Genomic DNA, 72,089 nt, shown 5'->3' on the forward strand with positions numbered 1-72,089 from the left:
TTTAATTTTTATGAAATACAAGGACTATTTATGCATTTATTTTTCTTAAAAAATAAAATAAAACTAGATTATAACCCGCGTTAAACGCAAGGAATGTATTAAAAAAAATACCTAAACATTTATATATATTGCATAATAATTATAAAAGAAAGTTTATAGCTATTGTTTTTATTGAAAGGTGAATAAGAAACATTGAAATCGATACAATAACTATAAACGTTGCAGGACCTTTTTGTAGACAACGTTTTTTTGTTTTATTGGTTGAACGATCTTCCTCGTCACATATGAGTATCTTTAAACCTTTTTTGCTTGTTACACGAGAAACAACTACATATAACTGATCATGAGCGAAGACATGTCTACGAAAGTATAATCCAACATTAGATAATGATTGTCCTTGACATTTGTTAATGGTCATAGCGAAACAAAGTGCTATTGAGAATTGCCTAAGTTGAAAACGAAATGAAATTTTTTTATCGGATGGGGTCAACTTCATGCGAGGTATATAAGTAGTCTCGTTGAAAAATCTACCATATATAATTCGTGCTTTAATGACGTGTCTTCCAAGCCTTACGATTTGTAATCTAGTACCATTGCATATTCCTCTAGTTTGGTCGATATTACGAAGCAACATGACCGGAACACCTTTTTTTAGTATAAGTTTATGGTTATGAAGATACGATTTTCTGGAAAAAAAGTTGAATTGTAAATGATAATGAAAACATGAATATGTATATGTAATATTAAAGTACATATATTGAAATTAAATTTATAATTAATTCAATACAAAAAATATAATAAGTAGTAATATAACAATAGGATAATTATTACCAGAGTTGTGATGCGTCCTTACATCCTCGAAAGTTGTTGCATTTTTGTTTGTTTAGACATTTGAAGTCGGCGACGTAGACGAACCGTTTATAACTGTTTATTAGTATCATAACAATTATTAAATTTGGGAAAATTAATAGTCTTTATATGGGTTGACTGGCTGAGAGAATAATATAAAAGTAATTATTAATAATTTACCCTGATTGGTTATTTGTGAAAGTGGCGACATTGATGAAATTGTTGTAGGTTGCAAATTCAGTTGTAGGACGTTATGGGATGATGAGTTTGAATGTAATTCCGGGCATTTTCGAATAACTTGACAATTAGTGGGGATGTAGAAATTATTTTCTTCAAAAAAAAAATATGATAAAGGTGGATGAAATGAAAATATATTAGACATTAAATATGAAATTTAACGGTAATATATATTACACAAAAAAGAAAATCAATAAATTATATGCATTGAACATCTAATGGTAATATTAAATTAAAAGTTTACCGTTTGTGATGTTCGATAGTGGTGGACATGACGATGTTTTTGATTTGGTTCTTCCATTGTTGGTATTCATATATGTTGTATACTGTAAAATTTTAGATGAAGTACATAAAGTTGGAGAGAAGAGTAAATGCATAAATGGATATCATAACATATCATAAAAAATGATTATACAAAGAATGGAATTAAATGATATTGGTGAAGAAAATAACGAATTAAAGTTGGTTAACAAATATAGATAGTTTACAATTTTTTTTTCAAGTATGAATTATGGACTTTGTTTAAGTATGTGGACTTGCATTATTTTTGTATTTTTGGTTTATAATGAACTTTTATATATCTGTTTTCTGATAGTTTTTTTTATATGTGTTTCGTTGACACAAATCTATTTAAACAAACACAGTTACACTTTTGAATGTAAATAAGATAAACCTAATTAAAAACTATAATCACGAAAATAAGTATAAACAATGAAATGTGTACATTTTTGCCTTTGATTAACCAAACTAACAATTGCTTACTGTTATAGAAGACTGTAGAAAGGAAGAAGTATTGATTTAGTATCGTGAATATCATTATAAACGAAGATGTAAAAACATAGATAAAATACAATAAAAACCCACTTTTTGCAGGAGCGTGGAAGGAAAAATAAAAATGGGTTTTGGCGGGATATGTCATATATATGTATTGAATCCAAGTTGGTTTTGGAGGGACAAGATAAAAGTCATTTTTATAGTATCCCTTAAATGTTGAATTTCAAAATTTAGTTAGAATAGATAATGTAGACAATTTTAAGATTATTTTTTAAAATTTAAAATTAGGATAATGTTGATGGTTAATTTGGAAAAAAATATAATTTTTATAACAGCTCAAGAATATATTATTTACCAAATCGGCTCCATGACTTTACATTTAATACCAAACAACCCCTACTACATATTGTTTATTATGTAAGCATTTTACTTTGAAAAGTGTAGAAATTAAGACATTGGGTTTTCATTTTCTTAATAAAGACACATTTCATTTGGAAAAGCATGTACTTTATTCAATTATTTGTTTGTCATTGAAGGTATGCTATTTTTGTTTTTTTATAGAATTGCATGTTAACATACTTTGTTATGAACAATAAAAAAGTTATTGTTATAAAATCTTGTTTGTAGAATAACAAACTCAGTGACTTAAGCCAAAGATTAAGGAGATTACCTTTAAACTTAAAACAAATTGACAAATAATATATTTGTTCAACATAGTTTGTTATTTAAACTTAAAACAATTTTACAATAATAGACTTGGTCAACATAGTTTGTAACATAAGTTGAGGCAAAAATATATCAAAAGATGTAAAAGTTAAAATTCATAAAAAAATTCAACATAATTATGAACTTGTCTCAAATAACACGACTACTATCATGTTATAATTAAATGAAAACAAACATAATCTTCAAAATGAAAACAACGTACTTGTCAAAGAAATCCTTAAGCAAATAATAAAAACTCAAAGAAAAATCGTCAATGATAAATGTCAAATAATCATAACTGCTAAATTTATTCGATTTTTTCCATTTTTGGAATCTTAAGGGTATGAGGAGCAATACCCGCTTTTGAGGAAGACCATTCAAACGATTCAGTGGTGGTAACAATCTTAACAGGGCGTTTTAGTGAAGTAGTTGTCGGTGTTACCGCATCAAAATCAACAACATTAATACTGTCACATTCAACATAAACATTGTTTTCCTGTATCAAATTAATAAAACAATGTTAATTAACAACATTAATATTGTCACCGCATCAAGAATAAATGTTTATTAACAATGTTAAAATGCTAAATTATATGAATTTAATTTTACCTTAATAGACTTGTTGATAAGAGTACCATCAGAATGAATATTATTTTCTTTGTATGGAGGTGAATCTTTGAAAACTGCACCAACTACGAGTTCATCATTAGTCATCTTATGAACGGTGTAGATGTGATAATTGTTCTCGAGATTAAACTTTGAAATCTGAAATTTAAAAACAAACTTCCTATTAAGAATCATATTGAACTCATCGGGGATCTTTTGACATCCTTGATCCTAAAAAATATTTTAATAAAACATGTGAGTAGTTAATAAATCTCGATTAAAATAAAATACAATAACAATATACAGTTAACTTGTCGTGAATACAAATTAGTAGAATAGTATAATATAACGCTACCTTTGATATCTTTTCCATCAACCAATGATTACCGCGGTGAATTAGATCTTTAACATGACGGTCAAACAAAACAAAAGAAGCAGACCCAATTTCATCTTGAACACGTATTACGACCCTTACCCTAAATATTATTGTATGACACGTTAATGGACAATGAAATAAAAATTGAAACATTGTAATAAAGATTCATGATACAAGAAGTTTACAACTGTAAAATTATGAACTTACTTGCCGAATACATCAGAAACTCCTCCGCAACCATTAAAATTAAATGGTTCACCATCACTATCATCACTATTTTTAGTTACCTTTTTTGAACAGTCACGACAATAAAAAGAATACAATCCTTTCTCCAAATCGAAACCGATTATAGTAACAATGATAGACAAACCAATTTCCTGATTGGTAAAAATACATAATATACACACACATTGAAAAAATTGTTATATATAATGGAAAAATATGAATAATATTAAGTATACCTCATTGTAATCTAGAATATCATCAGTATTTTTGATTTGAAAACGAAGGTAGTAATCTTTTGGCTTGATCATGAAAGTGTTTGTGTTAAGTTGTGTAGTATTAATGGAAGACTCAACATTCAAATCGATATCAACAATGCTACATGTAAGAAGGAAAAATGAAGAAAATCAATAATAATAATAATCATTGATTAAGAATAAGTAAAAATAAAACAATAAATAATTATATCATAGTCATCAAATACATATGCCTTTTTAAATTCTGAAATATGATGCATATCATCATTAATATGCAATCTCGACCCAAATAAACAATTACCGACTTATGGCTGACCTATAAATAACAATTGAAGTAATAGATTATTTCATATTATAAATAAAATATTAATGTAATGAGCATAGACATCTAAAAATAATTATTCTTACCACCCAAAGTCTTGAGCTTTGCCATACGTAGGAGGATGATCACATGAACATTTTCATTTTGATGTTCAAATATGTAGCTGTTCAACTTCAATGCAAAACCATCCCACAAAGCAACTTATATTTTTTTACCACTATAATTGATTGTTTGGGTTATATGAATAAAATATTAAACATGATAAATTAATGAAAAATAAAAAAAGTACCTCAGATATTGTGCAATAATACTCATTAGCCTTGTTTCCCTTGCATTCTCCTTAATCACTCTCATGGGTTCAGTAGATACAACTTGACCACTAAAATCTACAAAGATTAAATTTGAATCAATTATTATAATATAAATTGGTTTTAAATATATATAATATAATAAATGCAAAACTGTTAAGGGAAAAAACTCACCAAATGCAACACGAGTGTCAAAATTTTTGGCTGTCAGATCATGAAAACTCACAAAATTAAAAGGATCGATCCTATCAACAAAATGAGTTGATACACGAATTGTGTTTGTTTTGTAGAAATTTATCATATGCTTGTGAGCAACCAACATGTAATCTTCTTCGTTTCTGGCCATACCAAAGTTAGTGATTTGCCTTACAACTCCTTATTCTAGGAGGACTTGAAATGCATTTATGAGATTTGTTTTTGATTGTTGTATGTATTCTAGTGCCCCATAGGTGATATAGAATATTATTATATGAAATAAAAATAAAACATAAGTTTTTTTCATATTATTTTAATCGTACCTTATGGTCCATTAAAATCACGTCCAAGCTGCTGGCCATGTTTGTTTTTTGTTTTTGTTTTTTTTGTCTGTTTCTAAATCATGACAACCTGAACACGAATATTCCATGATTATTTGGAGGCATCTATGTCAGCCAGCTTATTAATGACGATTTCACTGTCACTGTTATGTGTCATTTCGCTTATGCTATGAGAAATAGAAAAGTATTTGAGATAATTATGAGATATAGTTAAAAAAGTAATTCAAATATTCACAAGGTTTTTGTTTAATATAAATATGATGTTGTTCAATTAACATAGACATTCTTGGTTGACATACTTAACCATGAAAAAAACAAAAATAAACATTAATTATATTTTGCAAAATAATAGTTGGTTGTAATTATGGAATAATGGAAGTAGGATGGTATTAAATCAAAACATACATAGTATGTTGATATATTTCACATAAAACAACAAAGCAAAAAAAAAAGTATGAACACTTATCATATAGAAGACTATAGAAAGGAATAAGTATTGATAAACAATGAAATGCGTACCTTTTTGTCTTTGATTAACCAAGATAACAATTATTTACTGCTATCAAAGGCTGTAGAAAGGAAAAAAGTATTGATTTAGTATTGTGAATATCAATATAAACGAAGAGGTAAAAACATAGATAAAACACAATAAAAACCCACCTTTTGCAGGAGCGTGGAAGGAAAAATAAAAATAAGTTTTGGCGAAATATGTCATATATATGTATTGAATCCAAGTTGGTTTTGGAGGGATAAGATAAAAGTCATTTTTTATCTTATCCTTAAATGTTGAATTTCAAAATGTAGTTAAGATAGATAATGTAAAATATTTTAGGATTATTTTTTAAAATTTAAAATTAGGATAATGTTGATGGTTAGTTAACTTCCCGGTGACTGATTTTTCTATTTGAATATGAGAAGTAGTTATTATAAACGAAAATAAATAGTGAATTGTTTTGTTATGATGACATCACCAGAAATATTAACAACCATCTAAAGTTGAAATCAACAAAAAAAAAAAAATTAAATGAATGGTTATCATAAGGTTTGTGTTTTTAATATATATACAGAGATTCCGCATTACTTACCTTAATGTTGTTATTCATCGGAGTAAAGACTGTTACACTTCCCATTTATCAGATCTACCGAACGTTCGTTTGATAGCCGAAATTCGACCTCTGTATCAAAAACATTTACACACGAATCTTGCTTAATCTCACCGACAATTTTGCTCGAATTTCTCGTTTGGAAGTCTTCACTAATAAGGTTTGATTATTGTTCGGTTTTTGATCTCGTTTGATCGGAGGAGATACGATGTGGAGCACGAATCTTGCGAATTTGAAAGAAAACCTAAATAAAATCGCCTTGGATGTTCACGATGATGACGATGAGGATGACACCGATGATTATGAGAAGCTATCGGAGATCCCTAATTCTAGAAACTCTTCGTTTTCTGATCGGAGAGTTTCTCTCAATCATGGTCGTAACTTTTCCCCCATCGCCAATGGTCTAGATTCGACTTCTAATTCAGAGGTGATTGCAATAAAACGTTGTTGTGTGTCAAATTGTATGGTGTGCGAGTTTTGTTGGTTTAGCTAACTCTGAGTTGGTTACGGGTTATCTCTGTTTGAATTGATTTACTGCAACTTCTGTTTCTGAATACACGTAGTTAGGGTTTCTGAGAGGGTTAGGTATCTACATCCTGGTGAACTTCGATTACGCTTGTGAGTGAGGTTACAGTCGAAAATCTAGTTGATGTGCTCAGAAACGGAGGGCATTCTAAAGACATTATCATTTAGGAGAAATTTGGATAGAGCAAACCAAAAATCCTGAGTGTTGGTGCATTATGAAAATCTCCTTGCTTGAATACCATGTGCATTTTGTTGCCTTTAGCTTGTTTTGTTACTTGATGATGCATTATTTCAATTTGACTGTTTAAATAAGTGCTAGAAAGGATGTTTTAGGTATTCGTTTACACCCTAAATTTGTAGCTTGTATTTTCTTAAATCCATCTCAGAATAGCAGCATAGTAGCAAGACTTGAACGTCCCATTGCAGCATTCCATGTGACAGTTTATGGGAATATTAGTTCTATAATGGTAGTTTGGATCTAGCAGATGAAATTTCTTGCCAGATAGATTGCTAGTGATTTGGACTGTCATAAGTGTTGAATCCATTGTAAATGCTGTGGCTTCTCGAGTTCACATGAATGTTGTAAAATAGAATCCACAGTTTCCTTGAATGTTGTTAAATGCTATAAGCTTATACACTCCTGAATTTCTGCCCTTGGTACAGTTTCATATGTATATCTTGTTATGGGCATTCTGTGTCACTTCTCTGAAAAATCGTTTTTCTTAAGCAGACGTGCCTTTTGTGTTTAAATCATTTCATATTGCAGATTGAACAATACAAAGCAGAGATCAAGCGTCTTCAGGAATCTGAGGCACAGATCAAGGCATTATCAGTTAATTATGCAGCTTTACTGAAAGAAAGAGAGGTACTATTATGTTTTTTTTTTTTTTTTGGATTTGTTATTTCCAAACTACCATTACATTTTGTTTGTGAAATTACTTTACTTTTAGAGACTTCTAAAAGTGATCATTGTTCCATTCACAGGATCGTATTTCTAGATTGAATGATGAAAACAGTTGGTTGAAGAAAAACATCGATGCATCTAGAAGCGAGAGTTTGAAGTCTTCAGCAAATAGCCCGAAAGGGTCAAAGGTAACTTTATGAGTTATATGATTATTTACTTTGCTTTCTTTAATATGTCAAGTGATACAATTTATCTATTATATTGGCTTTTTAGTATTCACAACTGCACGTTTAATCAACTTTACAACCCGAACCCAACCTAAAATTAGGAGTTTGTTTGAGATTTTTAACCCTTTTATTAAACGGGTCAACTTGATGAATCCTGGGTTAGGGTTGAAAATTTTGACATGAACTCAACCTGCATATTTACTTTCATTTTGTATGGATAACTAATTTTCAGTTGTTTTTTTAATTAATCTTTTGTTAGCCATGTTGATATAACTAAAAAAAGAAACAAGTAGTTTACTAAAAAGTAATACAAGACGATGTAAAGGCATTTTCATTTTTTTAAATTTTCAATGGAAACGTAAAGACATGTTCATTATTATAATTTACAAATGCCTAATCAATTAAACTGATGCATAAAACGGCATTTGGTCTTTTTTCCGGATTTAATACTAAAAAAAATTGATTTTTTTTTTCTAGAAATCAAAAATCAGACCATCAGTTGTTCTGTTTTTTGTTTTGGTTTCAATTTTTTTGCACACCCATTCTTTTTACCTTCATTTTCCTGATTTAACCTTTCACTTTTAAGGGGAATTTGTAACTTAATTAATTGATGGCAGAAGAACCGCTCTTTTGGAAAGAAGGTGGTGCAAAATGGTGTGATATTAAAAGAAGATGCATCAGGAAATGGAGTTTCACACTCAAATAAGAATGGGAATTCAAGCAGTGAAGGCAATGAAAAGGTAACAAATAAATGCTCATACAATTGTGTTGATAATTAAAGTATGCATCTTTCAGTTTCAGGTAGTAAGTACATAATGAATGAATGAATTTAACGACAGATATATGAATAACTTCTAGGAGCTATCTGATTTGCTGGAGGAGAAAAACAAATCTCTTGCAAGACTTCAATTAACACATGACCAAAAAATAAAAGGATTACAAGAGGAACTTGATAAAGAACGTGGAAAGCTGGCAAGTTTGCACTTCAGATTCCAAGGTATTCTTGTCTAATGCTGGAATTGAATTTTGACACAAACTTTATATTAGGGTTTTTATGGCAATTGGACTATAATAGGCTGTGTGTGCTTTTCTGATATTTGTTTTTTCATTAATTGGATATTGTCTGATGTCATAATTCGTTTCTAGAGGAACAGAAGTTGAACAGATCTTTCCAGGATGAACAGAATAGCTTAAAGGCGGATAAAGAAAATGTAAGTTTTATATGTATTTATTTATATAAAACAAACAATAGTAATAGTATTAGTATACAAACAAGTCATTAAAGAGCATTACAAAGTAATGAAATTGAACTCCATTCCATTTCCTGCCAACTAAACATGTGAAAGATTCCAATTCCTTTCCAAAATGACTTTTGTTTTCTTTTTGTAGATGCTCACAGAGATGAATAAAATAAGAGATGAGCTGAGCAGAAAAGTATCTGAAATAAGACATTTGCAGATGGAATTAAACAAAAAGGAAAACTCAGAAGCAAATGATGCTACTGAGCGTCTTAAAAGAACAGTGGCAACCCTTGAAAAAGAGAACATTGATCTCAAGGTAAAAAAATTTCTTTAATAAAAGGACAATAATATATATTGTTTATTACTTCTCATTATCTTTATACATTTTGCTTTCTTTCATAGATGGAGAAAAAGGAACTCAAGGTTGCTTTGGAAGTTGCTAATAAATCTGCAGCTTTAAATTCAAATGGTGTACATGAGGTTGGTTTCTTGTTAGCTTTAACACCATGGTGCAAAAAATATATTATTCACTTTTTTAATTTTGAGTAAATTACAAAATGGTTTGTCGTCCCTGTGCTTTTGGTTTTTTACCATGTTCAGTCCAAAATTAAAACTTTTTTCAATTTTGGTCCTTATTTTAAGATTTCATATCCATTTTGGTCCCTTGGAATTTCTGATATTGGTCATTATTTCAACGTTTTGTATCGATCTTGGCCTTTAATTCAAGGTTTCATATCGATTTGGTTCTTATTTTAAGGCTACAGGGACCAAAATGATATTAAACACTGTAAAAATCAGAAAGCATAAGGACCCTTTTTTGTAATTTTGAGTAAATTAGAGAAATGGTCCTTGTGCTCTCTGATATTTACATTGTTTACTCTAGTTTTAGTCTTTATTTCAAGGTTTCATATCAATTATGGTTCTTGTTTGAAGTTTTTAAGTCCAAAATCAATATGAAGCCTTGAAACAAGGACCAAAATTGTAAAATATTTCAGTTTTATTCTAAACACGGTAAAAAACAGAAATCATAAGGACCATTTCTGTAATTTACTCTTGAATTTTATTTATTTATATATATTTATGCCGGACCTACATTCTATACTTTTATACAACATGTTTTTTTAATGCTTCAGGTATCAGGAAGTTTTCCTGGCAAAGAAGAAATGGAGTCCTCTTTGCAGAAGCTGGAAAAAGATCTGAAAGAAACATCAAATGAAAGGGACAAAGCATTACAACAACTAAATCGGCTTAAACAGCATTTACTGGAAAAGGTTTTTATTTTTTCTTTTCTTTAAATCTTAAATCTAATAAAAGTTTTGAGTAAATTACATTTTTTGGTCATCGAGTATAGCTGATTTTTCACTTTTGGTTTCTGAAAGTTTTCTCTTGCAATTTTGGTCGCAAAAATAGTCATTTCATTTGTAACAGCTAACAGGAACCAAAAACATTATAAAAACTGAAATGACTATTTTTGCGACCAAAATTGCAAAAATCAGCTATACTCGGGGACCAAAATGTAATTTACTCAAAAAATTAAAAAAAAAACAACCTACAGATTATACTCACTGGATGACTGTTTAATTTTGTTTAGGAGTCTGAAGATTCAGAAAAAATGGATGAAGACAGCAAGATAATCGAAGGGCTACGAGAAAACAATGAAAATTTAAGAGCTCAAATAAGACAATTGGAGAGATCTTTGAATCAGGCGGAAGAGGTTAAGATGATAAATAGCAATGAACTTTTGAAGTCCAGGGAAATCATGAATGATTTACATAAAAAAATAGATGCGAAAAATATCGAACTGTTAAATCTCCAAACTGCCCTTGGTCAGTATTATGCTGAAATAGAAGCTAAGGTAATTTAGTATATTCTGTTTTTTCTTTTTCTTTTTAATTGGTGTCACGTTTTATGAATTTGTGTTTATCGTTTCTACTTGTATATGATTCAGGAACATTTGGAAAGGGAATTGGCTTCTGCAAGAGAAGAGTCTGCTAAACTTTCTGAGCGTTTAAAGGTTGGTTTTAGAGTAGGTTACAAATTTGGTCCCTGTGGTATACTCAAAATCACAGATTTAGCCCAAGTTTCGCTTTTGCTTCAAATTTGTCCTCGTGGCTTCATTTTATAGCCGATTTGGTCCCCCTCTAACCGACCGTTACACGAGGGCAAAAATGTCATTTTATGATTTTACCACTCATGTGTGATGCATGTGACAGGTTTGAACGACATTAGTTAGAGGGACCATATCCGCAATAAAATGAAACCACAAAGAAGTAACAAAAACGGAACTTGGACTAAACATGTGATTTTTGTATACCACAGGGAGGGACCAATTTTGTAAATTATAAATCTGTTCCCTGTGATGTACTAAAAAATCACATGTTTAGTCCAAGTTCCATTTCTGTTACAAATTTGCTGGTGGTTTCATTTCTGTTACAAAATTGTGGTCTCTCCAACTTATGTCATTAAAAAAAGTGCCAAGTGCATCCTACACAAGGGCAAAAAGGTCATTTTAAAAAAAACTCTCTCTCTCTCTCTCTCTCTCCTACCTACACTATAACTATATCAAGTAATAGACGTAGGAGAGAGTGACAAAATGACCTTTTTTCCCCCCGAGTGGGATGCACTTTCTGAACTTCCAGCTATTATATCCACAACAAAGCTAAAACCACAAGGGCAAATTCGTAACAAAAACACAACTTGGACTAAACCTGTGATTTGAGTACAAAACAATACATAATATGATAGGAATGTGAATCAATTAACAGATAAACGAAACTAATATGAGGTATATAGATCTAGGTAGCTATTTGATTACTAAATGGAAATAAGAACAAATCAGAAAGGAAATCCAAATGATTGTGTACATAATGTTATTATACATGGAGTAAATTTGTAATATTACTCTTGGTTTTATCTCTCTCTCTCTCTCTCATTGTGTACATAATGTTATTGGTTGAATCTAATTACCAGGAGGCATATCAACAAGTGGAGACAACAAAGCAGGAAAAGGAGGAAATAATGGAAAAACTTTCACATGCTGAAAGAGTCTTAGCAGAAGGAAAAGGGAGAGTGAATAAATTAGAAGAAGATAACAGCAAACTACGACGTGCTCTTGAACAAAGCATGACAAGACTTAACAGAATGTCAATGGACTCTGATTTTTCTGTTGACAGGTCATTATTATTATTATTATTTTTTCATTTTAATTTACAAGTATTAATTCGTTAAATATATATATATATATATATATATATATATATATATATATATATATTGTATTTATATGAATGACTTTGTGTGCTGACTGCAGGCGGATTGTGATCAAATTGTTGGTGACTTACTTTCAGAGGAACCATAGTAAAGAGGTATGGAAAATCTCTCTTGGGTAATGTTTGATTTGAAGGAATGGAATCTTTCATTCCATTGGAATTAAAAAAAAAAGAACCTGTTTGTTTTAGCATAATCAATAATGGAATATGATCCCTTCAATATAGTTTACTTTCATTCCTTATTCTTTATTATTATTATTTTTTTATATTTAGTATCCGTTATATTTTGAACATTTTTGCAGTTTAACCACTATTTTTTCCAACCAAAACATAAACACATTTTTCCAAATTAACAATTTTAACCTGATATAACATAGACAAAATGGTTAATTTGAAAATTACTGTTGAAACCCGATGTAACAATGGTTAATTTGGAAAAAATGTGTGAAACGTTGATGGTTTGATTGGAGAAAATAAAGTATTGGTGGTTAAACCAAACCACATAAGTTCCCAAAACATAATTTATTGTTTTATTTTGTAAATTGCCCTTTTGGTTGCCAGTTCATTCTTTACAAATAACTAAAATATTATTATTCTTATTTTGGTTTTTGACGAGCTTTTATCATGTTTATTTTGTAAATAATACTAGTTTTTTTCTTTAATAATTAAAATAGTGTATCGTGTGGAGTTTATCTACATATAACATCAAAGATCAAAAGTCCATTCAAAAGTTCACCAAACATGATGATGGAATGTAATGACTTCCATCCGAAACATAAACATGGTTTATTCATTTTTCATATGTATATATGTTGTGTGGGTGGGTTTTAGGTTCTGGATCTTATGGTACGCATGCTAGGATTCTCTGAGGATGAGAAACAGAGGATCGGGGTCGCTCAGCAAGGAGCAGCAGGCAAAAGTGTTGTTCGTGGTGTTTTTGGTCTGCCAGGTCGTCTAGTTGGTGGCATGTTAAGTGGGGCCTCATCCGATGCTTCTGCCAACATGGCATCAGATAATCAGGTAATTCTATCCCCTCATTTTGCCCTTCCTTTTTCTTTTCTTTATGGTTAAATATTGTGTTCTGTTTAATTCTGTAGCATTATTTATATCAATTCAAATAAACACCCATCAGTTTTCAACAGCTCGTAAATGAACAGTCATTTTTAATTCAACATTATTTTTAAACAGAAGGGTAAAATGGTCATTTCATTCACTCACATTCATTCGGTCCAATCAAGAAACAATTTCTATGTGTACCAACACTTACTCCAGACAAATAAACTATAATTTCAATTTATGACACTTATTAAAATAAACAGTCATTTTGTTATTGTGCTTCACTTCTAAATTGAAGGGTAAAATGGTCATTTCATCAAAGGTAGTTCATTTAGTCTAAAAGAGAGAGAGTCTTTATATAGAGTATGTTAAACATTTTTTTATTAACAAGTAAGAATAAGTATGTTGCTATTATGGGTAAAAGATAAAGTACATTGCCTATATTGATAGCAGGAGTAAAGTAGGTGTTGTAAAGTGGTTATGGAGTAATTGTAAGTTTTTTTGTATGTTTTTCAGTCGTTTGCGGATATGTGGGTTGATTTTCTATTAAAAGAAGGTGAAGAAAGGGAAAAGAGAGAATCCTCATCATCCTCCTCTCAGAACAATGTTGATGGAATTGGAATTAGTAGTAGTAATCCAATTCCCGCAAACCACACTTCACGTAATTCCGAGTTTTCAATAGTTCCTCTTGCATCACCAGACAACAATCCAACTAGATTCTCAAGACAAATTCCAAGATACTAAAGTAAGGATTTTGGCTTGTTTGTTTGTTTGTTTGTGTAGTTTTTTTAGTTACTTGCTTACATATGATATCTATAGTTATATATCCATGTTCAATTTATTCTTTTGATTTATAAATTGTGAGAGAGTCTTGTTGATAAGATGATGATGATGATGTTGCATACATGAAATATGCTTATTTGTAGACCTTGATGATATATATGGATGAATTCCATTATCCACTTTTAGTTTCCGATAAATATTAGGGTTATTAACATAAAAGCCCAAAAAAGTGTCATTTGGGTTTGAATATTTTTTTGCAACTCTTGGACCATTAAAATCAAAATTTACATATGAATTATATCCTTTTTACTCTTTTAGATTTGTGAAGGAAGCAGTTACCTGGCTACTTCATTTACTTATATATATATATATTTGACTCTTGTTAAATGATAGGCAACCATCTCCTGCCTCCCACTACCATCCAAATCTGGAACATATTCGACCCTTTAAGATGCTGGCTCTCTTCCTTTATTCGTAAATTGTGAAACACATTTGTATTGGAGATGAGTCGTGAAGCTTTTTGAGATAAATCCATCTATCTTGTTGCTGCTTCACCGGAGATCTAATACTAGTCGGAGATGCTCTCTTGAACTTTATCTTCACCATTAGAGTTTGAGTTTTCATGAGAGTTATACCTCCTAATGAAACCTCTACCAAAAACTTGCAATAACTCCATCAACCAATTTTCCTTTAATCCATTCTCGATCCCTCTTTCTAGCTTACAATCTCCCTGCCTTCTTCTTGGAGATTCTCTCTCTCTCTCTCTCTCTCTCTCTCTCTCTCTCTCTCTCTCTCTCTCCAAAACCGGAATGTCAGTAGATACGATCATCCTTACTCTTTTTGAACAATCTATGTACACATTGATTGGTTAAATATCATTTAACAAGAGCTAAACATCAGTTAATGTCCACTTGACTCCAAGTAACCGGTTGACCGCTTCGCAGGTCTGAAAATGATATAATTGACATTTAACTTTGATTTTAATGGTCTAAGAGGTGTAAAAAAAAGCTTAGGACCAATTAAACCCAACCGTGATATATATTTTTTGTGGTTTTATGTCAATAACCCTAACATATTATTGTTGGGCCGTTTTTCCTATTTCCTCTTTCGTTTCTTGTTAAAAATTAAAATAAATCTCTAAATATTTATACTTTAGGATGTCATTTTGTATCATATCTTCCAATATGCTAAAAAATAGAATGTAATAAGCCTAAAAAATCAAAGTTAATAAAGTTCACATTAGACCAATTTTTTACATTTTTTTTACATTTTTTTTTGTTAAGGTGGTATTACAAACTATATATAGTACCCTCCAAAGTATGTAGTTTTGATTCATTTATATATCAACTAATCATGATATTTCGTTTATTATTCTTCCTTAATCATGTGAATTACTAAAACGATCAAATTTATGTTTTTTTTTTTTTCATAATTGTGATAAAACATTAAAAGTCATTACCATGGAATGAGTCCTACCAAATTTTAAATAAAAAATAATAGAATAAATATAAAATAAGAACATACAAAGAACTCCATCAAGGTTTTCACAAATCATTAGATATAGTTTTTTCAATTAAAGGAGGAAACATTTGAATTATATTCATTAAAAAAATATTGGTGTTTTACATTTCCTATAAACTTTGATGATTTTTTACAATAAAAAGATATATAATTGATCTTTTTAATTTCATAATTTAATTCATTTCAATGGTATTTTATTAAAACAAAATTAAGAGAAAATGAAATGAAAATTGTTTTGTTTAAAACTATCTCGTTTAAAATCTTGTATATCCAAGCTTAGGTACATAACAGCCACATATTCACTTTTCATATATATATATATATATATATATATATATATATATATATATATATATATATATATATATATATATATATATATATATATATATATAGTAAACCTAAAAATGTTAAGAAGCCTAAGAACCATTTTTTTAAATGTGTTCATTAAGGGCATTTTGGACTTATCAAATATTAATATTATATTAAACATACTTTACATTCCCTAATTTACAAACTAATTGCCACTTTCACCGTCGGACCACTGTTAGACTAACATTAAATTTAATGACATTTTCTGGTTATATTCACAGCTTAATAAAACAAATATTGTAGTTTTCATTTCTTTGGTAATTCTTTTTAACACACACATACCATTTTATTTTTGCAGCCAAACATACAAAATATTAATAAAAAAACAAATTCAAATTTTCTTTTTTTAAAGTTTAGATTTCTATAAAAACTATCGTGTATAATGCATATTCACAGTTTAAAATATTATATTCACAGTTTAATAAATATATTAATTCACTAATAGGCAATTTAATATTTTCATGCATTTATTCATTCATGTTTTAGGGTAAAACTTATATAAAATATACAACTTAATACAATCCATTTACAGTTTAATACACAAATTTACAACTTAATACAATCAATTTTACAGTAATTCAAAAATTCAAAGAAGATAAACTTAAACTCTACCATCATCACCAAATATAATACAACATCACCGGCTACACTTGTCACCATCGCAGTCATCATTCCTTCTAAATCAAATATGCATATAAAATTGTTAATTAGCAGCTTAAATACAATATTCACAATTTAATAAACCAAGTAATTCACTTATTATGAGTTTACTGCAAAATAATTATAAAACTAATACCTTCTTACATATTTATACAACAAAAAATAAATAAATATATTCACAAGAAAACTAGTACAAAAACATCCACACGTAAATGATTTATATTTTAACACAAAATTCATTAAAAATTCACAACTTAATACAGTCAATTAACAGTTTAAACAAAAAAATTCACAGCTTAATGCAGTTAATTCATATTTTTAAACACAAAGATAACAATTTAATACACAAAAATTCACAGCTTAATATAGTTAATTCACAGTTTAAAAAAAATCACAAATCATGTAGTTAATTCACAGTTTAAAGCATAAAAATCATAGCTTAATACATAAAATCACAACTTATTATAATAAATTCATTATTTAATACACAAAAGTATAAATTCACATCCATATTATCAACTTAAAACTCTTAATACAGTCAATTCACAATTTAATACATAAAATTCACAACTTAATACAGTCAGTTCACAGTTTAATACACAAATTCACAACTTAGTATAATAAATTTGTAGTTTAACAGACAAAAATTATACGTTCATAACTATATTCTCAACTTAAAACTCACATTTCAAGACTTTAATTCACAATTTAATAAAACAGTTTATGACACTCATTTACAATGTTCACAACTTAAAGACACTTTCCAAAATTTATAATTTTCATTCACACAAATGATCAAACACTTTGTGTGCATCAAAAAACCATTAACAATATTTATACAACTAAGATTATTCATAAATACAAAAAAATCACAGTAGGATTTAGGTTATTCGTATGTTAATACATAAGTTTATACACTTATTCACAATTTCAAATTTACATTCAGGAAAATCATCAATCACACTGTGTGCATCATGAAATGATTCTTGATTCTGATTTTTACTAAGCCTTTAACACATAATAGGTACCAACGATGGAGTAAGATGTAAAACACAATAAATAAACATGAAAATAATTGTACAAAGGTTAAAGAAAACACTCATATGAGCCTCATCATAATATACCTGGTGTGAAGAAGATGACGAGTGACACATTATGGGACATCGATTGTAACAACACCACCAAATCTCATCGATCTAGCTTTGCCACTCATAGGATCTCATAGATCTGGTCTCGTCGGTTGCTGGTGCTCGTGTATCTGGCCTCGCCAGTCGTCAGTGACATTATAGTTGTCGTTTCTGGTGGCGATTAGTGGTAGAATTTACAGATCTGGAGGAGGAAAGCGCTACTGGTGGTTCTATAGTGGTTGAATGGTGGTGGATCTCGTAACTCTGGAGTGGAAATCGCATATCTAGATGGTGGCGTCGGTGTCGACTTGGATTCCACCGGAACCTCTTTGTCTGGACATTAGATTTCCTCGGAAATCCTTCCACGTATCGAGATCTCATCGAAACTCCTTCCACATCACGAGATCTAGCTAAAAAAGTTGTGGATCTGAAGGAGGAAATGTAGATCTAGCGTAAAAAAATCATAGATCCGGACCCAGATCTCATAGATATGTAGAAAAGAGTGTGTGGAAGCGGTGGCGATGGATGTCAGTCTGTCAGACATGAAGGGGGTGCTGATGACGTGGCATCGACGGTAGGAGGAAGATATTCTGATCATAATATTAGAAAACTGAAACATCCCGAAAATACGACCCATTTTTTTGTTTTAATATTACTAAAAAGTCACAACATCGAATGTCATATATAATAAGAACCACAGAATGAGTAACTCAAAAGTCATAGTAACTGTGTCAAAACAAAACTATATCAATCATATCAAAATATCTGAATAAAACTCCCAGGATAAAACTGAAGCTGTGGTGTGTGCGATACCATCAACCCGAGCTCTTCCCTTTGCTAGCGGAAGTACCTGAAACCAAAAATGAAACTGTAAGCACGAAGCTTAGTGAGCCCCCCCAAAGTACCACATACCATACAATAACATATAAACAATTATTGGGCCTTGCCCACTGCATCGGACCGAAGTACTGAAACTGCATCGGACCGAAGTCCGGAAACTGACTGGGACCCCGTCCCCTGCATCTGACCGAAGTCCGGAACTAACTGCATCGGACCGAAGTCCGGAACTGACTGGGACCTCGTACCCTGCATCGGACCGAAGTCCGGAAACTTACTGAACATAGCATAGCATAAACATATCAACTAACATGAACACACATACTGCATACTGCATCGGACCGAAGTCCGGAACACATAACACAAGGACATGCTTGAATCACAAAGACGTCAAGGACACTGAACTACTGCATTGTATCGAAGTCCGATACTACTACTAATTAGATGGGTCGGCATTGTGGCCGTAGACCTGTTCCTACTGGAAAGAAGAGTCACCTCGCAACGCTGGCTGCTGAGACGCTAGATCTGAAACTGTTTGACTGCTGCTCCGGAACTCCCCGGCTACAAGTCCCATAAACACTAAATCAAATACCGATACTAATCTCAGGGTAAAATGACTATTTACCCCTGGACAAGTCAACTTCCAGGTCAAAGTCAACTTTCAGTTGACCAGACTCGCCGAGTTGGCCCGCCAACTCGCCGAGTCTCCATCATCCATTCTAATCCTCTACTCGCTTCTACTCGTCGAGTTTGGCAAAGACTCGACGGGTTCTCTTCGATACTAACATCGAGTCTAATCTTCATCCGACTCGCCGAGTTGTATGAACAACTCGTCGAGTTTCGTTTCAACAGAAGAACACACCCAGTCTTTGACTCGCCGAGTCGTATGAACAACTCGTCGAGTCCAACTGCTTCCAGATCCAAGTCTTAACTCACCGAGTCCTTACTCTACTCACTGATTCACCCAAAACTCTCAAATCGGGGAAAAAACCGAGGACTCACGACTCGACTCGCCGAGTCCCAAGCATACCATTACCATACAGTCGTTTTTCTCGATTCCAATGCATCCAAATCATAGATCTGGGTTCCTAGGACTGATTTCACACGTAAAGTTTCTAAATTTACATTCATGCATGCTCATAATAAGCTAAAATGCCCAATAAGGAGCTAAAAGAGGAGATTTAGGTTTGGAATGGGTGCTTAGCCCAATAAAGGTGGCAACCTTGAGCTTAAGGAGTCCTGAAATGCTTAGATCTGAAACCCATTTGTCTTAACTACCCATAAATCGACCTCAAAGTCTAGAAAAGGCTCAAAAACCACACTAGCAAGCTTTTAAGGAGATCTACATGATGACAACCCAAGATTCGAGCTTTATGCCTTAATGGAAGCTGGAATGACACAATAAACTCAGATCTTCTTTGCTTCTCTTGAGAACCCCTCTTCTCTCTCCTTCTTCTAACTTCAAAATGCACCAAAATCCTCCACAAAATGAGAAATACTCTAAGAATGCTTAAAGGAAGGCTAGGGTTTAGTAAGGGACGTTCTTAGGGTGATATAGGCTGGTTTGGGGCGCACAATGATGTTTAAATAGGGTACAAACCCTTGAAATTAGGGTTTCATCCAGACTGGCAGACTCGCCGAGTCCAAGAATATGGACTCGTCGAGTAGCTAGCTTAAAACACGTGCATAACCCGTCTCTACTCGACGAGTTGGGCTACAGACTCGTTAAGTACCCCTCTAGAATTGAAAATTACTTTATTTAAATCACATACCAGAAATGGGGCGTTACAAAAACACACCATATCGGAGATACTATCGGTAGTGGAGACGTCGTCACTGGTGGTGGTGGTGAAGTCGTCGTCATCGTTGGTGGCGATGGTGCAACTACCGATGAGAGTGATGGTGTTCATCAGATTGGTGGTTGAAGGATATAAATGAAGGTTTTTGCTCTAAATGTTGAAAGGGAAGAAGTTGAAGTTAATAGATCTTAGACCCATTGGGTAGTTGTTTGTTTATGAATTTAGACTAGAATTTGATGTAATTTACAATAATGCCATTCTTTTTTTTTTTTAAAACAAGTGAGAGACAAAAATGTCCTTTAAAACATTTGTAAACATGTATGTGAGATATGACTAATATACATTTTAATTATAAGCTAAAAATGATGGTTCTTAATCTTTTTTGGTTCTTATTTGATTTCTCTCTCTCTCTCTCTCTCTATATATATATATAGATATATATATATATATATATATATATATATATATATATATATATATATATATATATATATATGGGATAGAGAATATACATTACAGCCTCACCTAAGCTTAGGTACTAAACCTCTAAAATATGTTGTTTTAACTTAGTAAATATACCCGGTTTGGTTTCACTTGGTAAATATACCATCCTCGATAACATTTATTTCTTTCATTATCGTTCTACCATTTTTGTTTTCTTTCCACCATTATCGTTTATTACTTCGCCCAAGTGAACATTACTTTTTCCATTGTCACGAAGGGCAAAGATAATCAATATTCTTGCTTCCTTATTAAAACCCTAAACCGTAAACCTAAACCTAAACCCTATTGTGTCGATCTTGAATTTACATCTTCAAATATCAATCATGAATCCACTAACCGTAATCTTTATATAGTAAAATTATGTATTTTCAAGAGGTTTAGTACCTAAGCTTAGGTGAGACTGTAATGTATATTCTCTTTTCCCATATATATATATATATATATATATATATATATATATATATATATATATATATATATATATATATATATATATATATATATATAGAGAGAGAGAGAGAGAGAGAGAGAGAATAATTTTATAAACTCGATGAAATTAATGTTAGTTTGAGTAGTTTTTTTTTAAAAAAAAAAACATTAGAATATGTTAATTTGAGTTTGAAGATGGTGTGGGTTTTGGATTAAATGCCAAAATTGCCAAACAGAAGAAACTAAAAGTGAGCCGCGTGAGTGAAACTGTGACGGCATACCAGCGTTTGGTCGGACTACTGGGCCAAAAGAGGGTCCCGGTAATTATGGATTTATGTTTCTTTTTCTATTGAGACATTATCACTTCTTTTTAATATCCATTTAATATACATAAAAAATACTATCACTTTGACATGTTTTGAGTTGTGATTTGATAATTATATGAAAATAATTTCTATTATGATTATTGTAACCTTTATTTTCAATGATTTGTTATTTATTTATACCATATTATATGTATTTTATGAAATACCACCTTACTCTGAAATGACTTCAAATTTTTTGGTTTAACTTGTTATCCACATATCATGTAGGTAAATAGGAAGCCATTTCAAAAAGTCAGAAGTTATTTTAGAAAATCCTTGATATCATATAGGTTAATGAAAAATCATGCTAGTTTTAACACTGTTAAACAGAAAATATAAGGTCCATAATGGTCTTAGTGGAATTGTTTCTTTCAAAAATGGATGGCTTGCATTGACCGGGATAACATAATTAATGGTTAAACCGTAAAATGAAAGTAAAATACAATGGCTTTCATATTTATTGTCTTTTAAAGAGAGATAAATTATTTAGATATTTATGTCAACTTTTTTAGAAAGTTTAGCCACTATATTTATTTCGATCAATTAAAACCATCTGTTTTCTTTTTAAATCTACTACGACAATTATGACCCTAAAGCTAATATAACTTCTCATTAACTTACATAGCATAGTAATGGCACCATAGTCCATATATGCTTCCTAAAATAACACCTAACTTTTTAAAATAAAATGGTTTCTCACTTACCAATACCTAATATGATGTGTATAGTATGCTAAACTAACAAATAACAAGTTATTTCAAGATGAAAGATGCACATATGTATCAGATATCATATCATATAGATAATAAAAAAGCCATTAAACTTTAACAAATAGATGGCTTCCATCAACCAAAATAAAACAAAGATGATGACTTTTATGCATATTGCTCTAAAAATATCAACATTCACAATAAATGAAGAATAGCAACATAATTTATGAAAGCTAATAACAAGTTAAAATGGGTCCCACATGCACATTAGAATCTTTTGATCAACACAAACATGAGTTAACTTAGTACATGATGTACAAACAAACTCTCACTACTAAACCATCACAACAAACACACTAACCAAAATGAAAGTGCAAATCACATACAACAACAAACAACAACAAAGAACCCTAAATCTCAAGCTCTTTTCTTGTCTTTCAATGGTCCTCTTGGGATTCTACTCACAACCTTTGCATCAAACACTTTGTATTGTTTCTTAATCTCAATCATTGCTTTTTCTGCAAACGCATCCACTTGATCCTCGTACTTCTCGTATACAACGGGAATCGTATGTAGAAGCACAAATACTGTTTCCCAAAACAAAAAATTCAAATGATTTTTTAAAATATATTCAACAAAATATCGCAATGTACTTGAGTAATTCCATTTCATTTGTTTATTGTAGCATCCGAAAAAACAAAATGAGGTAAAAAGTTGGAACTTCAGTCAAAAAGAAACACCCGCATATAAAGACATGTTTGCAAGTCATTGGCTAATTAATCTGCTTCAATCTTGAATTCAATTTGTTCATTTAGATGAAGATTTGGTGGGAAAAGATGTAATTAACATGGTTATGAGAATCAAAGAAGAGATATGGGCATTACTTATATAGAACAATGTCAAGAAATTGCACCAACTCCCAACGATGGAGAGAACCCAGAGTCCAGCAACAACCTGTCCCAACAGTAAGAAATTAACAATCAAGTTAGCATAGAAAGAGGGAAGAGGGAGTAAAACTAAAGGCATTAAGATGAAATCAAACAACATACACCAAGAAACTTCTTTAAATCCCTTCCAGATGCAATGTTCCTAAGCGTGTCAAGACCCTGATTCAGTTCATTCCTTAACCCAGCAGCAATCTGAAGAAACTTGTCTTCAGGAATTCGAACTTCAGGGATGCGTGGAGGAGATCTGTAGCTTAATTAGTCAGTAAATGACCCTCAAAACATGATAATCTAATCAATAAAAAGCTTACTTGTTGATGAACTTAGAAGCATTGGACCACAGGAAAAGAACTGCAAATGCAAGGATCAAAAAATGGCAAACCAAAGTAAGCAGATGGTACTCCAGCAATTCAAAGAACACCCACACCGCAGTTGCTCCACCAAGTACACTGGCTGAAATTTTCTTGTTCCTCCATAAGAACACATCAGCAGCTGCATGAAATCATCACAAAACAAGAAATTATGAGAATAGAGTAAGCAGTAACTCAGTTTTGTGTTTGAAATTAAAGTAAGTCTATCAAAACAGGAGTAGAAACGGATAATTTTCTCTAAACATAGCAACAATCGACAGAAAATCATGAAATCAAGCCAACTTATGAAAGCAAAAACTTAAATACGAGTAGTTACTAACTAAATATTTCTACTTACGTTTTCCACCACCGAAAACCTTGTGAACCGGTTTCTCCCTACCAAACAATCGGTAGATCTTCGACTTCATCGAAGAAGTCGGCGACGGAACATCATGATGCTTCTTCTTCAACTCATCATCGTGCTTCTTCTTCTTCTTCTCCGAATCAGAATCCGACGACGAAGAATCGTCTCGCTGAATCTTCTCTGTTATCTTATCCATAAACGACTCACCTTTCTGCTCGATTTCGTCTCCGTACTCCGCCATATCGCTCAAAACCTCTAATTCAGAACCCTAACTGTTGAATCGATTGATTTTTCAGCAGCAGCAAATGTTACACACTGTAACTACACACAGTGAATATAGCTATGGAGATGATTTTGCCCAAATTGGTAACAGGTGGATGCGTGAGGGATTATATACGTGTACGAACTTCGAGAACAGAGTACCCGAGGCAGAGGCTCGGATAAAAATAAAAATATTTGAAAAATAGGTAACGCCGTTACTTGCCGTCAAGTATTTACTTTTTTCTTTTTTGATAAATTATTAATATTATAAGTAATTGTGTTTTTTTTTTGTAAATCATTTTTTTCCTAAAAGGACCATATATTTATATTTTATAATGAATTAAAAATCTTTAAAATTAAATCCATTTTTTAAAAACGGCACTTAAACCCAAATCCCAATTAATATTTTGAAATTGTATATATGGTTTTGCTTAGAGGTGGCAAAAATTGACACGACACGAAACCCGATACGAACTCGACACGAAATAAATGGGTTTGGGTAAGATATTCCAACCCGTTTAAATAAACGGGTTGACACGACACGACACGAAAATTAAATGGGTAAGGTTAGGATTGAGAATTTCAACTCGAATATGACTCGAAAATGACCCGTTTATTTATATACAAGTATTTTGAATTATTTAAATAAACTAGAGAGATACAAAATCAAAACCATAAGTAAAAGAAAGTCTTCGAATTGAATTGTTTTGTAATGTTGAAACGACTTAGCCATCTAGATCAAGACTTCATTTCAATTTTTCATTCTCTCCCAAACTACCCAGTCTCTTTCACCACTCTCGCATCCTCATGACCTTTGTCATCCGCCTCCCCAACTCCCACTCTTTTATTTTTGTCATCTGAACTTGCTATGACTTCATCTATTCTGTCTCCAAACTATTAGCTTTTCCTTTCTGCCTACCTAACTCCTACTCTTTCAACATGCTCGATCTTTTAACCTCACATGACACGACATAATTCGAGCTATAGCCCTAACCCGAAACCCGACACGAAAATAAACGGGTTGACACGACACGACACGTTAATTAAATGGGTCGGGTTAGGGTCAAACACTTTCAACCCGTTTAGTGTTTCGACACGACACGAACCCGACACGACACGACACGATTGTCACCTCTAGTTTTGCTGAACTTTGGTCTCAAATAAACAAAAATGTATGTCGTGGACTCGTGGTGATCTTATTCTATTTTTTTTAATAGAAAATAAGTATTGACATATATATTGGTTGACTAGGTGTGAGGCCCGTGTATTACACGGGTTGATTTAAAAAAAATTTAAACATTAAATTAAAGTGTAAATAGAAAATATTTTTAATATACAACTTTAAAATAAGAAATGATTAAACGTATTTATTGCAATTTAATATCATATATATGATATTTAATACTTTACATGTATAGCATAGTTGTCAAAATCGCGATCTTGATCGTAGGATCGTACGATCGTACGATCCTAGGTATGAAAAACGATCCGGATCGTAAAAGGATCGTATGTGGGGTAGGATCGTAGGTAAGATCGTAAGATCGTAGGTAGGATCATAGGATCGAGATCCGATCCGATCCTACCTTCCTTTGATTTTTTTTTTTTTTTTTTTGCAAATGAAATTTTTTTAACCACTTTATGCCTTTTATCCTTTGGCAATCTACAATTTATCATTTTTTATTGTGACTTATGACTAATATTTTGAAGTTTTTATAACTTTTAAACGAAAAATTAAATGTTTGAAATAGTTTTCATGATTAAATATTATAAATTAAAATTATATTCTATTTTGTGAGATCTTAGGATCTCGATCCCGATCTTATGATTCCGATCTTGCAAACCCAAAATTGATCCTAAGTAGGATCCCAATCTTGACAACCTTGATGTATAGTATATGACTTTAATTTTAAAAATTGAAACAAACCAAAAATTGACAAGTGGATAATATTTATTTCAAAAATACCACAAAATGACAAGTGTCAAAACTCATGAGAGATTGACATGTGGCAAAAAAACCTTTATTTATTAAGGAAGATTTATATTTTAAGAGGGTGTTTGGGGTATCTTTTCAAAGGCAAAAGAACTTTTGGCAAAAGTTCCAAAAAGTCACGTTTCCCTGACTTTTCCAAAAAGTCAGTTTTTCCTCTTTAAAAAATCCAAAAGAAGCTTTCAAGAAGCTTTTTCCAAACATCTTTTGTCCTCATCTTTTCCCAAAAGTTCTTTTGCCTCTCAAAAAGATATCCCAAACACCCCCTAAGTAAAACATTATTATTTTATTGAGTTAATTCAAGGAATAACTAATATATTGGTTCGTTTTAAAAAAAAGCACATAAAATATTTGTTTTTCCGGTTAGATGCTAACCATGAAGTTATGTTCTAATTTTGCATTTTTAGTAAGTTGATATGTTGGTTTTTAAAATTGACGTCTCTTTTAAAAATGTATTAAAATATAATATTATTGTTTGAATTAATCGTTGTTTTATATAGAAAATATTTGGGTATGTGGCTTTCGTGTCAATGGGAAAACATAAACCTAAGACCATAGGAAGGACGGTGGGTTCACGTACTTTATGAGACTATGACGACCGAAGGGCATTCACAACGTGTCTTGATCTGGACCGTTGATTGGAATTGTGGAAGATCATTCAAATTTAGGTCTTCTCTATGGACGGTTGATATTTGATAAGCAGCTTTTAATGGACTTTGATGCATCACTAGGGGTCCACCATGAATCTTCATAGTCGGCAACAACATTTTCCTGCCACGTTATGTTTTGGAAACAATTTAAAATCCAATACCTTGTTTTTTTTGTTAATTGTATATGAATATGTAAGCCTAAAATGTATATGAATATGTAAGCCTAAAAGGAATTTTTAAAAGGGATTTTTATTATTTCGTTTTTTTAAAAAGTCTAATCAATCATTTTTTTTTTAATTTTTAAATATTTAATATCTTTATTATTATATTATTAGTTCTATTCTTAATCACTTAATATCTACATAATTATTTTCTTTATTATTAGTTATATATATATATATATATATATATATATATATATATATATATATATCATTTAAGAATTCATAGTTTAATGAGAACCCGAGAACCAAAAGTGGAACGTTGGATAAAAAAAAATGATGGAGATGCAACCTGACGACAAAACATATAACTGAATCATTTACTCAATTTCTCCAAATAAAAAAATATATTACTTCCACAATCAATAACGACAAAACTTGGTTTGCAAGATTTAGTGAAGAATATGTTTCACCAAGGCTTTTTCATCAAACACTTAGAAAACAAACATTTAAGAAAATCCAACCACAATAGCTGGAAGATGTCCACTACATATAGCCTCTACCGAAAGGCAATCCAACGAAATTCTTCCATAGCAACAACATGATTAAAACACCACCTGGTGAAGATTGTAAATGTTTTGCCTATATGTGATCATAAATGGTGTCATAACTGTAATATAAGAAAGCTAAAAATAAATTTATATATCTTTTACCTTTAAATGTGTGAGTTTATTTCACTTTGACTTCTTGAACATAAACCTGAAGCATGAGCTGGCCTAAATATCAATTCCAATAGAGGAAATAGCATAATCGACTCTAAATATACAAAAAAAGGTCGAAATACAACAAAATATTGCATCGATGAAAAATGAACAAAAATTAAAACCACCGTTGTGCTTCTCCCATGTGGCTGAAGCATGAGCTGGCCTCAAGTTGTATTGTTCACCTAGAATCCTAGTCTTCATCTATCGATAGATGTACAATTTCACCAAAAAACCCCAATAACTAAATAAACCATAAATAACTTCTGAATTTTAAATCACCTGACATCTATAACATTTCCGCCGGTGTTTTCAAGAAGTTGGGAAGTCATTTCCTTTTCCTTTTCATTATAGTTTGTCAAAAAAATCGATAAAAATTATATCATTCTTTAAACAAATATTCATCATTTTTATAGGCAAAAACCATTGAGATCTCAAACATCACGAGACCGATCCAAACCGAACCAATAAAACAAAGACAACAGCTCACAACCGGTGCACCCAATGAACAACCCAACGTGGTGGCTCAAGAACCGGTGCACCCACCATAACCCATGTCAAGTTCAAGGTCAATGCGGATCAATTCAATAACTAATGCAGGAAAACCATTGCTTATATATTTTTGTTTCTGTGTTGATTGTTGCGTATGCATCAAAGAATATGTATAGGTATTTTAAATAGGACATTGTAATTTGTGAAAATATAAGTATGATAATAAGGTGTTGTAGATTTAATCATGGTAAGTAACCATAAGTGTTCATAAATAAAAGGGTTAAATACATGAAACATCAACCTACTTTCATTTACTTGTTTATTACTTTATTATAGCATTTTATGAAACATCCTAAAAACACAGTCTAAAAATTTCGTTTAATTTAATAACAAAAACCATAGTCGATAAACCTCATATAAAAATCATAAACAATGTATCTCAAAATATCATAACATGTAACGACCGAAAAATTCCAACCAATTTAAACTTTTCAAAAACAACCCGATTTCATTAAATTATTACAAAAAGGTTTTCAATACAATTAATTTAGAGTATTCCCATAATCACATCACTACATAAACATGAGGAGCGGTACGATCACGCCTTCGCCTTGCCACGGTCTCCTGAAGAACCTGAAAAACATTAAACCACAACTGTAAGCCCGAAAGCTTAGTGAGATATCCCCAAAATACCAACCACATATACCATACACGCATAACATGTCGTATCATATTCGATCACAGAACAGCCATGCACTTCGGGTCTACTGTGTGACTGGTCCGCCGCACCGGCCAACAGTCCACTTGGTCCACCCTCCGAGTCTAGCCATATACATCGAGTCTGCAGTGTGATTGGTCCGCCTGCACCGGGGCTTCAGTCGGCTTGGTCCACTCTCCGAGCCTCGGCACGTCTGGTCCGCCCTCTTGGGGCCTACAGCCTATCCGGACCGCTCGCTGGGCCTTCGGGACAACCGGTCCGCCCTGGGTATCTTGGCCTACAGCACAAAGCAGGACCCGCCTCAACCCAACCCCAGTCCAACAACCATGTGCACATAAATATACAATCATATATCAATTCACAATCAACAAGCCGATCTAACAGATCACATAACATATCATCATCCTAACCAGGATACCAACCTAACCGGTCACTAGCATAGCATCACCCTACATACTAGGATACCGACCTCAACCAGGTCTCTAACATATACCATCCTAGCTACCAGGATGCAAACATATCAAGCAATAACATAACACAAATACCCGGATCTCAATCCGATAAAGGGCCGGCATTGGTGCCTTAGACCCTGTTGATATAGTGAGGATAACTCACCTTGCACTGCCGAAACTCTGAACTGAAGAAGCAGATTCCCGAATCACCACCTCACCGAAAATCCCGAACTAGCCAACATAGCACAAATAATCATTAGGCTAAGCACAATACTCTTTCAAGGGTAAATTGACCATTTTACCCTTAACTCAATCCGGCCCAACACTAGGTAAGCTCCCAAGCCCACCAATGGCCCAAAGTCCAAAAGTCCGAAGCAAAGCCCACTATTGGCCCAATTTACTAAATTGGGCCCACCTCACCAAATGGGCCTAGACCCATGATCCATAACAACCAATGGGTCCACAATACTCTATCCATAATGTCCAGTCACGGCCCAAAATCCAACAGCCCAATAATAGCCCAATCCCTAAGGCCCAAAATGAAAAACCCAACAGAGGGAGTACGTTGGGCGTACCCTCCCTGGTACGCTGGGCGTACACGCTGATTCGCAACTGGGGATCGGGGCGCTGACCCGCTACGCGGGGTGTAACTTTGCTGCACATTAAGTCCTCATAACTTCTTAATGGCTTAAGCTCTTAAGCCCAAACTTCAGATCCTTAGGCCAAATATGCCTAAGATTCATAAAGTCTCAAACTTTATCACTTGGGACGTACATAAAGCTCTTAATCCAAGGTCTTAATCCATTAAGACCTACATATCTCACACATGAAACAACCACACCCCTTGGGACCTCATTTTTCTCACTTAAGACCTCTCCAAAGGTCTGAAAGGATAGATAATCTCGACCAACTCAAAACATGCATCAAGATGAGGACTTTTGGGACTAGAATGATGTCAAGACTTCACAACACTTAGATCTATGCAATATAATTGACAAGCAAGAAGCTTTATACCTCAGATAGGCTCCAAAGGATGATATCTTTCCAGATCTACAAGCTCCAGCCACTCCACTCCTTCTTTGACAACTTCCACTTTCTTCTTCTAGCCTCTCCTTTGCCAAAATAAGCTTTTCAAGGTCAAACACACCCAAAAATGGAGGTGGAATGGCTATCTAGGGTTTATGAGGTTAAGAGAGAGCTTATGGAGGCTAGGGTATGAACCAACATGTTCCTTATATAGTGGCTGACCCTAATTTTAGGGTTTTAGAACTCTGAGAGTACGCGGGGCGTACCTCTAGTACGCTGGGCGTACTCAACCTTGCACCCGCGTCCACTTACGCCCTTACGCTGGGCGTACTCGGCGTGTCCCTTAAATTTCATATTTGACCCTCTTTTTCCACTTTTCCCACAAGATGACCAAAATACTTTTCCTCTTAAATCCCGGGGACTCACAATTAGGTACTCTTAGGAACGAGGCGTTACATAACAATTGTCAATTATATCAGAGTATAAACATCCCAGGCTGAACAAATGGTGTGTGCACTGTGATATGTGTGTTTTTATATATATTTATGTGAAACATATCTTAATATTTTAGCCTTTATTATTATTATTTAGAACTAAAATATACTTAATATGCTTTTAAATATTTAATTACAGTAAAAATGGGAGTTGGAATGCAAAAGAAAGATAATGGAGCTGAAAAGATGCAAAAAGGATATTGTTGGCATATTGACCCCTCTTCAGTGTTTCGGGTATATCTGATGACTCACAAGTCCAATTGACAATATTCAAAATGTTCTGAAAACTAGAAGAAATTTCCTACGACTTATGTGAGAGGGACTTTTGGCTAATTCGACACTTATCTTATCCAAAATCGGCCTTGAAGATGAAGCATAAAAGCTGGACGGAAATTCCCTCCAAGTTACTTATTCCCCAAGCACCACTTTCCTTATCTTTATTTGCTTAATTCCTAAGCCACATTAGTTTCCTTATTCCAATCCAACTCTAATATTCCATATAATTCCATCTCCATCAACTATAAATACCCCATATCATTCCACCAGTTTCATAATCTATGATATTCCACTTCGACTTGTGCAACAAGAAAACTTCATAGTTGCCGTTTTGAGGGTCTAGGAGGCGGCCGGAAGGCCGTTAAGCTAACGGGAGCGGAGATCGGAAGGATTGGAGAGCGGATACGTGTCGGTAATCATATGGGTTGCTAACGTGACCATGTTTAGCATTCCATTGAGTTGCTATTCTATATTTATTTTCTGATTTGGGTGTAAAAACCTTTTACTTGTGTTTATGATTGAATGAAGCTTTGATTATTAGACTAATTGCTATATTGAATTGTTTATTTATGTTTAATTTATCTTGCCAAGCTTGTTAAAAGATCCTTACGTATTAATGATGATTATTTGTTGTTAATTGTTAAGTGAATTGAGTTGTATGAACATCTGCTTGATTTCTTGTCTCTTATGATTTTGATGACCATCGAGATTATAAGTCTAGGAATAACGAATGTGAAACTAGGATTAACTTGAGAATAAGTAAGTTAATGTGTGAGCCTTTTTTGATGACCATCAACAAGAGGTTAAATTGAATTAGTAATTCGATTAACTATATTTACAAGTCTTACTTGATACGAACTGAACACTAGGAAGCATGTTAGTTTAATCAACTTATCACTATTTAAATTGACTTGTTTGCTAAAGGATTAGTTATAGTGAACGCGATTCTAATCATTTTAGGAACCGGTGAACATGAATAAATGAATTTGTGTATGCAATTGTCTATGTTTTTAAGGTGTAATTTATCTAAACCAAAATACCTGAAGAGATTTGCTTTCCTATTAGTTTATCGAGAGTTGTTAATTGTTAGTTTGAGATTTATTAAACTATTTCTTTATTATTTTCGTGTAACCTGTAACCTATAATCAAATATATTAAATTAATTCACCACCGTTCCCTGTGATCGACACCCGACTTACCTAAGCTATATTGTAATCTGACTAGGTACACTGCCTATAAGTGCATAGTTAGTCTAAGGTTGTTAGGTTATAAATATTAAAATTAGTGGGTACTATTTGTGCACATCACACTGCAATCTTCTCGAGCTCCTCTTTTGAAAACTGAGTACCTGAAACCAAAACTGAAAATTGTAAGCACAAAGCTTAGTGAGCTCCCCTAAACTACCACATACCATACAATAACATATAAAGCACATATTAGGCCTTGCCCACTGCATCGGACCGAAGTCCGGAACTAACTAGGGCCTTGCCCTCTGCATCAGACTGAAGTCTGGAACTGACTAGGGCCTTGCCCATTGCATCGGACCGAAGTCTGGAACTGACTAGGGCCTTGCCCACTGCATCGGGTCGAAGTCTGGAACTAACTAAGGCCTTTCCCTCTACATCGGAGCGAAGTCTGGAACTGACTGAACATATCATAACATAATCATAACATATAATAATACATATACTACATACTGCATCAGACCGCAGTCCGGAACACATACCACGTAGACATGCCTGAATCACAAAGACATTAAGCATACTGAACTACTTCTCGGGACCACCCTAGCATCGGACCGCGGTCCAAAACTACTACTATCTAAACGGGCCGAAATTGTGGCCGTATACCCGTTCCTACTGGAAGGAAACTCACCTCACACTGCTGAAGTCCCGCTGACAGAACCATAGCTACTCGATGATAGATTCCCGATCTGTCAATATCAAAATAACACCTAATTAATAATTGGGTTCTAACACATATTCATAAATCCATGCTTGGGGTAAAAGACTACTTTACCCCGTAACTTAGCTTGACTCAAGCCCAAGGGCCAATCCAAAGGCCCAAAAGTCTAATAATGGACCAAGGCCCAACTATGGCCCAATTTTCCAAAATTGAGCCCACGCCTCTACATGGACTTCCCTTAAGGCCCTATTGTTCAGTCCAGTCCAACATGTCTCATTCTAAGGGTCCAATATCATACAGCCATCTAGGCCCAAACTATGGCCCAATTTTCCAAATTAGGCCTAATCCTTCATATGGGCCTTACCCTAAAGCCCAACTAATTACTCTAGTCCATTTGATTATTCTTGGATGGCCCATTAATAAACCAATTACCAAAGCCCAATCGAAAGGCCCAACTCAAGGCCCAAGTGAAACTAGGGTTTCACATAAAATGACGATTAGGGTTAAGTGTTTCTTACTTAACCTATTAAGGACTTAATCCATTAAGTCCTTTACTCTACTAGATCAATGATATGGAGAAATTGGGCTTAATACATAATCAAATCTCAATGGCCCAATAGTGGGTCCAATAAGTCTAAGGCCCAATTACTCACAATTAGGGTTTTTCACCCAAACATGGCCCAATAGGCCCAAAACTAATCCTTAAGCCCATTAGGGTTTCACATAGAATGATGATTAGGGCTAAGTTTCCTACTTAACCCAATAAGGACTTAATACTGTAAGGATTTAATCCATTAAGTCCAATACCGCTTAGATTAATCTTTGCCAATGATTATTATTTAATACCTCAAGTTATTAAACAATTCCCGCGTGTCCCGGTTAATTTCCCAAATTAGGGTTTTATTGGCATTAGGGTTTTCCAACCCAAATACAAGCCCATTTATCAATTTGTCAGGCTTTTAGGTCAAGTAGGGCTTTATTGGGCCTCTTAGGCCCACTAGAATATCATTAAGCCCATTAGGGTTTTATTTGGGTCAATTAGGGTCCATTAGGGCTTACAAGGCCCATTAGGGTTTTAAGCACCCCAAACGAATCAAATTCAACGAGGCAAGCACACCACCATCCGACACGGTGGTCGGTGGCGGCAGCCACCACCCTAAGGTGGTAGTTTTCAATTTCTTTCAATTATTCGATTTTTTACAATTTACAATGAAGATAACAAAATAAACACACACTACACTAAATAAACACACACACGCAACCACCCTTGCGGTGGTTGGCGGTGGCATGTGGCGGCAGCCACCACCCTATGGTGGTGGTGATGCCTTTTTCGGGAATTCCAGCCATACACACATACACTCACCAACTGCAACACACCCATCTTCACATCTTTTGCTCGGAAAGAGAAGCCAACCACCCGCCTGGCGGTGTATGGCGGCGACAACAACAACTCTTGCGATAACAGCCACTACCTCACGGTGGTGGCAGCGGTTCTGTTGATTCTCAGCCAAGAAACACACGCCCATAACACCAAAACTTGCACATCAATCTTCGAATACGCACCAGCCCCGGCCACTCCTGCGATGGTGTGAAGCAGACGAGCAGAAAACGACAAAATATTCATCGGGATCCCACAGCATCGCAACTCTGGGCAGAAGCAGAGAAGGAGAGGAAGAATACAGTAGGGAGGTGGTCGTTCGACATCCAAACACCAGCAACGACTAGGCTATCTCGGACCTCCACTGCTCGCAACTAGATGTCGACTTCACTTCTCACCCTTCGCCGTTCACAGCGCAGAAACCTGGTCTCGGTGGTCCTTGTTGCTCACAGCGTCGCCGGTAGTGGATAGCGACTTTGTCAAATCGGAAAAGAACGAGGAGAGGGAGATGGCGGCTACTTCATTCATGGCGGCTAGAACCTTTAGGTTTAGGGTTTGACATGGTGAGGGTGGTGGGTTATATCCCCGACCACTTTAAATCTTTTGCAAAATTACAACTCTGGTCCCTCCAACTCTAATTTATTTCGAATTAGATCAATATTTTACCTTTTTAACCCATGCCATCTAAAATATTTACAATTAAACTGTATATGTTACCATTTAGGCCCTAAGCCTCCAAAATCTCTTCACATTAAGTCCCAAAAGTTTACCAAGTAGTCCCAGCCCTTATAGTTATTTACAGAACCAATCCAAAACTTACATGTTTAGCCCCCGACTTCTAATATTGTAACAATTAACTCCTCGAGACCAACTCTTATTATAAAATTATTGATTTTAGGGCTACTATCCATTCCTCAACTTTATCTATTTATTCATTTAATAAACGGGGTGTTATATTTTACTTTCATTTCTTCTTATTAAATAAAATGTTGCAATTAACTAATTAATTGCTTTATGCATCAATTGAAAGAGATAAAAAGGGAGAAAACCTACAAAGAGAAAGCCATAAGTTGCAGAATGTTTTTAAAGTTCACAAAGTTAAGAAACCTAAGTTTATTACTTTATTACCCTTTTGAATCCACATATGTATGTACAATAGACATGAAAAGACGATTTTGTACAAATAAATTAACATATTTACCAAAGAGTATCATGGTTTAGTAGAGGCCTTGCAAACAGGGCACTAGTTCTTTAACTGCAGTCATTGGTTTAAACACACAACATGGTAACAATGATTGCATCCCATTCTTCCTATTTCATCTCTTGCTATAAACTCCTCCTGAAAGAAATAGCAACATACTTTCATTCATCTGTTTATTATAACATTCTACTCTCATTTTTTTCCTATTACATCGTTATACATTGAAAAATATTCAAATTAGGTAGATTTTACAAAGTATAAAAGCTAAATGATGTAAATAGAAGATTTTTAAGAAGCATCACCTGACAGATGCAACATTTTTTTTTCTTTTTCATTTTGCCTTTCCCTTCCTCTATTTCTAGTTCTTTCTCACTTTTCTCCATAGCTCATTCATGAAATACCAATCAAGTAGTTTTATCAAATAGTTTTAGATAACATAATAAAAAACTGAAGTTTGAAACACCTTGTTCATGGTAGTGTCTTGACACTCTTCAATGCAATATCCCAATTCTATCTTTAAAAATCCATACCATGTCAAATTGTAAAGCATGTAAGAAGTTGATGGAATGAGAAATTTTGTAGTTGAGTATTTGTATTTCATATCGTGGTCATGTGTTTATGACACAAAGATACAAATTCAAAACAGAAAAACAAAAACAAAGCTTGGCCAAATTCAAACTTTGACATCATTAAAACCATTAGTAGAAATCTGAAACCTAGCTTCAGCTTCAGCTAAACACAGGGAAGTAATCACTTTACAAATCCATTCTCCCCCCTTTCCTTTCCTCAAAGCTAACCTCTCACATGTCATAATTTTTTTTTCTTAATTTCCATTAATCAGAAAAAAAAGAAAAAAAAACACCAATCACATACCTTGTTGTAGAAGCATGAGCCATGATGTTACCACCAATTAGTTTAATTTGAGGCTCTGCAAATATGGTTGAACCATCTACTTGGGCCACAACTTGATTAGTGATCACGACAGCTACACGAAATTAATAAACAACATTTATAACAAATAGTTTAGCATCCAAACATATCATTTATAATTGCTATATAAAGTATTGTTTCCTCATCTACCAACTTCTGAAGGGTCCTCAAGAACTTTGCAAGATGAATCTCTCTGGCTGATAGTTCACCTCTTCCAGAGAAATCGGCTTTGTAAGTCAAACAATCGAGGTAAGTCCAAATTGCGGAAGAAAAAGTCAAAAATTTAAGGTTTATATACCTGGTTGAGGTGTTCCATCGCCACCAAAGGTGATGAAGCCCTATCCATCGCTACAAATCCCGTTCGAAGTTCTGTAACGGAAAGAGGACAATAGGTAAAAAAATGCAGATGAAAAAGTAATACAAATCAGTGAAGTCTAAAATCAGGGCTCAGATTGGTCATTATTTCCGCAAAAAATTAGGACTCATATTTGGTTATGGGGTGGGGGAAGGTGCATCGTGATGAGATTGCTGGAAAACTTAGGGTTCTTAGAAACCTGCGATGTGGTAGATCATCTGTTGGATTAACGTCGCTATGTTTGGGAGAATTATTAGTCGAACCTGATGCAATTACCACCTGTAACAAAGAAAACACACATCTGAACTTGAGTTCGTGAGGAGAAGAAATATTAAAACGTAAATCGGAGTTATTAGAACATACGGTGGGGGGAAGGTGGGTCGTGATGAGATTGGTGATAGTAATGGGGGTGAGACAGCGGTTTGGAGGAGCGTATGAGGAAGAAGCAACCAACATCCGGCCGGAAGAAGACAGAATGCTATGGAGAGGCGGTGATCATGGTTGCGTGAGTAACCTTGATGCCATTCACCATCTAAGCTCGGTTTAAACTAACAGCGAGGAAAACCATAGGCGGTGACAGGAATTACGAAAAGATCTAGAAAGTGGAGGTGGTGGAATAAAAAAACAATAAAAACATAAATAAGGAAGGGGGTCCAATATAACAGAGTACTATTCCCCAAGGGACTTCTAAATTTATATATATATATATATATATATATATATATATATATATATATATGGTTAGGTTATTTTGTTTTCACTATCTATTGTGTGCATGTATGATTGATTCTGGACCAATCATTTTAGTTATTTTAAGAAAGTAATATATATATATATATATATATATATATATATAGGGTTAGGTTATTTTGTTTTCACTATATATATATATATATATATATATATATATATATATATAATTACATGTGATTCATATGTAAACTACAAATGAATTATATGTGATTCACATGTAATCACACGTGAATCACATAGGAATTACATGTGATTCACATGCAAATCATAAGTGAATAACATATGAATTAAAAATGAATTACATATGATTCACATGTAAATCACAAGTGAATCACATCTGAATTACATGTGATTCACACGTAAATTACAAGTGAATTACATGTGATCAGGGCCGGTCCAAACGTATATGGGGCCCGGGGCGTAAAGAAAAAAAATGGGGCCATGAAAGACAAATATAATACAGATTAAAAAAAATATATTATTTATTCTTCAGTATAGACGTGTTCAATTAGCAATAATAAACAAACCAAATTGTTTATCTTTTGAGCTAGTTTGAGTTTTAACCAACTTTAGGCCCTAAAAATGTTTAAGGTAATAAATTTTTTATATGTATACAGTACATAGCCCATAAATGTTGGGCCCCCTGGAGACGTAGGCCCTGGGCAGTCGCCCGGGTTGACCACCGTCTGGATCGGCCCTGCATGTGATTCACATGTAAATCACAAGTGAATGTCACATTTGAATCTTAGTTGTATAATTTTGTGTGAGTGTTCTTCGTTAATTATTATTATTATTTTTAAATTTTATTGTGAATTTCACATTTGAATCTTAAAAGATACAATTACATGTGAATATGACATTATATAATCACATGTGAATCTTGCATGAAATACACATATGCATTTTTACGAGTTTTCTTGCATTAATCATTTTTTTTTTAATTTTCTTGTAGATTTGAAAGAATTTGTGGAAAATATTGAAGATGTGAAAATTGATCAATTAAAGAAAATATGGAAATCTTGACACAAGACATGAAAACTCTTTGGAATTTTATAGCATTTTTTGTTTTTTATATTTTATTTTGTATCAAACAAAATACATGTACTATTGTGTTTATCGATTAGTAAATAAAAATGAGTTTTTTTTTTTTTTTTTTTTTTTTTTGTGATTTACTTACGAATATTATAGTATCAAAAATATGAATATATGCACTTGAAAAAAAATATGCATATATGCACTTAAAACGTCAATCTTTTTGGTTAATATATATATATATATATATATATATATATATATATATATATATATATATATATATTCCAGTTTTTATAAAAGTTCATAGATTTTTAAAAATTTACTGTTTTTAAAAAAATATTACATATTTTTTTAAAAAAGTATTTTTTTTAAATTCATGTTTTGTGAAATATTTTAAAAAACATGCATTTAGAAAAAATGAAAATTAATATTTAAAAAAAAATCTGAAATTTTGATATATTATGTAAATTTTTAGAAATTTTTATTAATATTTCAATAACACAACGTAACACCATAAATTTTCAAACAAATTTTTCATTTTCAAAATCACATAATTCTCAATATCATATTTCGAAAACCCCAATTGTCAAATTGTCAAAAACACAAATTCATAAATTGTTTGATAAAATCCAGGATCCTCAAAACATAAACTCTATCTCGTGTGTACAATCAAGCGGGCGCCTTCCCGCGATCTTTAAAAGTAACTAAAACACATATCACATAACACGATAAGCACAAAGGTTAGTGAGTTCCCCAAAATACCACACACATCTCATTAGCCTCTCATGGCTATATCTCGATAAAGACCGTCCGGTCAATGTGTCTCAGTGGAGACCCTCCAGTCCCACAACTCAGGTTGGACCCTCCGGTCCTAACTCAATAAAGCTCGGGATAATACACAACATAAATCACAAAGACATAATGCATGATATCACATAACTCAGAATAAGCATACAAGACCCTCCAGTCACACAATGTTGCCACTCAGGTAGGATTGATGATTTGCTCATAACCCAACAATAGTATCAGGGCCTAGGTCATTTTTCTTTTGTATTTGATGCATTGTTAAATTGTTCAAAGCTAAAAAATCGAAAAATCTGGCCTCTGCCTGATCAACTCGTTGAGTCACCTGATGAACTCGACAAGTCCATTCTATGACTCGGCGAGTCGGGCAGTCTAGGGGCTGATTTTTCGGTATTTTGACTGAAATTAAATTAGGATAATTACCAAAAACATTTTTGGCTGTTAAAATCCGATTTTTCCAATAAGGTATGGATTATCCTAATGCAATTCAAAGATAATTGTCATAAATAAGATAATTACTTGTTTTATATGATAAAAATTAATTATTTGTATTTTTATTTGAATTATCTAGTCAAAGAAATAAATTAGGTCAAATTATGTGATAAATATTAATAATATGATTAATTAACTATTTTTCAAATTTGATCTAAAAGTTGTTTTGAAATGTTTCAAAAACGTGCCCTCAAGTTTTGAGATTTAAATTTTTGATTAAAAGTTTTAATTTTGAAATACTTAAATCCTAAACCCTAGAATTTTACAAGTTTAAAATTCAACCCTTATACTATTATAATATTATAAGATTAATAATTATATGTATAAGACTAAGCTAGTCCTACCGTTAGTAGGCCTCATTCACGAAGCGGATCTATAAAGGGGGGGGGGGGGCGTGTATAAGGTTGCTGTTTATAAAATGACAATTTAATGGGTGTCCACTCTCACCCACCGCTTCCTTGATTGGTGGAGGGTCGTTAGCCGAATGGGTAGGATGGGGCAACTAATTCCTCATTAAAAGTATAATGTTTAATAAAGTAGCTAAATGTTTTTATAAAATTCCCTATCTTAGTTACTTTAGGTAAAATGTGAAATGATGTTATTCCATGAAATTACACTTTGCAGCGTGCCAAGTCGTTAGTGGAACGTGCATGGATAACCGGCACACTAATTTGGGATTAGCAACGGTGGCAAAGCATAACTCGATGTTTATCATAGATCAATGGAGCGTGTGTGGATAACCGACACATTGATTAGGTGGTAAATGACAACGAGAGAACCAAATACATTTGCATGGTTATTCACACCTTGTTTGTGATCCTCGGTATCCCAGTCACAAACTCGAAGGGCATATCGAGATTTAAACATGTCGTTGAAAAGTTCAATGAATCTCAAAAGATCTAGGAATTTCAATTCATTTAAAACATAAAATCCTTTTTCGTTTTTCATGGTGGAAATTGGTAAATCGTCATTTACCTACCTTCACATTATTTGCAATTAGAATACGGCATCCCTCTTCGAAATTGTGAATAATTGTGTTGGGCCCTTGCCCTAATTTTTCATTCAGGTATTAAATTGAGGATTCTTATCTAATCTAATCTTTGTTCCTTTTCTATTTTATATGTCTAATTTGAAAAACAACAACGCTTCTAGATCGACCCCTTCCGGCTCATTCTCACTCTTGAACTTGTGTGGGAGGGTGATATTCGATGGGTCCAACTTTAATGATTGGATCCGCAACATTCGCATGGTCACCCGCTACGAGGACAAAGAGTATGTTCTGGACAAGGAGCTGAAAGAGGTCAATGTGAACATTGCCTGTAACATCCCAAAAATCAAGACTTAAAATTTCATTTTAATTTATTAATAAAACATAGTTATCAAATCAGAGTATCTTATCAAAACACTTATTTATTACATCAGAGTAAAACATCCCAAGCTAAATATCATGGTGTGTGCGATGCAGTCATCCCGAGCTCCTCCCTCCGCTACAGGAAGTACCTGAAACCAAAACTGAAAACCGTAAGGACGAAGCTTAGTGAGTTCCCCATACTACCACATACCATACATATAACCACATATTAGGCCCCTGCTCGCTGCATCAGGACTTGCCCGGCATTGGACTCGCTCCGACATCGGGCCCTGCCTAACATCGAGCCCCAATCGGTATACAGATCTGTCTCTCATAGGCCCCGCCTGTCTCTGAGCCTCGTCGCTATACACATACCAACATATAACATACTAGCACATAAAGAAACATACTCTACTGTAATTTTGTTTTAAGGACTCGACTAACTTGGGCCCCGCCCCTGGTCCACTACGGATGAGCTATGGAACCCCGTCCACACTCCTACTGTCAGTGAGATACGGACCCCCGCCCATACTCACTACTCTCGGGCCTCGCCTCTACTCTGCTAATGTTGAGATATGAAACCCCATCCATACTCAGCTAGTGATGAGATACGGGACCTCGCCCATACTCACCTCCCTACCAGGCACATACAAGTATCACAAAGACAACAAGTATAATCTAACATGCACATATAAATCTTCCTCGGGCTCGCCCTGACATCGGACCCTAGTCCGGAACATACTACCATATAAACATACTTTGGGCTTGCCCCGACATCGGACCTTGGTCCGGAACCTATCGTACCGACACATGCTTGAATCACAAAGACCTCTAGCATACATACATTCCTCGTGCCTCGCCCGACATCGGATCGCGATCCGGAACATATAACATACAGTACCTAGGGCTAACCCCTGGGTCTTCCTACTATATACAAACACAATGGGCCAAAATTGTGGCCTTAGACCCATGCACACAGTGAGGAAATTCACCTTGCACTGCTGATATACCTCTGGCTGCGGTTTGACAATCCCCAAACTGTTGATCCTTCAGCTCCCCGAGCTACCAATACCCAAAATATCACTTAGTCTAAAACAATAATCCTTCTTAGGGTAAAATGACCATTTTACCCCTTAGTCCAACTTGGTCCATCTCTAAGCCCCAAGACATAATATAAAAAGGACCAACACTAGGTAGGCTTCCCAAGCCCACTAGTGGCCCACTAATGGCTCAATTTGCCAAGTTGGGCCCAATCCCTCTAATAGGCCTTACCCTAAGTCCAGACATCTTCTTGGCCCACATTATTTGACTTATGATGGCCCACTAAGGCCCAAAGAACCAAAATCCCTTGCATGGCCCAAACCGGGGCCCAAAACAAGTGGAACCCATATCTGATGAGTACGATGGGCATACTCCTATATACGCTAAGCGTACAAGCTAAATGGTGTGTACGTTGGGCATACCTGCATGTACGCTTAATGTACTCCCCTGTTAAGTCACCTTCCCATTAAGTGCTTAATACTTTACTCCAGAAGCTACAAACACAGATCCAAGTCCTTTTCAACGTCTTAAACCATAAAGTCCTTCACTTGGTGGATTGCAACCCACCAATAGAGCCCGAAATTGAAATGTGATAACTAACTTCCATGGAAATGGTCTTAACTCATGCATGAAACCATTAGGACATCTAAGATGGCAACTTTCTACCTCAAGGACTCATTTAGAACTGAGAGTAGCAACTCCAAGTCCTAGAAATCGGGATTGAACCTCAAAGCTTCAACCTTTGGACCAAAATGGTCCAAAAACTCAATCTAAGAGATCTAAGGAGGTAATCACCAAGTTTAGATCTTTATACCTTGAAATGGTTAGAAACGAAGCAATAATCCCATATCTGCAACCTCTCCTTTGAACCACCACCTTTCCTTGCTCCTTTTTTGTTTGGAAAATGGATCCACAACACCAAGATGCTTCTCTAGTGACCTTCTAAGTTCCAAGAATACTCAAATATGGATTAAGGTTTTGTAGTAGCTCCTTTAGGGTGGAAATGGAGGCTGGCCTTCGTGACATATGGTTCTTTATATAGGGTTCAACCCTAAAATTAGGGTTCAGGAACTCTGAGCGTACGCCCCTCCGCACCCACGATCACTTAACCCTTCTACGCTGGGTGTACCCCAACTTATGTTGGGCATACTCTAACGCTGGCCACCTTGCATGCATGGTCCTTTCTTGACATCTTTCTCCATTAAGGACCAATATTGCCAATAACCTCAAAGTGTTATAATTCCTTCATTCTAAGTCTGTTTTCGACGAACTTCATACCCACGAAATGGTGGCGAGAATCCCTATGCTCCTAACTACACACGCAAGCCTTAAAACCTTTAGAATAAAACCTGAGACCCATAAAAGACCGAATCGCTTATACCCTGGGCTTTAGAAACCACAACTGAAGTACTTTTCAGAATGGGGTGTTAAAATTCTTCCCCACTTAAATTGGACTTTGTCCTCGAAGTCCGCAACGGCCAACTACCCCATAGCCTCTAACGACGTTCCGATACGATGCATACTTTGTCTGCTCGGTCCAATCCTCGAAGGTCCGCTTCTATTGGCCTTCCGACCGATCTTTCTGAGCAAATGCTAACCCTCGAGGGTATCTTCTTGAGAACTATCCAATCACTATAAACCTTAAGTACATCGCTCATACCCAATCGACAATCCTTCTGGTACTCCCCGAGTATTTATGTTGGACATCCAGGGGGAGGGGTTTACCCCTTTTTCACTGCGCGATCACTAGCCTTCCCTAAGCAACTTTTCATAAGCAACAACCTTCTCTATCTCTGTGTGGGACAAACCTTCATTGTAATTAAATCTCCAGTCACTCCCAGTGCTGACTCTTTGCTGCTACACACTGAATACTTCCTCTTATCACGACTCAGTGCTGAACGCCCAACCCAACGATTGGATCAGATAATCCTTCGAGTAAAAGATTCATCCCTGAAATGGTTAGACTCATACGAGAGCTGCGCAACAGAATCAAAACCTCTACTCTGAGATTATTCAATCCTGTTGTGAGTGACTTAGAACCTCTCAAAAAATTAACTGCTCCCTACAAGAATTCCCTTATCGCTACCCCTGCCTGAAGATCCTGCTATCTCCTATCTGCTTTCTGGATGAACCGAGACCACCCTGGTCCCAACTAATATGCTATTATCTGGGTTACCGGACTCCCACCGGTTACTAAACCCAAGCTCAAACTCTCAGTCTGTAACGACAAAAATTTCAAAACAAATTTTCACTTTTAAAATGAAATTTCATTCATAATTATGCTTAAATCTAAATGTATCACATATCAAATCCATAAAACACATCCCAAGATCATGATGTATAAAAACTCCAATAGTGTGTACGGATCATGCCGGCGCCTTCCCACAGTCCTCGCTAGTACCTGAAACACATAACACAACAACTGTAAGCATAAATGCTTAGTGAGTTCCCAAAAATACCACATACAACACATACGCCTTTCCAGGCCATAACTCTGTGGGGCCTTCCGGTCCAAGTGTCTCAGGGGACTTCCGTCCCGAATCCCGGTAGACCTTCCGGTCCTACCCTTATCGACCTTCCGGTCCGTAACCTCCCGACCTTCCGGTCCATATCATCTTGACATTCCGGTCCTTATCATACATAACATACCTAACACATGCATATCACATAACAACATATAAGACATACATCCCATAGCATATAAGAACTTCCGGTCACACATAGGTACCCTTCTAGGTACAATATATTGAGAAGAATCACATCAGGCGTCTCGGATAATCTCGCACACGAGAACACTAATCTAGCCCCCGCCTAATCATATAAACAATACTAATAAATAATGGCTCTCAAAGGCTAGATTAAAACCATTCCTACAATCCCACAGAAGGGTAAAAGACCATTCTACCCCTCCCTGACCCGAAAGTCCAAATGTTGACCAAAACCCTAAAAGTCAATGAAAGTCAATAGGAGGCAGTACGCGGTGCGTACCTTCTCTGTACGCGGGGCATATGCCGACGATCCATAATCGGGGTCTCAACCCCTTACGCTGCGCGTACTGAGAGTTACGCCCAACGTAAGTCTCAGTTTTATCCTTTTCTTGGATTTTGGTCTTAAACGGTTAAGACACTCATTCAACTTTCAGATATGATTTTCCCTAAGCCTCTTATTCCATAACGTCGGAACCTTTAAGCCTTTGCATGGCTGTAAAGGTCCCTAAACACTCTAACACCTTTCCTTCTTCCTCATAAGGTCTAGATCTCATGCATGGCTCAATATTCACGTCCAAGATTCAATTCTTATGAACATACAACTCATGTAACCCTAAAATATGGTAGATCTAGGCCAATGGAGACCATTTGCTCATAAAGTCTCCACCTTAGAACCAAAAACCCAAAAAATTGGTCCAAGAAGCACAAATCAGAAATGACAAGGAAAGTTTTGAGGAACTCGGATCTACTCTTCTCCACCAACTTCTAGCTCCTAAAATGGCCTCCTCTTCTCTTTCACCACCTTGAAATGGAACTTTGAAGCTTAGAACACAAACACACAAGCTAGGAATGAAGGATAACTCTCTATTAGAGTTTCACTCTCTGAAATGGTAGCTGAGGATAAGGCCTTAACATTCCTTTTATTGTGCACAAGTCAAAAATTAGGGTTTACATCTGGGCCCGCTACGCCCAACGTAACCCTGGGTACCCCCAGCGTACCTAGGTGAGTCCACGTCCAACTTAAGCACATGAGTACGCATAGCGTACTCTTCAGTACACCCAGCGTACTCATTTGCCTTAACATTTCATTTAAGGGTTTAACTTGACAACTTGGAAAAAGGAGAAGGGTTTAAGAGACGCACCTGGATTCGGGATGTTACAATTCTCCCCCACTAGAACCAGACTTCACCCTCGAAGTCTCATGCCGCAAACAACTCCGGATGCTGATCCCGCATCTCTGACTCCGGCTCCCAAGTCAGCTCGGACCCTCTCCGATGATGCTACTGGACCTGAACCAGAAGCACCTCCTTGTTCCTCAGAACCTTGATCTTTCGATCTAGGATCGTGATCGGTCTCTCAACATAATTTAGGCTCGCATCCACCTGAATATCCTCCAGCAGCACCACCGCCGATTCGTCGGCTATACACTTCCTTAACTGAGACACGTGGAAGGTATCATGTATCTGGCTCAACTCTGCATGTAGCTCCAAACGGTACGCTACCCTACCCACCCTCACGGTCAACCTAAATGGACCGATGTACCGGGGCCCCAGCTTGCCCCTCTTCCTGAATCAGATCACTCCTTTCCAAGGAGACACCTTCAGGAGTACAAAATCTCCGACCTGAAACTCGAGCTTGGATCGTCGTCTATCCGCGTAATGCTTCTGGCGACTTTGAGTTGTCAACAACCTCTGGCTGACCTACTGTATCTGATCTGTCGTCTGAAGCACTATCTCAGTGTTGACCATCACTCGCTTCCCTATCTCTCCCCAACAGATGGGAGTTCGACACCTCCTCCTATACAACAACTCGAAGGGAGGCATACCAATGCTCGAATGGTGGTTGTTCTTATAAAAAAACTCAGCCAACGGCAAGTACGTGTCCCAAATTCCTCCGAAGTCCAACACACATTCTTGGAGCATGTCCTCGAGCGTCTGGATCGTCCTCTCACTTTGCCCGTCCGTCTGTGGGTGGTAGGCGGTACTGAAATGCAGCCTCGTGCCCAACTCTTCATGGAACTTCTTCCAGAATCTGGAAGTGAAACGTACATCTCGGTCTGACCCAATCGAGATCGGCACTCCATGTCACGATACCACCTCCCTCACATACAGCTCTGCCAGACTCTCAACGGAAGATCTCTCACTGATAGCAAAAAAGTGAGCGCTCTTCGTCAGCCGATCGACGATCACCCAAATTGCATCGACACCCCTCGCGGTCCTCGACAATTCGGTGATGAAATCCATAGAAATTTGTTCCCAATTCAATTGGGGAACCTCAAGTGGTTGCAACTTGCCATGCAGACGCTGGTGCTCGGCCTTAACCCCGCGACAGGTCAAGCACCTCTCAACGAACCACGCAACATCCCTCTTCATACAGGGCCACCAATACTCTCTTTTTAGGTCCAAATACATCTTAGTGGCCCCGAGATGGATCGAGAATCTTGATCAATGTGCCTCCTCCATCAAAGTGGCACGTGCCCCGCCTGCATACGACACCCAAATCCGACCCTGAAAGGTCATAAGCCCACGACTATCGGTAACGAACTCAGATATCTCCCCGATCACCCGCTCTCTCTTACGGTTCTCCGGTCTCACAGCCTTTTCCTGGGCCTCCCGAATGGTGTCCCACTCCAGAGTCATCACCGTTAACCTCATACAAACATCCCGTATCGGGGCACTCTCCGCACTACGACTTAGGGCATCGGCTACAACGTTAGCCTTGCCAGGGTGGTATAGGATCTCACAATCATAATCCTTTACCACATCCAACCATCTCCTCTGGCGCATATTTAGGTTGGACTGATCCATCAAAGACTTCAAACTCTTGTGGTCCGTTTATATGGTACACCGAACCCTATACAGATAGTGACGCCAGATCTTGAGGACGAACATCACTGCCCCTAACTCCAAATCGTGGGTGGGATACCTCGTCTCATGAGGTTTCAGCTGCCTCGATGCATACGCTATCACATGCCCTCTCTGCATAAGCACCGCACCCAACCTCGACTTCGATGCGTTGTAGTACACCACAAAATCCTTCATTCCCTTTGGAAGGGATAACACCGAGGCTTCTCACAACCTTTGGCGAAGAGTCTCAAACGAGGTCTGCTGCTCCGGACCCCACGAAAAAGCAACACCCTTCCAGGTCAACCTGGTGAAAGGAACAACGATCTTGGAGAAATCCTTGATAAATCTCCGATAGTAGCCGACCAATCCCAGAAAGCTCCCAGTGCTGACTCTTTGCTGCTACTCATTAAATACTTCCTCTTATCACGACTCAGTACTGAACGCCCAACCCAACGATTGGATCAGATAATCCTTCTAGTAAAAGATTCATCCCTGCAACGGTTAGACTCATACGAGAGCTGCGCAACAGAGTCAAAACCTCTACTCTGAGATTATTCAATCCTGTTGTGAGTGACTTAGAACCTCTCAAAAAATTAACTGCTCCCTACAAGAATTCCCTTATCGCTACCCCTGCCTGAAGATCCTGCTATCTCCAATCTGCTTTCTGGATGAACCGAGACCACCCTGGTCCCAACTAATCTGCCATTATCTGGGTTACCGGACTCCTACCGGTTACTAAACCCAAGCTCAAACTCTAAATCTGTAACGACAAAAATTTCAAAACAATTTTCGCTTTTAAAATGTAATTTCATTCATAATTATGCTTAAATCTAAATGTATCACATATCAAATCCATAAAACACATCCCAAGATCATGATGTACAAAAACTCCAATAGTGTGTACGGATCATGCCGGCGCCTTCCCACAGTCCTCGCTAGTACCTGAAACACATAACACAACAACTGTAAGCATAAATGCTTAGTGAGTTCCCCAAAATACCACATACAACACATACGCCTTTCCAGGCCATAACTCTGTGGGGCCTTTCGGTCCAAGTGTCTCAGGGGACTTCCGTCCCGAATCCCGGTAGACCTTCCGGTCATACCCGTATCGACCTTCCGGTCCATATCATCTTGACATTCTGGTACTTATCATACATAACATACCTAACACATACATATCACATAACAGCATATAAGACATACATCCCATAGCATATAAGACCTTCCGGTCACATATAGGTACCCTTCTAGGTACAATATATTGAGAAGACTCACCTCAGGCATCTCGGATAATCTCGCACACAAGAACACTAATCTAGCCCCCGCCTAATCATATAAACAATACTAATAAATAATGGCTCTCAAAGGCTAGATTAAACCCATTCCTACAATCCCACAGAAGGGTAAAAGACCACTTTACCCCTCCCTGGCCTAAAAGTCCAAATGTTGACCAAAACCATAAAAGTCAACGAAAGTCAACTGGAGGCAGTACACAATGCGTACCTTCTCTATACGCGGGGCGTACGCCGACGATCCATAATCGGGGTCTCAACCCCTTACGCTGCACGTACTGAGAGTTACGCCCAACGTAAGTGTCAGTTTCAGCCTTTTCTTGGATTTTGGTCTTAAACAGTTAAGACACTCATTCAACTTTCAGATATGATTTTCCCTAAGCCTCTTATTCCATAAAGTCGGAACCTTTAAGCCATTGCATGGCTGTAAAGGTCCCTAAACACTCTAACACCTTTCCTTCTTCCTCATAAGGTCTAAATCTCATGCATGACTCAATATTCACGTCCAAGATTGGATTCTTATGAACATACAACTCATGTAACCCTGAAATATGGCAGATCTATGCCAATAGAGACCATTTGCTCATAAAGCCTCCACCTGAGAACCAAAAACCCTAAAAATTGGTCCAAGAAGCACAAATCAGAAATGACAAGGAAAGTTTTGAGCTTTTTACCTCAGAAAGAAGCTCCATCCTCTGAAGAACTCGGATCTACTCTTCTCCACCAACTTCTAGCTCCTAAAATGGCCTCCTCTTCTCTTTCACCACCTTGAAATGGAACTTTGAAGCTTAGAACACAAACAAATAAGCTAGGAATGAAGGATAACTCTCTATTAGAGTTTCACTCTCTGAAATGGTGGCTGAGGATAAGGCCTTAGCATTCCTTTTATTGTGATAAAGTCACAAATTAGGGTTTACATCTGGGCCCGCTATGCCCAACATAACCCTGGGTACGCCCAACGTACCTAGGCGAGTCTACGTCCAACTTAAGCGCATGAGTATGCGTAGCGTACTCTTCAGTACGCCCAACGTACTCATTTGCCTTAACATTTCATTTAAGGGTTTAACTTGACAACTTGGAAAAAGGAGAAGGGTTTAAGAGACACACCTGGATTCAGGATGTTACAATTCTCCCCCACTAGAACCAGACTTCGCCCTCAAAGTCTTATGCCGTAAACAACTTTGGATGCTGCTCCCGCATCTCTGTCTCCGGCTCCCAAGTCATCTCGGACCCTCTCCGATGTTGCCACTGGACCTGAACCAGAGGCTCCTCCTTGTTCCTCAGAACCTTGATCTTCCGATCCAGGATCGTGATCAGTCTCAACATAAGTTAGGCTCGCATCCACCTGAATATCCTCCAGCGGCACCACCGCCGACTCATCGGCTATACACTTCCTCAACTGAGACACGTGGAAGGTATCATGTATCTGGCTCAACTCCGCATGTAGCTCCAAACGGTACGCTACCCTACCCACCCTCGCGGTCAACCTAAATGGATCGATTAACCGGGGCCCCAACTTGCCCCTCTTCCTGAATCAGATCACTCCTTTCCAAGGAGACACCTTCAGGAGTACAAAATCTCCGACCTGAAACTCGAGCTTGGATCGTCGTCTATCCGCGTAATTCTTCTGGCGACTTTGAGTTGTCAACAACCTCTGGCTGACCTGCTGTATCTGATCTGTCGTCTGAAGCACTATCTCAGTGTTGCCCATCACTCGCTGCCCTATCTCTCCCCAACAGATGGGAGTTCGACACCTCCTCCTATACAACAACTCGAAGGGAGGCATACCAATGCTCGAATGGTGGCTGTTCTTATAGAAAAACTCAGCCAACGGCAAGTATGTGTCCCAAATTCCTCCGAAGTCCAACACACATTCTTGGAGCATGTCCTCGAGCGTCTGGATCGTCCTCTCACTTTGCCCGTCCGTCTGTGGGTGGTAGGCGGTACTGAAATGCAGCCTCGTGCCCAACTCTTCATGGAACTTCTTCCAGAATCTGGAAGTGAAACGTACATCTCGGTCTGACCCAATCGAGATCGGCACTCCATGTCACGATACCACCTCCCTCACATACAACTCTGCCAGACTCTCAACGGAAGATCTCTCACTGATAGCAAAAAAGTGAGCGCTCTTCGTCAGCCGATCGACGATCACCCAAATTGCATCGACACCCCTCGCGGTCCTCGACAATTCGGTGATGAAATCCATAGAAATTTGTTCCCAATTCAATTGGGGAACCTCAAGTGGTTGCAACTTGCCATGCAGACGCTGGTGCTCGGCCTTAACCCCGCGACAGGTCAAGCACCTCTCAACGAACCACGCAACATCCCTCTTCATACAGGGCCACCAATACTCTCTTTCCAGGTCCAAATACATCTTAGTGGCCCTGGGATGGATCGAGAATCTCGATCTATGCGCCTCCTCCATCAAAGTGGCACGTGCCCCGCCTGCATACGGCACCGAAATCCGACCCTGAAAGGTCGTAAGCCCACGACTATCGGTAATGAACTCAGATATCTGCCCGATCTCCCACTGATATGTGCATATTTAGTTCATATTAAGCATGGATTTTTATTCATTTATTAGCTAAATTATTGCATTTCATGGACAAAAGGTACTTAAAAGTGTTTGAATTATATTTTCAGTCCAAAAATGAAGCTCGGAAACAGAAGGAAGCAGGAGAAGCGGTTGAGAGTTCGAGAATGGAACAAAGAAGAAAAATACTAAAAATAACACCTACTCGGCGAGTAGGGTCGACTACTCGGCGAGTCCACATGAATATTCGAGAAGATAAAGACTCGGAAACTCAGAGACTTATCACAATACGGGGACTGAGAGATGGACTCGGCGAGTCAACACCTGACTCGACGAGTCGATTCGTATATATAAAGATAACTCCTCAGAACGATGGAGGAGAATTCTGGAACGATTCTAGAGAGTTTAGCTGCGATTAAGAAGTCAGAAAAACCCTAGAAGACGAAGATAGAAGCTAGAATTCAATTCCGAAGGAGATTTGAGGCAAATTTCATCATTCCACTTAATCTTTTGTTTTGTCATTATGGTTAAACACTTAGAATCTGTTTGTTTGCTGTTATTTACTTCAATTATGAGCTAAAACCTTTAGACTTCTGTTTGGGGATACAAAATTGATACTATGGTTTGATTATTGGTAGGATTAATTCTAAGTTGGTGATTTTTGTTATTTTAGCTTGCTAAAGAACCTTGTGTGTGAATAATAATTAATTTTCTGTTAATAGGAAGATAATTAATTAGCATGAACATCTTTTAATTATCAACCTCATATGCTATGTGAACACTTTGTCATATGTCTAGGATTAATGAACATGAAACTAGAGTTAATAAGAAAATTGAGTAAATTCATGTGCAAGCTTGTGTGATGACCATCAACAAGAAGTTAATTAAAAGACCAAATTAGTTAACCATTGCAAGTCTAAATTAACCCGAATAATTAATCTAGTAAATTTAATTAAATTAGACAACTGGCCACTGTTTAAGTTAGTTTATTTGCTAAGGATTAGTGTAGTGAACGCGATCTAATCACTTGAATCGGTAACCAACAAAACAATTAATCCATTGCACCATTACCTTGAAATCAACCATAGGATCAATTGAGTTGAAATAAACAGAAGTTCCTTCCCATTATTGAATCTAGTCAATTCTTTGTTTTCTAGTTTTTAGATTAAATAATAATTAGTAAGTTTATAGTCTTGTAAAATTAGAAGAAAACCCCATACTTATTAATTAATTTAGATAAAATTAGTTTTTAGTTTTAATTTACCGTTCCCTGTGTTTGATACCCTACTTATTTAACTATACCACAATTGATAGGTCCACTGACTTTGTGTGTTTATTTGATAATTAAAAGTAGGTTTAAAACTAAGTGAGTTTGCACACATCACCCGCTCTCTCTTACGGTTCTCCGGTCTCACACCCTCTTCCTGTGCCTCCCAAATGGTGTCCCACTCCGGAGTCATCACCGTCAACCTCATTCAAACATCCCGTATCGGGGCACTCTCCGCCCTACGGCTCAGGGCATCGGCTACAATGTTAGCCTTGCCCGGGTGGTATAGGATCTCACAATCATAATCCTTTACCACATCCAACCATCTCCTCTGGCGCATATTTAGGTTGGACTGATCCATCAAATACTTCAAAATCTTGTGGTCCGTTTATATGGTACACCGAACCCTATATAGATAGTGACGCCAGATCTTGAGGACGAACATCACTGCCCCCAACTCCAAATCGTGGGTGGGATACCTTGTCATGAGGTTTCAGTTGCCTCGATGCATACGCTATCACATGACCTCTCTGCATAAGCACCGCACCCAACCTCGATTTCGATGCGTTGCAGTACACCACAAAATCCTTCATTCCCTCTGGAAGGGATAACACCGAGGCTTCTCACAACCTCTGGTGAAGAGTCTCAAACGAGGTCTGCTGCTCCGGACCCCATGAAAAAGCAACACCCTTCCAGGTCAACCTGGTGAGAGGCACAACGATCTTGGAGAAATCCTTGATAAATCTCCGATAGTAGCCGGCCAATCCCAGAAAGCTCCTGATCTCGGCGGGTGATCTCGGCACCTCCCACCTCATAACCGCCTCAATCTTGGCCGGATAGACCAATATCCCATTCTGGTTAACGAGGTGTCCCAAGAACTGGACCTCTCGTAACCAAAAATCACACTTGGAGAATTTGGTGAAAAGCCTCTCCGTCGTCAATACCCCGAGAATCTCTCTCATATCCTCCTCATGCTGCTCTCTAGATCTCGAATATACCAGAATATCGTCGATGAACACAATCACCGACCGATCCAACATCGGCCTGTACATCCTGTTCATGAGATCCATTAATGCTGCTGGTGCATTGGTGAGCCTAAAAGGCATCACCACGAACTCGTACTGCACATAACAAGTTCTGAACGCCGTCTTCTGGATATCTTCATCCCACACTCTCATCTGATGATATCCCGACCTTAAGTCTATCTTGGAGAACCAAGACGCTCCCTGCAACTGAGTGAACAGATCGTCGATCCTCGGTAATGGGTAACGGTTCTTGACCATCAACTTGTTTAACTCCCGGTAATCAATGCACATCCGGTGTGAACCATCCTTTTTCTTGACAAAAAGGATCGACGCTCCCCATGGTGAACTACTCGGTCTAATAAACCCCTTCCCCAGCAGCTCCTGAAGTTGCGAGGATAACTCCTGCATCTCTGGCGGTGCAAGGCGATAAGGCGCCTTGGAAATAGGCGCTGCCCCCGGAACCAAACCGATGCGGAACTCTACCTGCCTCTCGGGAGGCAACCCCGACAGCTCCTTGGGAAAAACATCTGGGAACTCGCGCACTATCGGAACATCATCAATCGAACTAGGCCTCTCTTCGGCCACTCGTGTATCGATCACATAGGCTACAAACCCGTGGCAGCCCTGCTGTAAACTCTGTCTCGCTCTGGCAGCCGAACAAAATGTTGACTCACATCGTGTACCCTCACCGTACACCGAAAGTACACCCCACTAGGGTCTCGTGTCGTCACCAACTGTCGCTCGCAATCTATAACAACCCCAAATCGGCTCAACCAATCCATGCACACTATGACACATACGTCCCCCATCGCAATCGGGAACAGATCTATCGGAAACTCAACACCGAAAATCTCTAGCACACATCCTCGAATCATCCGTCGCATACACCGCTCGCTCGTTAGCTTTAGAAACTCGCAGAGGTCGACTAAATGCCTCTCGCCGGATACTGATGTGCTGACTAAACGCTAAAGAAACAAATGACCGACTCACACCCGAGTCAAATAACACCAAAGCAGGTACAAAATTCACAAGAAAAGTACCTACGCATATCATAATATAAGCACAACATCTCAAACTAAACATAAATAAATGAAAGAATACATACCAGCCACGATATCGGGCGCTGCGCGGACCTCCTCCACTGTCAACTGGAAGGCTCTCCCGCGAGCCTTCGGTGCCTCGGCCTTCATCGGCCGAACCTCAGTATCTTGTACGGCGGCAGGGGCAGATCCATGCGGTGCTCCCTGTGCTGTCCCCCGCAGCTGCGGACACTCGGCCTTCCGATGGCCCGTCTGTTTGCAATGAAAGCAAACCATGAACCCCTAGGGGCAATCCTTGGCTATATGCCCCTCCTTGCCACATTTGTAGCAAGCACCCGATCGACAAAACCTGTCATGCCCCTTGCCGCACTTCCCGCAAGTGCGGCCCTTCTGGCCTCCAGATCTCGAATTGGCGGGCTTTGCCCGCTTGGCTGCCGACTGAGACTGTGTCGGCCGCCGATCCATCCCCTGAGACTCGGCCTCCTCCCTGGCCTAAGTCTCCAACTCAATCTCCCTCTTCCGGGCATTTTCCTGGAGCTCAGCAAATATCCGGTAAGTCGAGTTCGACACGAAATCCCGAATATCCCTCCTCAGCATGCTCAAATAACAGCTCATGCGTGCCTGCTCAGTAGACACCTGCTCAGGACAGAACATTGCCCTTTCATGAAACTTCTTGGTGATCACAGTAACAGAATCAGTGCCCTGCTTGAGGGACAAGAACTCCTGAGCCAACCGTTCCCTCTCCACCGGGGGAACATACTCGTCTTTGATTCGAACATGGTGGTGAACCTCTCTCAGTTCACATCTAGAATCTCTGCAAGGGTGAAGCTCGCCGTCACGAACTTCCACCAGTCCTTCATTCCCAAGCGAAGCTGGTTCAACGTGAACCGTACCCTCAAATGCTCCGGGCATGAACATGTGTAGAAGCATCCCTCGATATCAGAAATCCATCTCATCCCAGCGATCGGATCCTATATCCCGTCAAACTCTGGTGGCTTCGTGTTGCTGAACTCCCGAAATAACAACGAGTCACCTCCCTGAGGCCTGGCAGCAACCACAGCTGCAGTGGCTGCAGTAGCCGCAGCCTCAGTTACCGCTGCGTACCGCTCATCAAATGTCTCAATCAATGTGGTCTTGATAGACCCAAACATCTCTGGAATCTCCGCTCAAATCGCCGCAGCCACCTCATCGTGGATCATATGACGAAGCTCCTCGTCACTCACGCCGCTCATCTTAGGTCTGTGGCATGTCTCAACCATGATGTGTCTGAGATATAACATAATAATATCAGAGACTCGCTCGAGCATACTCGCACTCGATAACTCAACCCTACTTGTTCCCTAGTATCCTAAGGATTATTACTTGCACTGCGCACTGATCCGGTGTCTTCAGTAGTACGGGCCCTATACTACTGTCCACCCCGCATCAATGTTCACCCCAAGTCCTCCTCCTTGGATCCTAGATCATAATTACTCTACATCTCGCTAGTATAGGCTACCCTTCGGTAGGGCTCTCATAAGCTCCTCACTGCTACTTACTCTCTCTGAAGCATCTCATAGTAGCAGAAATCTTCCTAGGCTAAGGCATCACAAATCAGTCCACTCTAGTCCTATTATGAATATCTAGCCTACTTTCAGCATAACATATCATAACATATCTCATAAAATATAATGTAAGGGTATTTTGGGAAATCACCGTTCGCGCGCTGGCCGATCGTACACACTGCTTCCTTCTGCTTTTCTCAAATCCTTTTACTTCTTTAGAAAAAAAATTCATTTTACGAAAAACTTTCTCAAATCCTCTTGAGTTTAAATACACCTGAAGGTGCATCTAAATCCCTCAAACCAAGGCTCTGATACCAACTTGTAACGACAAAAATTTCAAAACAATTTTTCACTTTTAAAATGTAATTTCATTCATAATTATGCTTAAATCTCAATGTATCACATATAAATCCATAAAACACATCCTAAGATCATGATGTATAAAAACTCCAATAGTGTGTACGGATCATGCCGACGGCTTTCCACGGTCCTCACTAGTACCTGAAACACATAACACAACAACTGTAAGCATAAATGCTTAGTCAGTTCCCCAAAATACCACATACAACACATACGCCTTTCCAGGCCATAACTCTGTGGGGCCTTCCGGTCCAAGTGTCTCTGGGGACTTCCATCTCGAATTCCGGTAGACCTTCCGCTCCTACCCATATCGATCTTCCGGTCCGTAACCTCCCGACCTTCCGGTCCATATCATCTTGACATTCCGGTCCTTATCATACATAACATACCTAACACATACATATCACATAACAGCATATAAGACATACATCCCATAGCATATAAGACATTCTGGTCACACATAGGTACCCTTCCAAGTACAGTATATTCAGAAGACTCACCTCAGGCGTCTCGGATAATCTTGCACACGAGAACACTAATCTAGCCCCCGCCTAATCATATAAAAAATACTAATAAATAATGGCTCTCAAAGGCTAGATTAAATCCATTCCTACAATCCCACAGAAGGGTGAAAGACCATTTTACCCCTCCCTGACCCAAAAGTCCAAATGTTGACCAAAACCCTAAAAGTCAACGAAAGTCAACAGGAGGCAGTACGCGGTGCGTACCTTCTCTATACGCGGGACGTACGCCGACGATCCATAATCGGGGTCTCAACCCCTTACGCTGCGCGTACTGAGAGTTATGCCTAGCGTAAGTCTCAGTTTCAGCCTTTTCTTGGATTTTGGTCTTCAACGGTTAAAACACTCATTCAACTTTTAGATCTGATTTTCCCTAAGGCTCTTATTCCATAAAGTCAGAACCTTTAAGCCTTTGCATGGCTGTAAAGGTCCCTAAACACTCTAACACCTTTCCTTCTTCCTCATAAGGTCTAGATCTCATGCGTGGCTCAATATTCACGTCCAAGATTGGATTTTTATGAACATACAACTCATGTAACCCTGAAATATGGCAGATCTAGGCCAATGGAGACCATTTGCTCATAAAGTCTCCACCTTGGGACCAAAAACCCTAAAAATTGGTCCAAGAAGCACAAGTCACAAATGACAAGGAAAGTTTTGAGCTTTTTACCTCAGAAAGAAGCTCCAACCTCTGAAGAACTCGGATCTACTCTTCTCCACCAACTTCTAGCTCCTAAAATGGCCTCCTCTTCTCTTTCACCACCTTGAAATGGCATTTTGAAGTTTAGAACACAAACACACAAGCTAGGAACGAAGGATAACTCTCTATTTGGGTTTAACTCTCTGAAATGGTGGCTAAGGATAAGGTCTTAGCATTCCTTTTATAGTGCACAAGTAACAAATTAGGGTTTACATCTGAGCCCGCTACGCCCAGCGTAACCCTGGGTACGCCCAGTGTACCTAGGCGAGTCCGTGTCCAACTTAAGCGCATGAGTACGCGCGGCGTACTCTTCAGTACGCCCAACGTAATCATTTGCCTTAACATTTCATTTAAGGGTTTAACTTGACAACTTGGAAAAAGGAGAAGGGTTTAAGAGACGCACCTGGATTCGGGATGTTACACATGTTGGGTTTTGAGCATTCTAACACTCCTAAGTGTACATGCAACCCTAAATACCTTGGATCTATGTTTTCTCTATTATACATGCAAATATGAACTTCCAAGGTATTATCCTAATCTAGCATACAAAACAATGAATATAACAAGATAGAATACATACCTCTTTGATGTAGAAAGTTTTCATGTAGCTTGAGTGCCTAGTGCCCCAAGTGTGACACCTCAAATGGTTCACACAACACCAAATACACTTGGAATAACTTGAGAGAAACTTGAACACTCCTTGAAATCGTCTAGCCCTCACACTCACACATAGTGCACGATTTCTTGAGCCATGGGATTCTTTTATATGGTGGCTATTAGGGTTACACGATGTAACTCATGACTTTACCCATTCCTTATGCTCAATGGATTTTAACCTCCATGGAGCATCCATGGGTCACCCCATGGACTTAGTCCAACATAAGGAATCTTGGATCACAAGCCTACATATATAAGAATGAATGATTTACACAATCAACCCATATATTTAATTAGTCTCCTTTTGATAACTTAATTAATTCCAAATTAATTCTTGATCAATACTAATTAAATAACCTTATTAATATATTAGAACTTATAATATATTAACAAACCTTAAGTGTTATTTCTCTCATTTTAGTCTATCCAAATGCATGATGCCATGAAACCCAAATGGACCATGCCGGTTCGAGTCAAGTCTTACCAATTATAGTTATGGACTTAGACATTAATCCAACAGTCTCCCACTTGGATAAGTCTAAAACTATTATTGCGTATGACTTCAAGAACTGACTGGCAATCGTAGCTCTCAAAAGCTTCTGTCGAACTCTGACCTTGTAGATGAACTCTGACCTTTGTCAATGACTTGTCCATTAGATAAGGGATCATATATTCTTCCATTCTAGATATCATATGGACTGAGACATGGATTATAATCATTCTCTCTGTCCATTTGTTGTTTCCCGATTTCCGATTTATGACGACTGACTAATTGAACAAATCAAATTAGTCCTAGCCCGGCCGAGCACTTCCATTTGTCATCATTAAATCATCGAGGGGCCCACATATATCACTTTTATCCCGAAGGTAAAAGGAATGGATAAACTTCGACTCATATGGCTTGTTCTACTACTTGTTGAATCATACACAAAGGCACATTTTATAACACCGAGTTACCGAATGCGTTTTCATGCAATCAATTTACAACCAACTCATAGTAACAACTCATATCTCAAAGTTTGAAGAATATAAGAAATTATCGTCTCATGATCACTCGTGATAAAATCCATGAAGTGATTCCAATGAGCGTGGGTTATATCCAATACTCAGAACTTATGAGCACTCATGAGTGTTGTAGCCCTTTGTCCAACATCTTAGACCTCTACAAGCCAACCCATGATAGTCTTGATTCATATCTACTTCCAACATATGACCGACTGTGGATGGTTTGAATAACTTAGTCATTCCGGAAGAATAACCTAGTTTATTCTGGAAGTCAAAACATGCAAAATGAAACTCAAGAATAATTGAATCCAATATGGTATCAAAACCTATGAACATAAATAAAACACCTTTTATTTATCACCATATGATTACACATTATTCATTGTATACTGTTTCAGCTATCAACTTTATTCTTGAATTTAAAACAATTGTTGTCCCATGCTCCAAGCATGTACACTATGTTTTCTAAACACTAGTCATGTCATACACCAAGTATGCATACTATGTTTGTCTATGATCTTTACTTTGTGAAATAGATCAATTGAACATAACTCCAATGATCCTCTTTTCACAGTCCCAAATCCTTACTGCAAATGCAAAAATTCCAAATTCATGCGATTTACTGAAATCTGTTAGATTCTAAACTTATATGCATTGATCCTCTTGTAATGATTATGCACAAAGTCACAAGGACTTGACAACAAACATTACAAAGTATTCCAAAGGAGATCAACTCCTTGGAAACATCCTTCTTGCATTATGTTTCCTTAATCTTACATAGATTGAAAAATCTAACTTTGAAACATTTCCAGATTCATTTTGACTATCACTTCTGAACAAGAGTTGCCTCCTTACAGATTATGTCAATATGTTCCTTCCAGAATTATCACTATACTTCCAACTGTCCTTGAGCACCCAATCTTTGGTAAACCTTAGATTGTCCTCGACAATTGATTAATCCTTTTAGTCATATCCAACTCTAGACCTTTTCCCTTCTTAATGCCCCAGGCATTCGGAAAATTTTTAGAAAGGATGAATATAGCACATGTAATCGATCCTATATTCGAAGCATATGGGACACGATTCATGATGTCTCACATAAAGACTAAACCAGTCTTTTGCTATAACATTTCCATTTCTATTTGCCAAGTTCTCATAATTCAGATTATGACAAGGGATGCCGTAATTATAATTGAATTTTTGAACGCAAATAATGGACCCATATACAAAATTTTCTTATGTTGATCCATTCCAACATGAAATTCATATATATATATATATATATATATATATATATATATATATATATATATATATATATATATCCTTGACTAAATACGATTAAAACCTCAATCTAAGCTTTTAGATTTGAGATGAAGTATAATTTCTTCTCCCTTAATTATAGCAAAACAACTCTTTCCCAATTGAAACTTTTGTTTTCTATAATTAACATTGCTAACTTGCAATACTTATCATAATTATCATGCTCTCACTAACATGATGATTATTAGCATGACACTTATTTTCCCACTAGCTTTGACATGTACTCAGAAATCAGCTGACTTTCTTACCAAAGTTCAGATTTCTGATACTAGATTGTTTTGATAAAACTTTATCAAAATCATACACCTTCCATTAGATAGCTCATAGGTGTGTCTAAACAATTATGAAGAGGGATGCCGTAATCATAATGGTTAGACCTTTTTGCCACTTCTCACAAGTACAGGTTAGTGTGCCGGTTAACCACACACACTTCACTAACGACTTTGAGAATGCAAATATCTCAATTGCTATCTAGCTAAAATCTACTTAGTGAAAGTGTTTCCTCACCATCATTTTCATGAATCGGAGAGAAACCTTATGACACTTAGATTTTTATGGTGTATGAGTTCCTACCCATATGAATTTGTCAAAACCATAATCACAAGATAAGGATAATGACAAATCCAAACTCATATGGATTGAACTCAATCTTAATTTCTTGCCACCTGGCAGCTCAAGGGCCTGCCATTGCTTCCAAGTTGTTGTGCAACCAATTGAGAACTCTAAAAACTCATATGCAAAGCCAACTTTAACTGGAATGGGCACAGAATATGTCAACATGATAGGTTATAAACCTCAAGTCGTGTGCTAGTGAAGAACTTCAGGTTTTATTCTTGATTAGTTCTTGAGACTTTCAAGACCTTTAAGACTCCCACTGTCCTCTTGACCTATAAGACACCTATGTCAAACATCCAAGAGATAGTGCGGATTATAATCAAGACAAACACTTCACATAATTGGCCTTAGTTGGTCTTTGTTTTATCCAAAACATCACAACTTACCAATTTCAAATGTACAAGAGTAGGAAACTTTAACTCTTACATTTGACAAGTGTTTTAAACCTTCTTTAAGACATGTCACTCAAATTACAATCTTGGAGTATGACTCTAAGACTTGTATTGGAATGAAGTATGACTCATCTTCTTGATTTAACCATTTCAACAATTCAAGATTCGTCGTCTTAGTCATAAGAATGCACTAAGATTTCCTTAGAGAACTAATTGTGTTATGGTTTCTTAATCATTAAGGTGATCACAAAACTGATACTAAAGTACTCTCCCATCTTTTCAGATTTGAGAAACTTTTATCCTTCTGCCTAATTTGATTCTTCTTATTCGCTCTGCCATACATTGGAACCTTTTCCAATGTCTCAGAGTTACACTTAAGCTTGTAAGTATAATCATATTTACTGAGCTTTAGTAAACCATGACGAATAGTCTTGTCGATCTTTTGTGGTGGACTTGACCAGTGCACAAAAATGTGTACTCGATCCCTTAGTCCTTCACTTGACTCACACATCCATGTGAACAAGTAGTTAGTCTTAATTTTTTTCAATGTTTGAAAGTTCTCATTCATCATGCTATACAACTTGCATGATTCCAAGTTTCTATCCAACTGAAACTTGGGTGATGAGAATCTTTCCTTATTTGGTAAATTTAGACAGTACCACAAATGAAAGAATCAAATTCACTTTCCAATATTGCTATCAGTGGAATCTTGTAAGCAACAAATTTTCACAAATGCCATTGTAAGGATACTTAAAATAAATAAAATCAAAACCTTTTTCTTTTATTTTAAAACTTTGCGGAAAACTTATCCTTACAATCCATATGAAAACCTTGTTGTTATCTATTCCTAAGCAATATACATATCATAACTATTAAGTAATAGCCCAAAATTCTGATCACCGAACCATGCGAATGAAATCAATCTTCGCGATCAGAATCAGCATGCACTTAATAGAGTTAGACAATGGACTTTACCTGAAGTAGAGCCTAACTTATTGACTTTAACATCCTTAGGTAAATTTGGCAGCTTTGCAACCAATGCCCCTTCCTTTGGCAATATTTACCTATGAACCCTTGATAATAGGACTATCTCAGACTTAGCCTCTCTCTTTACCATTTGGTCAACCGAGTTGACTATGGCCGATCCCTTTCCATTGGAAAAAGAGAGCTTTACTGGATATCCAATGTCATTATTGTCAATGTCCACAAGTTTTAGGAAGTTGATCTTAGCAAATAGATAAGATCATTAAGGGTCTTGTCATAGTCTGTTTCATAGGAGTCCCAAAGGAACTCACTATGTGACTTAGAAAGTGATTGTACCACCAACTTTCTCAAGACTTTGACACCAAACTCTCCCGGCTTGTCAATATGTGACTTCATCTCCAAGATGTGATCACACCTAGACCTTGCCTTGCCAATAGGGCTTGAGTAACCTTAAACTTTTTCAAGAACTTGTAAGTTAGGGAGAATAATTGGAGGAGGTGAAAGAAGTATGATTTCCATGGGACATCATCTTCATTTAGGAAAACTTGTTTCAAGAGATTTGGGAAGATCATAGATGTCTAAACCAGACATCTTTTACGAGATATTCAAGATAGTTGATCTAAAGTCCTTAATATGACACCCAATATGAAATATTAAGGCTAGGACCCAACAAACTATTTTATAACTTAGAAGAGGGATGCCGTAATCCAAGCTATAAAATATTTGAAGGTAGGTGAATGACGATTCACCAATTTCCACCAAGATAAACGAAATGAATTATTAGGTTTTAATTGGTTTTGAAACTCCTAGATCTTTGAGATTCATTGAACTTTTCAAAGGCATGTTTCAATCTCGAGTGTGCCCTTCAGGTTTTGTGACTGGGATGCCGAGGATCACAAAACAAGGTGTGAAGTAACCATGCAAATTACTTGGTACCCTTAAGTGTTTACCCCTCAATCGATGTGCCGGTTAACCACACACGCTCCACCGATACTATGATAAACATTAAGTTACCCTTTGCCTACCTTGTTAAATACGAGTTAGTGTGCCGGTTAGCCACACACGCTCCACTAACCGACTTAAACAAAGTGCAAAGTGTAATTTCATGGATTAGCACCTTATTCACATTTTCCTAAGTAACTAAGATTGGGTATTTATAAATAGTTTAGTTACTTAGTTTTTTATCATTAATACTTTTAATGAAGGGAGAATTCTAGTCCTTGTCCTACCCGTTCGGCTAACGACCCTCCACTGGTCAAGGAAGCGGTGGGTGACAGTGGACACCCATTAAACCGCCATTTTATAGGCAGTAACTTTATACCCCCTTATAGACCGGCTTCGTGAATGAGGCCTACTAACGGTAAGACTGACTTTACTCGTATACATATATATATATATATATATATATATATATATATATATATATATAAATATTATTAACTTATAATATTATAAAGTATAAGGTTTGAATTTTAACTTTTAAAATTCTAAGGGCTAACGTGGAAATAAAGTATTCATAAGAGAAAACTTTTCAAATTCCAAAACTTGAGGGCAAGTTTTGAAAGTATTCAAAACTCTTGGATTTTCATAACTTATGAGTTTAATTAAAGTTTTAAAAACTGTAATGAAGAGACTCTTGAACATCCATAACTTGAGGACAAGTTATGAAGTCATAAAAGAATTTAATGAGGAAAAAGACTGTTCATTTTGTAACCTATGTTAACTTTTATGAGTTTTAAGATTCATAAATGTGACTTTTAAGTTACATAAACACATTTTATGAACTTCTTTTGGATTAATTTGGATTAAAACCAACTATGACATAATTTTTTTCATTAATCTAGATTCACTCATAAAACAAGGTAACACAAAAAACTTTTGGTGATCCATAACTTATTCTTAAGTTATGGAATTCTTTAAAACATTAAAACCAAATTTTCTAACTCCGTAAAAACTTTGAATCAATTTTTTTTAAAACCTTTTCATATCCATAACTTATGGAGGTTTCAAAAAATAAAACTCTTTAGATCAAACTTTTAAAACTAATAAAATAATCATATCATTTTATCTTTTACTAAATTTGACCTAATTCAACTCATATAGCAAATCATTCAAATTTTACAAATAATTAGTTTTTCACAAGAACAAGTAATTATCTTAAAATTTGACAAACTTCATGTTTTTTTTTCCTTTTTTTTCAACTTTGAAAATAAAATATTTGCATCAATATAACAGAAAACAACCCGTGGCTCTGATACCACTGTTGAGTTTTGAGCATTCTAACACTCCTAAGTGTACATGCAACCCTAAATACCTTGGATCTATGTTTTCTCTATTATACATGCAAATATGAACTTCCAAGGTATTATCCTAATCTAGCATACAAAACAATGAATATAACAAGATAGAATACATACCTCTTTGATGTAGAAAGTCTTCATGAAGCTTGAGTGCCTAGTGCCCCAAGTGTGACACCTCAAATGGTTCACACAACACCAAATACACTTGGAATAACTTGAGAGAAACTTGAACACTCCTTGAAATCGTCTAGCCCTCACACTCACACATAGTGCACAATTTCTTGAGCCATGGGATTCTTTTATATGGTGGCTATTAGGGTTACACCATGTAACTCATGACTTTACCCATTCCTTATGCTCCATGGATTTTAGCCTCCATGGGTCACCCCATGGACTTAGTCCAACATAAGGAATCTTGGATCACAAGCCACATATATAAGAATGAATGATTTACACAATCAACCCATATATTTAATTAGTCTCCATTTGATCACTTAATTAATTCCAAATTAATTCTTGATCAGTACTAATTAAATAACCTTATTAATATATTAGAACTTATAATATATTAACAAACCTTAAGTGTTATTTCTCTCATTTTAGTCTATCCAAATGCATGATGCCATGAAACCCAAATGGACCATGTCGGGTTGGGTCAAGTCTTACCAATTATAGTTATGGACTTAGACATTAATCCAACAACACAGTCGCTCCCAACGACTTCCGAAGAGACTTCAGCTATCTAAAACTGCTCTATCTACCTTGCCACTCTGGCTCCCTAAGTCTTGGGATCCTTGATCCCCTATTTTGACCTGAAGGTCTCTACCAGGTCCCACCTGCACTGCTATAATCACACGGGTCTCACCCAAACTATATCTCGATGTGGCCTCCCCCACAGGTCTCACCTATCTTGGGCTATGCAGGACCAACTCCATCATGAAACTCAACAAACTATCCTTCCTCGATCTCTATCCTGCTAACTAGGAGATAGGGCCTCGCCCACACTCTGCTAACTAGAAGATACGGGCCCTCGCCCACACTCCTCCAACTAGCTGCTAACGAATGATACGACTATCCTGCAGTCTTACATCCTGACTCAACTCGTGTCCTATCGAGGAAATCTCCAACCTGGTTCCCAATCGTTCGTCAACTATTGTGAATACACGAACTCAACGTCGGGAAGTTTTCCAAACTTCCGACTTCCACGCTGCTCTTGTTGGATAAGGTGTCTAAGTCCGTAACTATATTTGGTATGTACTTGACCCGACCAGACATGGTCCATTTAGGTTGCACTTCACCAAAACAATTTATATGGATAATCTTTTGAGAATAGTATAAGTTATGATTTATTAATATATTATTGTTGGAATAATGTCCAAGGTCATTAACTATTGGTAATATTTCTAATAATAGCAGGGTCCGTTTGGGTTGCCCTCAAGACCCAAATTGAGTAGAATAAATAATGGAGAAATTAGTTTATTACTTATTATGGTTATTAATTAATTAGAAACTAATTGGAAATATATTTTGGGAATTAATTAACAATTTAATTAATTAAAGGGTTGAATGTTCATTAATCGATAGTTGGTTAATCAGGAATGTTCCAGAACCTTATGGAATTAGGGTTGGATGAAAATCACTCCATCCCACATGGGAAAGGAGTGAAATTTCGTGGTTAAGTCTCCATCCCACATGGGAAGGAGTACTAAACCCTAGGAGGGATCCAATGCTACAAATAGGGCCTTAGGGATTTCATTCCTCCTTGTACCTTGGCTTGAAGTATTCGCCAACCCTTCTTCCTCCCCCTCTTAGGGACGATTTCTAACCCCTTTGGGTTTGTGAAATTGGCCCTTATCCTAGTTATTTTTATTCCACTCTTTGGTGTCATTGGGTGTGATACCATTAGAGGGATTCTGGTTTGGATCCTTTCATCCAAGCAACTTCATGGAGGTTCGAGATCTCAAGCATGGAGATCAGGGGCTACATAAGAGGTATGTTTTCTTACTTATGTTTTAGTTTTCTAGGGTTGATGTAATTAGCATGAAGCCATAGATCCATAGGATGTATGTACACTTAGGTATATCGTTGTTTCAATTTTTCCGCTGCCTAGTTTTAGAGAGTATTTGATGCGTAGAAAACCCAACAATTATAAGTTATAATATATTAATACGAAATCATATTATTTAATTAGTATTGATCTAGAATTAATTTGGAATTAATTTAGTGATCAAAAGGTAACTAATTAAATATGGACTCTTATATTTATATAAAGTGGGCCAATGCTTATTTAGAATGGGCTAGGCTTGCATGGAAAGTCCATGGATAGTCCATGGAGCTTTTACCCATGGATCTTATGGAAATGAGAGGTCATGGGTATTAGGGTTTACATGGATGTAACCCTAATCCCCCACACTATATAAAGGGGTCCTTGGCACATAAAATGGCACTAGGGTGTGAGTACAAAGAGTGGGCCGATTTCTACTTGGTGCAAACTATTCTCTCAAGTCTTCCAAGGTGTTATGGTGATTTGTGATTCCACTTGAGGCATCCACACTATTGGTACTAGGCTCCCAAACTCCAAGAAATCAACCACAAGCAAAAGGTATGTTATTCTACTTAAATTTTGTATTACAATTACCCCATAATTGTTGGATAAGGTGTCTAAGTCTGTAACTATATTTGGTATGAACTTGAACCGACCCGGCATGGTCCATTTGGGTTGCACTTCACCTAATAATTTGTATGGATATACTTTTGAGAATAAGATGTTTATGATCTATTAATATATTATAAGTTATAATATATTGATATGAAATCATATTATTTAATTAATATTGATCAAGAATTGATTTTGGAATTAATTTAGTGATCAAAAGAGGCTATTTAAATATGGACTCACAAATATATATGGATTGGGCTAAGATTTATTTAGGATGGGCTAGGAGTATATGGAAGTCCATGGATAGTCCATGGAACTTTTAACCCATGGATCCTAGGTAAATGAAGAGTCATGGGCATTAGGGTTTAACCCTAATCCTCCATACTATATAAAGATGTCCTTGGTTCTAGAATTGGTACTACTGTGTATGAGAAACAAGAGTGGGCCGATTTTAGTGAGCATCATATTCTCTCAAGTATTTCCAAATTGTTTTAGGTGATTTGTGACACCACTTGAGGCATCCACACTATTGGTGCTAGGCTCAAAAACTCCAAGCAATCAACTACAAAAGAAAGGTATGTTATTCTACTTAAAGTTTTGTATTACAAGTACCCCATAACATGCTAGTTAGGTTGTAAACCTTGGAAAACAAATTAGCATGTATTTTAGAGAAAACATAGATCCAAGGTTTCTAGTGTTGCATGTACACCATAGGAGTGGTAGAATGCTCAAAACCCAACAATGGTATCAGAGCCTAGGCTTGTTTTCTTGATACTTGATGCAAATAGTTGAAAAAACTCATGTTTTTTGCATTCTGCTGAGTGGAATCGCCGAGTTCATGGGGGGACTCGACGAGTCCATGCCTATCTTCAACCAACTCGGCGAGTCGGTTTGTGCACTCGACGAATTGGCATGTCAGAATGCAGTTTTTTGAGTTTTGCTGTTGGAAATGGACTAGAAACATTACCCTAATCTGTTTTGGTGTTTTAAAACTTGTTTTAAATGAGGTAATGGTTATGCTAATCCATTTACAATGGATAATATCAAAATTCCATGTTTTATACGTGTTAATATGATTCTTGAAATTTTGATATAAGTGTTCATGTTCTTATGAGTTATTGTTAGATCATAGAAATTATTTGCTGAATTGTTTAATGATTAATTCTTGATCAATTATGTGCTTTAATGGAATCCATAATTTGTCATCAAGTGATAGATTACCAAAAGTCACTCTTTTAAAGTCCATTTATATACACATACACTCTTTTAAAGTCCATTTATATACACATAGGTTACATAAAATGAAAAGTCTCATTTTAATAAACCATTAACTCATAACACTACTAGAAAAAAGGCCTTTTACGATGCTCATTGCGCGTCGTAAAACGCTCAGACGACGCGCAAATGCACGTCAAGGAAGGCCCTGTCATAACGAGAGATGACGCGCATTTACGACACGCATTTACGACGCACGGTTATGACGCGCAATGCGTATGAAGGAAGGCCCTGTCATAAAGATAGACGACACGCATTTGCGTGTCGTAGCCTTACAACGTGCGTGTTTATGACACCCAATGCGTATCAAGGAAGCCCCTGTCAAGAAAAGCCATGTCATAAATGAAGATGACACACATTTTTGCGTATCGTAATTTTAAATGTTTTAAAAAAATATTATTTATAGATTTACTAATTTTCAAATTAAACTTGCATTTAATGTCTCATAAAAAAATACCATATACAAAAAATACAATCCATTGCATAAAATTTAATGTCATATAAATAGTCAATCCTTGGAAAGAAAAAACAAATCAATAGAAGTTTTCTCCCTATACATGATTATCACATACTAAATAACAAACTTTATTTCATATTCATACATATGATTACATTATTCATTAAAAAAAACATATACCTACATCTTCGCCTAAAATGTTATTACATGATGCAAGTTGGGCATTTCATTGATGGATCACCAAGAGGAAGACCAACAACTGCTGTTAAGTTTCACAGATATGATAATATTTAAGAAAACAGAAGGGAAGATTTGTAAATTGTAATTGACCCTTCTCTGTGGATTCAGCCTTGTTCTCGGCTCCTAAAGTTTCAGTGGCGGTGTCACTTGTTTGGCGCCATATACAAGCTTCATCTAGCGGCTCCACAAGCTCTGTATCTTGAGGGATTTCTGTGACAACCCGATATCTCGAGACAATGTAATGTAAAACCAATCAAATTTAGGTCAAAATGTAACTTTCCTAAAAACTTATTTGGGTTAAATAAAGTAGTAGGAATCGTATCAAGGTTTCCAAGCATATAAAGAACCCTAAAATCCGAGTTATAACGAATAAGTTATGACCAACCGAAGATTCTCGGAAAAACCGGCATCAGCGATTAATCGTAAAACGCGAAATTTCGATGCAATAGTTCTTAGCCTTAAGTATCTAAATGAAAGTTATAGACAACCTCAATCTATGATCGTACATAAAAAGAACGTCCAAATCTGACTTCGGATGTGAAAGTTATGAATTTTTGAAGAAATTTCTTAATCGCGTCATTTTATTTAATAAATAATAAAAATAATTTTGGAATTTGCCAACGGATTCTAAACGAAAGTTGTAGATCTTGGTCTCACCTTCGCGTGGATATAAAGAACGCCAAAAACGAAGTTCATATGAGGGAGATATGAATTTTAGAAGTTTAATTAAAATAAATATAAATTTAATTATAAACTCCCGGTATTATCCGAAGGGGAGTCATCGGATAGGACCGAAGTACGCCCTGCGTACCTTCGTACGCCCCGCGTACTGAGATCAAGGGCTTCGGATCGTCCACGTCGCCATATCCGAGGAATCCGACCCGCCGTCCCATCCGACCTGCGTACCCAGCAACCCGTTCCATCCGAAGCCGAGGCAGTCGAGGCTTCGGTCACGCATGACGTATGCGTACGCGCTACGTACGAGCGTACGCCCCGCGTACGAGCGTACGCCCCGCGTACGGAGGCGGTTCAGCCTTCCTATAAATAGGATGCGAGGCTTTCCGAAAAAGTTGCTCAATTCTCTCATTTCTCTCACGATCTTGCTTCGTTTTCCGTGCCCGTTCAAACCCGAAGCTCTGGCCTTTTTGCTCAAGTCCCGAGGGTCGATTTTACTCCCGAGATTCCCGAGAATCCCGAGAAAAATCCGTTTCCCGAGACGAAACTCTGCCCGGTTTTCCATCTCGCTATCTTCAAGCTTTCATGTGAGTTCATACCCCTTAAATAATGTTTTAAATTACTTTTAAATGCTTTATGGGGGGGGGATACAAGTAGAATCATGCTACTTATTATGTCAATCGCATGTGATTAGTAAGTAGGAGTATATTACTTATTACATCAATCACATGTGATTAATATACAACATTCAAAAGATTTGGCTACTCATTAGCCGTTTTACCAAACAGTTTCCTTCAAATGATTTTTATAAACATTTTATATGTTTTAAACTCCTTATTACACTGTACCTCTTACTCTGTTTA

At 36.5% G+C, this 72,089-nt stretch overlaps 2 protein-coding genes and 1 long non-coding RNA gene across 7 annotated transcripts; 1 reads left to right on the forward strand and 2 right to left on the reverse strand.

Annotated features, from left to right (window-relative positions):
• Positions 1 to 6,286: 6,286 nt before the first annotated feature.
• Positions 6,287 to 14,479, forward strand: GC4 (golgin Putative 4). Its single transcript, XM_079032421.1, has 15 exons — positions 6,287 to 6,722; positions 7,587 to 7,685; positions 7,805 to 7,912; positions 8,569 to 8,691; positions 8,810 to 8,948; positions 9,098 to 9,162; positions 9,341 to 9,508; positions 9,595 to 9,672; positions 10,326 to 10,463; positions 10,784 to 11,047; positions 11,141 to 11,206; positions 12,163 to 12,365; positions 12,503 to 12,557; positions 13,293 to 13,481; positions 14,034 to 14,479. Exons 1-15 carry the CDS (start codon positions 6,504 to 6,506, stop codon positions 14,259 to 14,261), a joined length of 2,142 nt encoding a protein of 713 aa, XP_078888547.1. The 5' UTR covers positions 6,287 to 6,503; the 3' UTR covers positions 14,262 to 14,479.
• Positions 14,480 to 22,866: 8,387 nt separating this feature from the next.
• Positions 22,867 to 24,686, reverse strand: LOC145094137 (Reticulon family protein). The gene is made up of 5 exons (XM_079032422.1): positions 24,277 to 24,686; positions 23,880 to 24,060; positions 23,674 to 23,815; positions 23,509 to 23,578; positions 22,867 to 23,211 (listed from the first exon to the last, which is right to left on the reverse strand). The coding sequence occupies exons 1-5, from the start codon at positions 24,521 to 24,523 to the stop codon at positions 23,042 to 23,044; spliced, it is 810 nt and encodes a 269-aa protein (XP_078888548.1). The 5' UTR covers positions 24,524 to 24,686; the 3' UTR covers positions 22,867 to 23,041.
• Positions 24,687 to 35,928: 11,242 nt separating this feature from the next.
• On the reverse strand, positions 35,929 to 37,935 carry LOC145094953 (uncharacterized). 5 transcript variants are annotated; one of them, XR_013703669.1, is made up of 7 exons: positions 37,693 to 37,935; positions 37,529 to 37,608; positions 37,273 to 37,343; positions 37,125 to 37,201; positions 36,918 to 37,029; positions 36,347 to 36,558; positions 35,929 to 36,182 (listed from the first exon to the last, which is right to left on the reverse strand). It is a non-coding gene; the product is annotated as an uncharacterized LOC145094953 (long non-coding RNA). The 5 variants fall into 5 exon arrangements; XR_013703667.1 differs by having other exon boundaries at positions 36,918 to 37,201; XR_013703668.1 differs by having other exon boundaries at positions 35,930 to 36,182; positions 36,347 to 37,029; positions 37,129 to 37,201.
• Between the last annotated feature and the right edge of the window lie 34,154 nt (positions 37,936 to 72,089).

Source organism: Lactuca serriola, chromosome 3, assembly GCF_051521515.1.
Source record: "Lactuca serriola cultivar US96UC23 chromosome 3, Lser_US96UC23_V15, whole genome shotgun sequence".
Taxonomy (NCBI): domain Eukaryota; kingdom Viridiplantae; phylum Streptophyta; class Magnoliopsida; order Asterales; family Asteraceae; genus Lactuca; species Lactuca serriola.

Excerpts from the sequence above, each read along its gene's own strand:
- LOC145094137 (XM_079032422.1), bottom strand. The coding sequence starts at position 24,523 with ATGGCGGAGTACGGAGACGAAATCGAGCAGAAAGGTGAGTCGTTTATG. Across the intron at positions 24,061-24,276 it reads GGTTTTCGGTGGTGGAAAAC|CTGCTGATGTGTTCTTATGG; the intron begins GTAAGTAGAAAT and ends GATTTCATGCAG. Across the intron at positions 23,816-23,879 it reads GCTTCTAAGTTCATCAACAA|ATCTCCTCCACGCATCCCTG; the intron begins GTAAGCTTTTTA and ends ATTAAGCTACAG.
- GC4 (XM_079032421.1), top strand. The coding sequence starts at position 6,504 with ATGTGGAGCACGAATCTTGCGAATTTGAAAGAAAACCTAAATAAAATC. Across the intron at positions 11,048-11,140 it reads ATGCTGAAATAGAAGCTAAG|GAACATTTGGAAAGGGAATT; the intron begins GTAATTTAGTAT and ends TATATGATTCAG. Across the intron at positions 12,558-13,292 it reads AGAGGAACCATAGTAAAGAG|GTTCTGGATCTTATGGTACG; the intron begins GTATGGAAAATC and ends GGTGGGTTTTAG.